The sequence below is a fragment of the Aquarana catesbeiana genome, linkage group LG10 (genome assembly GCF_042186555.1).
Source record: "Aquarana catesbeiana isolate 2022-GZ linkage group LG10, ASM4218655v1, whole genome shotgun sequence".
NCBI classification, from domain to species: Eukaryota; Metazoa; Chordata; class Amphibia; order Anura; family Ranidae; genus Aquarana; species Aquarana catesbeiana.
Genome location: NC_133333.1, coordinates 36,209,380 through 36,281,468, shown reverse-complemented (window position 1 = coordinate 36,281,468; position 72,089 = coordinate 36,209,380). Strand labels below are relative to the sequence as shown.

At 42.5% G+C, this 72,089-nt stretch overlaps 3 protein-coding genes across 3 annotated transcripts; 1 reads left to right on the top strand and 2 right to left on the bottom strand.

Moving 5' to 3' along the window:
• The first annotated feature begins 1,614 nt into the window (after positions 1-1,614).
• Positions 1,615-3,054, top strand: LOC141109836 (paraneoplastic antigen Ma2-like). The gene has a single exon (XM_073601097.1). It carries the CDS (start codon positions 1,615-1,617, stop codon positions 3,052-3,054), a length of 1,440 nt encoding a protein of 479 aa, XP_073457198.1.
• A 9,538-nt stretch (positions 3,055-12,592) lies between these two features.
• On the bottom strand, positions 12,593-23,447 carry LOC141110018 (fish-egg lectin-like). Its single transcript, XM_073601264.1, has 4 exons — positions 23,373-23,447; positions 21,108-21,335; positions 13,365-13,698; positions 12,593-12,982 (listed from the first exon to the last, which is right to left on the bottom strand). The coding sequence occupies exons 1-4, from the start codon at positions 23,425-23,427 to the stop codon at positions 12,835-12,837; spliced, it is 765 nt and encodes a 254-aa protein (XP_073457365.1). The 5' UTR covers positions 23,428-23,447; the 3' UTR covers positions 12,593-12,834.
• A 34,693-nt stretch (positions 23,448-58,140) lies between these two features.
• On the bottom strand, positions 58,141-63,939 carry LOC141110581 (fish-egg lectin-like). The gene is made up of 4 exons (XM_073601994.1): positions 63,868-63,939; positions 61,987-62,214; positions 58,904-59,237; positions 58,141-58,528 (listed from the first exon to the last, which is right to left on the bottom strand). The coding sequence occupies exons 1-4, from the start codon at positions 63,920-63,922 to the stop codon at positions 58,381-58,383; spliced, it is 765 nt and encodes a 254-aa protein (XP_073458095.1). The 5' UTR covers positions 63,923-63,939; the 3' UTR covers positions 58,141-58,380.
• Between the last annotated feature and the right edge of the window lie 8,150 nt (positions 63,940-72,089).

Sequence of the window (72,089 nt, the reverse complement as noted above, 5' to 3'; positions counted from 1 at the left end):
ATGTGATTGTGCTGGTATTAAAAAGATTGATAATCAAGATTGTGTGGATTATTGTTTCAACGCTCCAACACATTTGTTGTGCTCTAATGGGTGTTTTCAGTGACAATGGGGGTTATTTCCTAAGGGAAAATACACTTTGCACTACAAGTGCAGTTTCAACTGCACTTGTAGTGCAAAGTGTCTTTGCCTTTAGTAAATAACACCCAACAGTGCTTTGTAAGTGTAGCGGTCAGGCTATATGTATGACTGTTGTATTATATCTTATCCTCTGGCGCCATCCAGCGGCCAAAGTACAAAAGGACTGCATCTTTAAACTTTCTCTTTGTTATTGTTCATAGTTTGACCTGGAAGTCTTTTGTTGTTTACATCTAACATTAACTTAACCTGCCCACAATGCACAGGGACTCCCACAATCCTCAGGGAACAGAACTGCATTGTGGGAAGCCTATAAAGGGGCTGGGAGCGGCCATCTTAGGTCTCTTGGACACGCATGGCCAGCCTGGAAGGATCTGTGTGAGATTTCCAGCACAGTGCAGCCTACCTCTGCAGAGCAGCGATCCGAGCAGCGGCATTGTGACATCCTACAGAGCTGGATTGACGTCAGGACAGAACTGGGAAGGAGCCAGAGGAGCCTGTCGTAGACAGCTGGGGATTCCGGAGCGTCTTGTGGAGAAGAGCAGAGCATTGCAGCAGTGCCGGAGAAACATCCTGCACATCAGAGCGGAGTCTTCAGACAACACTGTCCTGGTTGGGTGAGAGGACTGAGGCCCACACTTTTCTTGATGCACTTTCATACCTCAGTTTACACAAAACAGAGTCACTGGGACCCATAGTCCCAAAGCAGAACCAAGAGGATTCAATATTAGGCTACTGCATCAAAGTTAGTTATAGTGCTGTTGCACTAGAACTTTGTTCTTATATCTCAGGTTGCTTTGACCAGGAGTTCATTAACCCTTTGGATTACAAAACCTACTTTGTCTTGCTAGCGAAGAAAAGAAGATAAAGAAGGACTGTTCAGTAACATACAAGGTCTTGGGTTATTTCACTATATCAGGGTATGTGATAGTGCAGAAGGGAGCTCCCTAGTGTTTTATTAGCCTCAAACGCACAGTAAATAGGATAGTGCTTAGAGTGGTATACAACCACTTTGACTATTCCTATTCACTTTGTTATACTTTTCACATAGTATTTCAGACATTTACACCTGTGTTATGCCTTTGTAGTGTAAAGTATAGTTGTCTGTCAGACTATGTTGGCCTGACAGTACAACAATTGTAACTTAAACCCCTTTACTACATCTACAGTAAATAAGGTTATTGTTTAAGCATAACTGTGTGAGTGTTATTTCTCTTCATCACCAGCAAGAAGAGGGAAAGACAACTAAAAACAGGTATACTGTATTGTGTATTGTGAAATTACCTTAAAGTTTGTTGTGATCACACCTTATCCTTTATTATGGAACCTGAAGTGTCAGAGGTGAGGGTAGCTCCAGGGGTCTGGGATGGCCATTGGGAAAGTGAACAAATTACCAGCTCCTATGGGGGTAGTGCGCTTTATGGAGGTCCCACCAAGATTTCCAAACTGGAATGCCCAAATAGGCCAGGAGATTGAGCCATGAGCTCAGCTGCAGCTACTCAGTGGAGTCAAGAATTTGGGGGTGTAACTCAGAAGACCACTATACTGAGACTCCCAGGAGACCAATGGTTTGATAGAGAGGTGCGACTACTAATGCAGAAAGCAGTGCCCGGACAAGGTTGCTATTTGCTGGACATAAAACAGAATGTCCAGGAAAACTTTACTTACGCCCTCTTAGAGAGGAAAGAAGCCACCCCTGCAGAGTTCCAGGGAGGGATAGTGAGCCTAGCTGAGGGCCTGGACGGAATGGTAATTCAAATCCAGGAATTAGAAGAACAGCCACCAGCAACACCGCCAGGGAGTCCATTGGCAAGGAGTTCAGAGAGAGACGGCACCAAGTCTGTAAGTCCGGGGCTGGAACAAAACTCAGAGCCCAAGATGCCGCCAGCGTCTTTTTACCTAGACATGAGTCGTCTGGTGGATAGCTCGATACAAAGTCACCAGATGTCCATGAATGAGAAGTACCGGAAGCTACCCATATTCTCTGGGCGAATACCGAGGTCAGAGGGAGAAGAAGATTTTGAGAGTTGGGTGGATCAGGCTACTCAGGCTTTGGAGGATTGGAATGTCCCGGGACATTTAGCAAGAAGGCGGATAAGTGAGAGCTTGTTAAGTCCAGCTGCTGATGTTATTAGGAGCCTCCGAAGAGGGAAGCCAGATTGTGGTGCCAGAGATTACCTTACAGCCCTTCACGCTGTGTATGAGAAGATCGAAAATGTACCTGATCTAATGCATCGGTTTGAGCACACTCACCAGAAAGTGGGAGAGAAGCTGTCCACATACATTGTCTGTATAGATCAGATTCTACATCAGATCATCATGAAGAAGGGTGTTGACCCTAGAGAGGCAGATAAAGTCAGGTTGGACCGGACTTTGAAAGGGGCCAGACCTAACCACCCCATCGCCCTTCGGTTGCTTTTAAAAGGCGCTGATGAGGTTCCTTCCTATCCTGAATTGATGGGGTTAGTAAGAGAAGAAGAAGCGCTCTTGGAAGAAAAGAACAGGGAGACTCGCATGACTAGGGATCCCTTGCAGAAAAGTGGAAGGGTTGCTGTACAGTCAGCATCTGTAGAAGGTATGAAAGATGTGGATGCAGAAGAATGCTGGTGGGAAGAACACTATTCGTCTTTGAAAGAGGAGACCTTGTCTGCACCGACTCGACCAAAATCCACTGAAGAAGAAGAGCTCCCGGCTAAGTCTCTGTTGCAGCAAGCATTGCTCCGTGTAATGGCAGCACAAGCCAAGAGTTCGAGTGAACGAGTGGATAGCCGGCGATGTTACCAGTGTGGAGACTATGGGCATATTCAGGCCCGTTGCCCATGGAAAGAATCAGATGCTGCATTGATGAAGGAGCTGCTTAGGATGTTGAAGATGCTAGTGAAGGAACAGCCGGCGGAAAACTTCAGGGGGTCTCAGTGAAGGAGCCAACTGAGAACCTGGCGAAAGAACAGAGCTCCAAAAGGAAAGAAAGGAGGGAGAGGAAGTTTCGGAGTCTGAAGAAAAAGGACGAATGGACAAGTAACCCGACACCGGGGTCAGGGGACCGGGAGCAGAAAGTCAATGCTTCACCAGTCACCAAAACTCCAGTTAGACCTTGTCATGATACAAGCGGGGGGACTCGCACTGAGAACATAGCTAAAAGTAACTCTAACACTGCGCCTAGGTTTGGCGACCAAAACTTTCAACCTAAAAATAAGAACCTAAAGAAGAAGAACCACCTGGTCCACAAGAGGAGGCAGTCAGAGAGTTTTCCTGAAAGGCTAGTAGGACCATCCCCCATAGTGTCGGTACAGATTGAAGGAGTTAATACGCAGGCTCTATTAGATACAGGAGCACAAGTTACTCTATTGTATCGAGATTTTTATGATAAACACTTAAGTCATATTCCCATCTGGAAGTTGGAGGAGCTTGAGATTTGTGGAATTGGAATCACTCGATGCCCTTATGATTGGTATATTCCTATACAAATATCATTTGAGCCGGCGGCCATAGGAAAAGTGGAAGCCTTTGACACGCTGGTGGTGGTGTGCCCCAGGCCCCCTGGAGCCGGGCGAAATTCCATATTGGTGGGGATGAATACAGATTTAGTGCGAAGACTGCTGTTTGCTGTCCTAGACACTGAAGGGAGTGATGCCCGCAAGATCCATCCACAGCTGCAACAAGCCTATTGCAGAGTGGTAAGGGAGAAGAAAGCCCCGGGAGGAGAAGTGGGGCGGTTGTGGAGCTTTGAGAGTAAAGCCAGGACACTATGGCCGGGAGAGGTCGCTCAAATGAAGGCTACTGTGAAACTAAAGTGGGACCAACTGGGACCCTTTATAGTTCTGGAAACGGATGAGAAAGTCCGAGCAAGAGGTCTAGAGATGGTTCCTGAATTGGTTCCTACTCGGGATCTGTATCGGAGAAGGAAAAGAATGCCCATCCGACTGAAGAATGTGACTGACCAGCCCATCACATTGAGACCTCGGATGTTAGTGGGACAAGTCAGTGTGGCAAATCCTTTGCTCCCTGAAGAGGTGAAGGGCGAGAAACATGGTCAAGGCCTGGAAAAGGAGTTGCAGCACTGTGCAGAGAATTTGCCTTCCCAGTGGCAGGAAAGGGCGAAATCCCAGTTGAAGAGGTGGGAGAAGTTATTCGCTCAAAATGATTTCGATGTGGGATGTGCCAAGGGTGCTAAGCATACGATTCGCCTTCAGGAAGACAAGCCATTCCGAGAAAGGGCTCGGCGAGTACTGCTTAGCGACTTGGAAGACCTACGAGAACAACTTGCTGAATTAAAAAAGTCGGGGGTAATTCAAGAGTCCAGGAGCCCATATGCTTCCCCCATCTGGTGGTGAGAAAGAAGAATGGATCCCTTCGTATGTGTATTGATTACCGCACACTGAATCGGCGTACGATACCCGATCAATATACCACCCCTCGCATTGAAGATGCATTGCAGTGTCTTACAGGGGCCAAGTGGTTCAGTGTGTTGGATCTAAAGAGTGGGTACTACCAAATTCCCATGCATCCGGCGGATCAAGAAAAGACAGCTTTCATATGCCCGCTGGGGTTCTACAAGTTCAGCCGAATGCCTCAGGGCATGTGGGGGGCCCCCGCCACTTTCCAACGTCTTATGGAGAGGACTGTCGGAGACATGAATCTAGTGGAGGTTTTGATGTATCTGGATGACATCATCGTGTTTGGAAAGACCCTTGAAGAACACGAGGCCCGCCTAGAGAAGGTGTTCTCCCCGTTATGTGAGGAAGGGTTGAAGCTGTCGTTAGAAAAATGTCAGTTCTACCGGACCCCAGTTACGTATTTGGGACACGTAGTCTCAGCAGGAGGAGTTGCCACTGATCCGAAAAAGTTGGAAGCTGTTACCAGCTGGCCCCAGCCAAGAACCGTAACGGAGTTGAGATCCTTTTTGGGGTTCTGCTCTTATTACAGAAGGTTTATGGAAAATTTCGCCACTATTGCTTGACCCCTCAATGAGCTGTTGCAAAAGAGGACAGAAGGGGACGATGGGCCAGGGTTAAAAATGAAGAAGAGCGGTGCTAGAAGAAAAGGAGAGTCTGTACAGGATCAGTGGACTCACCCGTGTGAAGAGGCCTTCAAGAGGCTGAAGAAGAACCTGACAGAAGCTCCTGTGCTGGCTTAAGGTGATCCCAGCCTGCCTTATGAGTTGCATTTGGATGCCAGCAGAGATGGACTAGGAGGGGTGTTGTATCAGCATCAGGCTAGGAAGTTGAGGCCTATCGCTTACGTGAGCAGGAGTCTTGCCCCCTCGGAAAAGAATTATCCGGTGCATAAGCTGGATTTTCTGGCCCTCAAGTGGACGGTGGTTGAAAAATTGAAAGACTACCTATATGGGGCAGAGTTCACAGTGAAAACTGATAACAACCCTTTGACCTATGTTTTGACCACTGCCAAGCTGGATGCCACTGGACACAGATGGATAGCAGCGTTGGCTGGATTTCGGTTCAGTTTGAAATACCGACCTGGAGTGGGAAACTCGAGATGCAGACGCACTGTCTAGGAGACCACACAGACAAGAAGAAGACCCAGCAGAATGGGCCTGTGTGAGTGAGGAGGGAGTGCGAGCTCTGTGTCAGGGTTTGGAGAAGGAAGGAAGTGGAAGGGTGGCTGCCGAATACATAGGGGTTCATCCATTAGCGATCCCCAGCCGGTATTGTGGACTGACCCATGTGAGGGGAGAAGGGTTGCCGCAGCTATCAAAAGCGGACTTGAGACGGGATCAAATGGAGGACCCAGTGGGCAGATTAGTGATGCATGCATTGAAGAGTCAGAGTCCTGAATTGTTACAAAAGAATCAAGAGCCTGAGGCGAAGATACTATTTCTCCCAGGGAAACACCGGACTACCGTTCTAGTTTCTTTGCATGATGAGCACGGTCATTTAGGAGCAGATAGAACCCTCCGCCTGGTTAGAGATAGATTCTACTGGCCTAATATGCGAAAGGAGGTGGAAAACTACTGTCATTCTTGTCTTACTTGTATACAGAGAAAGACTTTGCCTCAGAGAGCGGCTGCCATGGGCCATTTACAAAGCCAAGAACCCCTGGAGTTGGTGTGCATTGACTTTCTGTGCTTGGAACCCGATATAGGTGGAAGAGGCAATGTTCTTGTGGTGACAGATCATTTCACTCGATATGCTCAAGCTTATCCCACCAAAGATCAAAAGGCCAGCATGGTAGCCAGGGTCCTTGTGGAGAAGTTTTTCATACATTATGGGCTGCCTGTAAGGATTCACTCGGATCAAGGCAGAGACTTTGAGAGCAAGTTAATACGCCAGATGTGCACTTGTTGGGCATTAAGAAGACTCGCACCACGCCTTATCACCCTCAGGGTGACCCTCAACCGGAGCGGTTCAACAGGACTCTACTGAATATGCTGGGGACTTTACCGTCTGACAAGAAACAGCATTGGGGAAATCACATTGCAGCATTAGTCCACGCATACAACTGCACGGAGAGTGATGTTACTGGGTATTCCCCATATCGTTTAATGTTTGGACGAGAAGTCAGACTTCCTGCTGATTTGATGTTTGGTACTTCCTTGGATGATGTCCCTTTGACCTCACACAGAGGGTACGTAGATCGATTGAGGAAGAATCTACAACAAGCATATGAACAGGCAGTAGAGCATGCTACTGTCCGTGAATCTCGCAACAAATGGAACTTTGATGCCAGAGTGAAAATTCATGACTTGCAACCAGGAGATCGAGTTCTACTGAAGAATCTGGGTATACCAGGAAAGCACAAGCTGGCGGACAGATGGAAGTCTCAGCCCTTCATCGTGTGTAAAAGAGTTCCTGGACTGCCAGTATATCAGATTCGACCCGAAGGAGAGTCGGGGCCAAAGAAGATGTGGCATAGAAACCATTTACTGCCATTGTCGGATGCTGTGCGAATCCCAGAAGCTGTTCAGACATCTCCTGAAAAATTGACACCGGCCAGTACTCGTTCTAAAGGGACTAAGTTGCGATAAACTGATGGGGGTGATGAGACTGGGGACGAGTGTGAGTATTCGGAGAATCTGAGTTCAAGATCTTTATCAGGAAATGGAGACTTAGGACTAGTTGATGATGTGGTGTCTTTATCTGCGGAATTATGGATGGAGGAGGAAGGAGAAGAAGCAAAAGTAAGGCCTGAAACTATTGATGCTACAAAAACAACTGGAGATTTGAAAGATTTCCTTGAGGAAGCATTGTCCTTGTTGGAGAAGCAAGAGTTACAATGGTCTTTGGAGAGTGAAATACAAGGCTCAGTGGTTGATCTCAACCCTCTGATCAGTGAAGAAGACAAAGTGGAAGATTCAAGCAAACAGGAAGAGGATTTGGGGCCGGGCCGGTTAAGGCGGAAGATACACCCGCCACAAAGACTCACTTATGACACGCTGGGGGAGAGTTCCGAAGAGCCAGTCTCTACAGCTCATTGCTCTGCCCCTGAAGCTCTGCCACCCGCTGTTAATTGGGTAGGCAATGGATCTGCTCTGACCTCTGACACTATCGGGTTAGACATGAGAGTTGCCCAGGCCTTGTCAAATTTTGGGATTGAAGTTACACCTAAAGTATTTCAATTAATATGTGAGAGCTAAGGGACTTAGTGAATAGTGCTGGTTATAAGTCAGGATTTGAACATAGTTTGTTTGTGTCAGACATACCCTCATGGTATCTTTGGGGACCAAAGAATTCAAGCAGGGGGAGTATGTAGCGGTCAGGCTATATGTATGACTTAATGTTGTATTATATCTGTTGATCAGGACAGGATGTTGTTTGGTGATGTTCAGCCATTGATTCAAGTCTTTGCGGAACACTTTTCTCCCCCTTCAGTATGGCTCAGGTAGAATCATTGGTTTGGTTATTGGAGGATGAATCGGCTTATTTCTTTGAGCAGTATTCACTAGTCAGTGTGTAAACTGAATTTTCTTCAACCATTACTACAAGCATAGTCAGATATATTGCATTCAGCCTCAGTTAGCTTGCAACAACCCATTCCTGCTGCTAGACACCTGCCTCCCTAAGTATCTCTCTCTCCATCACCCACAGCAACCACAGTTGCAGTCCAATATAGCCTACTACATCCATATGTCAGTACCTTGTTTCCACTTGCTGCACCTACCCTGCCTTTAACCTCTTGAAGATTACCTCTTCTCCGCTGCCTGTGACAATCCCTCAGAAATCCTTCTTAGCAACTGCTCCCTCTTTTCACCATCCCTCAGCTCTTCTCTTCCACCTACTCACAGCCCTGCGTTTATATACAGAACCTCAGTGGCTAAACCCAAAAAGAAACTGAAGTTTTTCCCAACTCGCACAATCCTGTCACTATCCAAGTCTGCCTCCACGCCAACCAATCTGCTCCAGTCTGCCTCCACGCCAGCCAATCTGCTCCAGTCTGCCTCCACGCCAGCCAATCTGCTCCAGTCTGCCTCCATGCCAGCCGATCTGCTCCAGTCTCCCTTTACGCCAGCCAATCTGCTCCAGTCTGCTTTCACGCCAGTTTATCTGCTGCAGTCTGCCTCCTCGCCAGCCGATCTGCTTCTATCTGCCTCCACGTCAGCCGATCTGCTTCAATCTGCCTCCACGTCAGCCGATCTACTCAATCCTGCCTCTATGATTGCCAGTGGGGTTAGGCCGGCTTCCGATGGTCTGATGTGCCTCTGCCCGCTGTCCAGACTGATGTGCCTCTACCTGATGTGCCTCTGCCCGCTGCCCAGCCTGATGTGCCTCTGCCCGCTGCCCAGCCTGATGTGCCTCTGCCCACTGCCCAGCCTGATGTTCCTCTGCCTGCTGCCCAGCCTGATGTGCCTCTGCCCGCTGCCCTGCCTGCTGCCCAGCCTTATGTGCCTCTGCCCACTGCCCAGCCTTATGTGCCTCCGCCCACTGCCCAGCCTGAAGTGCCTCTGCCTGCTGCCCTGCCTGATTTGCCTCTGCCCGCTGCCCATCCTGATGTGCCTTGGCCCGCTGCCCAGCCTGATGTGCATTTACCTGATGTGCCTCTGCCTGCTGTCCAGCCTGATGTGCCTTTGCCTGCTACCCAGCCTGATGTGCCTCTGCCTGCTGCCCAGCCTTTGATGATCTTAATTATCTTCTACCTACCACACAGCCAGGTTCTACTGACTCAAACTCAGGGCAGATTTAGGACCCATTAGCAGGTGGACACTTAGCCTTTGCATAACAATCCAGTTGAGCAGCTGGCATAGGCCAGCTGCTCAGTTGGATTGTCCCCTGGGCCCTGCATGGCCCTAGTCGTGGTAAGCTCCCGGGGAATGGCAGAATACGATCTGTGCCTTGTCATGATTTGGATGCGATTGCCACAGCTCCGGGTGCACTAGGGATCCCGGGTTGGGTAACCAGTGCCTCAGAGAGACCTAGGTGGCTTTTGATGTGTGGATCAAGTCCTGGAAACCAGGCAAGCTACATGGTTATGACGAGACACTTTCGTGTCTGGGTTCCAGTATTGTCACATGACTCCAGGGCTAAGTTTGCAGATAACCTGTGGGACCCCAGCATTGGGATATCTGTTGTTTTGAGGGACTTGGAGGGTTGAATGCTGTGCATCTTAGAGAATCTGGCCAGCAGGACACCCAGCCAGTCCCTTGACCCCAGCAGTGGGTTACCCAGTCAGTCACCTGACTTGGGCGGTGGGAAACTTTGCTTATTGTTGGATCTTGGCAGTAAGGCATCTCGCTTGGAACCTGGCACTTCTTCAGCCTGTGAGGAACTTTTGCTCTGGCGTCCCCTATGATACTAATACAGTGATCAGAAAAAAGATCTGTACACTGTACTAATGACACTGTGACAGGGCAGTGAAAGGGTTAACTGGGGGTGATCAGGGATTAAAACTTTATGAGGGAATATATGGCGGGTAATCTGACCCTACCTGGGACTGCCGCTAACGCTATCTAGCATCACCAGTGACACCAATACAGTGATCAGTAAAATATCTGTACAGTGTACCTAGTGACAATGTGACAGGGAGTGAAAGGCTTAACTGGGGGGATTGATTGGTTCTGAAACTAATCCGACCACCGCAGGGACAGTGGGCGCTTGCATCCCCTACCCGTGGGCGTGAATCACGTATAGGTACGGGATTTTGTGCACAGAGGCCTCCCTGCTGCAGTATATGTACGTGGGGTGGTCCAGAAGAGGTTAAACCCAAGGGACCCTCTTATTTTGGTAATCAGTGGAAAGAATGCTCCTGACATTGGGAAGAATGTACCTTACACTGGTGGCCAGGGAGAAGAATTGCTTAAAAGATTGTTGATGTCAGTGGTTACATATCTGAGAGGCAGAAATTGCTAACTGCCCAAGGAAACACCTAGCAATCTTTGAAGGGACCCCAGGGTGCCACAGAACCCTGGTTATGAAAGGCTGCCTTAGGGACTGCCATGCACATATTACACCAGGTTTAGAAGATCAATGTCCTCCATTAAGACTCTCTTCTTCTGGAATAATTGTAGATAAATCTTAGAATCCATAGCAGATCTTAAGCATAAATAACTCTTGATTAAAATGTTTCTTGAATTCCTAACATTCCTTCAGAGAACAATATACAGTGTTGACTTTGTGCAGTTATGTCTCACTATAGGCCCTAACTGTGTCAATTCAATACTGATGTTGTCTTGGTGGACATGTTTCTGGCACTCTTATGCCCTGTACATACGGTCGGACATTGATCGGACATTCCGACAACAAAATCCATCGTTTTTTTCCAACGGATGTTGTCAAACTTGTCTTGCATACACACGGTCGCACAAAGTTGTCGGAAAATCCGATCATTCTGAACGCGGTGACGTAAAACACCTACATCGGGACTATAAACGTGGCAATAGCCAATAGCTTTCATCTCTTAATTTATTCTGAGCATGCGTGGCACTTTGTCCGTCGGATTTGTCTACACACGATCGGAATTTAAAGGATCGGATTTTGTTATCGGAAAATTTTATAGCATGCTCTCAAACTTTGTGTGTCGGAAATTCCGATGAAAAAAGTCCGATGAAGCCCACACACGGTCGGAATTTCCGACAACAAGCTCAGATCGCACATATTTTGTCACATATTTTGTCGGAAAGTCCGACCGTGTGTACAGGGCATTAGTGCAGTACTTTAGTGCAATACTTATTGCATATCTGTATATATTTTATATATAGGAGAAGGGGGATGTTTAAAAATGATCCAGCCCCTGGGTCAGATAGTCTAGGTATGCCACCGCTGCATATCTCCTAAAAAAAAGGTTGCAAGCAGGCAGGTGAGAATATTTTACTGCAAAAGGCTCTGTAGTAGATATCTTCTGCAATAAAGCACCTAATGTGATTTCTGTTTCCTGTCTCCTTACTCTGCTATTTGCATTTCCCTACTGATAGCCTATGCCAATACCAGCAGGAGATTGACAGCCTCAACTGTGCATATTTCTATGCACTATGTAGAGGGGGGTGTATCCTTTCCCTGCTTAAAGCCGTGTACACACGAGCGGACTTTACGGCAGACTTTGACGGACTTTACGACGGACTTTCTGAATGAACGGACTTGCCTACACACAATCACACCAAAGTCCAACGGATTCGTACGTGATGACGTACGACCGGACTAAAACAAGGAAGTTCATAGCCAGTAGCCAATAGCTGCCCTAGCGTGGCTTTTTGTCCATCGAACTAGCATACAGACGAGCGGACTTTTCAACCGGACTTGAGTCCGTCGGATAGATTTGAAACATGTTTCAAATCTAAGTCCGCCCAACTTTTGAGAAAACAAAGTCCGCTGGAGCCCACACACGATCGAATTGCCCGATGAAATCCCATCCTCTGGGCAAAGTCTGCCGTAAAGTCCGCTCGTGTGTATGCGGCATAAGTCTCAGATTACACCCAACTTTTTCCCCTTTGCTGAGCAGTATGTGACATCAGATCCCGCCCCCTGCCTTCTGGAGCTGAGAAATGCTGTCAAATTCTGTAATGTGAGTGGCTGTGGAGAAGAGAGGGTTTGCAGATAAACAGGTACAAATAATGTATTTTGTATTTGTTTGATCTTTGTGTGTCACCTGAGGCCAGTAACCACACTGGGTATAGGTAAGGGTTTATTACTTTAAGAAATCTGGTTTCCTTTGGCCATTTCTACATTAATTACTTTGCTGTTTACTAATGTGAGCAATTCAAATAACACTGATGCTGATTTCCTAAAGGAGTTGAGAATCTTAAATTATCCAACCATGCAAAAACCTAATTCCTCTTTATTTATTTAATCTGCATATGACTCGATATTCAAAGTAAATAAAGGTAACATTTATTGAGTGAAGACTCTCAACACCTATAGTAAATTAGCCTCATGGTCTGTTGCTGTGTGGAGGACCTGATACACCCTTCTCTGGATTCCTCCCAGACTAGCTAATTCAATATTGTTGACCGAGATAAAACAAGATAAACAATTTTTTAGCAATATTTCTCTGACAATGTCAAAGGACATAATTTTTCGAGAAAAAAAGTTTATTTGCTCTGAAATATTTGTAAAACAAAATACAAATGTGTGATGGACTGGAAGCCCTAGCTAGCATTAAATTATTTTATTGGCAATGCAAAACATTGCAGAAATACAAGAATACCCAAATACCAATTGACAGAGATGAGTAGACGAAGAGAGCAGTCCATGTAATCACCTAGGCTCGGATCACACTATAGAGTACTCTGCTTGGTCTTGTGTTATGGCCAAATCAGGTATTGAGTGAACATCGAACGATGTTATCAGTTGGGGTGATAAGCCACAGATAGCCGCTGTCGTAAGTGACGTGTTTGAAAGTAAAGGAGAGGTCCAGCTGGGTCCAGGATGTTCCAATTGGGTTTCTGGCACTGATTCCATCCCTAAAACAAAAATATTTCTCAGTTATACAACATAAAAAGTAATATTAGAAATAGGAAAATGTTAAGGAATCCTGGCCATCATAGGCATTACTAGGATAAGCTTTCCAGACTGACAAATGAAGGATGTATAAAAAACCATGCTCATTGGTTGTATCATTTAATGCCTATGTTGAGGGTTCAAAAAGCACATTTGACAAGGGAACAAAATATACCAGATTTGCTAACATTATTGGGAGCATACACAGTAGTTGCTCAATTATATGTACTTGTCTAACTGGTCCATCCTCAACATTCACAATTAATACTTCTTTACTAAATTGGCAGTTTTTTTTATCACATTGCCTTAATGCTACTGCATACTGTACATAGTTAAAAAAAATACCTTCTGTACACGTTGCCTGCAGAGTTAACACCGTACACGGAACCATCTGTGCCAACCTCTATCATCTTCAGAGCACCTTCAATAAGCTGCCATTGGGATCCCTGGCAGGCGGTTGGGCTGACACTCTGGCGGAAGTAAATATTGTCGTTGCTGTTGACTCCCCAGCAGCCCAGTGGACCACAGCTGTAATATTTCAGTGACCCCTCCAGCGGTGTCCAGTATACAGCAGATAATCCTGAAACTGTGCAACTCTGTCTCAAGCAGTAAATGTTGTCTTGTGCATTCACTCCACCCAAGAACTTATCACCACCAGCATCTATCTGCTTCAAAAGCCCTGTTGAAAAAAAACACAAAACACAACATTGAGTGTAATGACAGAAAGAACATTAAAACAATAGCATGGTGGCCAAGTGTCCTTCTTTTTGCAGAAAGGGCAACAATTATGCAAAATCTCCTGTGCCATCTCAAGGCCAATGACATGTCCCGTCAGACTGGGGAAACACAAAGTTGCCACAATGGGGCAGTCATTTTTCCTTGTAGCAAGAAGATGTCCATCCAAACTTTACAGGACTGCTTTCATTTTTGTTACACTATCTAATGTATCAAAAAGTAATTTATCAAATATAACGATTTCATATAGGAGGATCTTTGTGATTGATGGTGTCACTGGAGAACCTGATTTCACCAATAGTGGGCTGCAGCCTAATGTAGAACTATGGCCTTTTACAAAATATATGCTTCAAGACTTAAAGCTTAACTCCACTTTTGGAAATCGAGTATTCTGCGCTTAGGATCAATATCAACAAGGAACTGCAGCCCCCCAGGCAAACTGGAAACACCGAAGTGAAATCCACGTACTACAATGTATTCTAATAGGGGAATGGCGCTGTTCACAGACAGTAGAAAAATCAAAAAAACAAAAAAAAAAAAAAAACACCAAAAAAATGTGAATGAAAAAATATTAAAAATATTGGGAGAGAAAACGGACAATAAGTGTGAGGTGTGCACCAAAGTCCACAACAGACTAAGTGAGAGATTCTTGCTAAAATCCTGCAAGTTATTCCATTGCGTGTTTTACATAGGATGTGGGTGTGCAAATCACTACCATTGGTGAAAGAATTGCAAAATCATACAAAACAAAAGATAGATGAAAGTGACATAGAAAATTATATCAACATTTGAAGATCCCACTCGCGTGCCCAGTGACATAAAAAATACATGTAAATAGGCCAAATAATAATAAACATCTGTAATCCCTCTGACATAAACCGTGAAAAAAATGTATATAGGTGCAAACAGAATATGTGTATATATTAGATAGATTAATCAAAAAAATAGTAATGGTGAATATGTGCGATCAAAAAGATATATAAAATAATGTATGTGCTACAATCAAAATCGTCCAATGTAAATTGTCCAATAAATGTGAAGGAGATCCCTCTACACAGATGGTAGGTATATCCAACAGATGTGTAATCCCCAGCGAATTTTCAATAATGATGTGTCCGTGTTTGGCAGGCCCCCACTTGTGCCCTCACTCACCAGAAAGCCCAACCCCTGCAGGGGTGAAGGGCATGAATAGATCCTGTGGCCGGAATCCTGGACGCCCGGAATCCCCCTCTCAGGTTCAGCGAGCTCCTTCCCTCTAAATCCACAGTGTTCTTTCTTTCCTTTTACACTCCGTCACGTCCCACTCTAGGCAAAAATGATGTGTTCTGCTTATGCAGTCTCCTGGAATATCCATCCATATCCATCCATGGAAATTCCAGGAGACTGCATAAGCAGAACACATCGTTTTTGCCTAGCGTGGGACGTGACGGAGTGTAAAAGGAAAGAAAGAACACTGTGGATTTAGAGGGAAGGAGCTCGCTGAACCTGAGAGGGGGATTCCGGGCGTCCAGGATTCCGGCCACAGGATCTATTCATGCCCTTCACCCCTGCAGGGGTTGGGCTTTCTGGTGAGTGAGGGCACAAGTGGGGGCCTGCCAAACACGGACACATCATTATTGAAAATTCGCTGGGGATTACACATCTGTTGGATATACCTACCATCTGTGTAGAGGGATCTCCTTTACATTTATTGGACAATTTACATTGGACGATTTTGATTGTAGCACATACATTATTTTATATATCTTTTTGATCGCACATATTCACCATTACAATTTTTTTGATGAATCTATCTAATATATACACATATTCTGTTTGCACCTATATACATTTTTTTTCACGGTTTATGTCAGAGGGATTACAGATGTTTATTATTATTTGGCCTATTTACATGTATTTTTTATGTCACTGGGCACGCGAGTGGGATCTTCAAATGTTGATATAATTTTCTATGTCACTTTCATCTATCTTTTGTTTTGTATGATTTTGCAATTCTTTCACCAATGGTAGTGATTTGCACACCCACATCCTATGTAAAACACGCAATGGAATAACTTGCAGGATTTTAGCAAGAATCTCTCACTTAGTCTGTTGTGGACTTTGGTGCACACCTCACACTTATTGTCCATTTTCTTTCCCAATATTTTTAATATTTTTTCATTCACATTTTTTAATATTTTTTCATTCACATTTTTTTTGTTTTTTTTTGTTTTTTTGATTTTTCTACTGTCTGTGAACAGCGCCATTCCCCTATTAGAATACATTGTAACTCCACTTTTGTTGAGAAAAAAACATTCCCTTCTGGGTGATCTATGTACATTGCAGGTATATTAAAGTGATTCTAAAGGCAGAACGTTTTTTTTATCTTAATGCATTCTATGCATTAAAATAAAAAAAAGCTTCTGTGTGCAGCCCCCCCCCTAATACTTACCTGAGCCCATCTCTTTCCAGCGATGTGCACGAGTGCCTCGGTCGTCTCTCCCTCCTGATTGGCTGAGACACAGCAGAGGTGCCATTGGCTCCCTCTGCTGTCAATCAAAGTCAGTTAGCCAATCAGGAGAGAGGGGGGAGGCGAACCGCAGCTCCGTGTCTGAATAGACACACAGAGCTGTGGCTCGGCTCAGGTGCTCCCATAGCAAGCTACTTGTTGTGGGGGCACTCGACAGGAGGAAGGGGCCAAGAAAGCCGGAGAGGGACCCAAAAAGAGGAGGATCTGGGGTGCTCTGTGCAAAACCACTGCACAGAGCAGGTACGTATAACATGTTTATTATTTTTAAAGAAAAAAAACGGACTTTACTATCACTTTAACAAACTTTGTTTCAGATTCATTCTTTTGTTATTCTGAAGAAATCCCTGTGTGTTTCTCTGTGCTGAGTGAGTCTAATGGGAGGGGTTTCATAATTATCAACCAGCTGCTGCAGCTGTAGGGCTCTAATGAGGAAAGTGGCAGGGTCTGCTTCAATTTAAATGAGATTTCCTATTGGGAGTATCTCACCAAAAATGACATTTTTGTTGCAGGGGATGCCAAAAATCTGACTTTTATCTTAGTGTAGACTTCTGGGAACATTAGTGAGCCAATTACACAAGCAGGAAATTATGTTTCTGGGGGGCGTTCTGTACACATTCTGTGTACCAAACACTTCCAGGTAGCCATATTGCATTGCATTTTATAGAAAATAACAGCAGCTGCAGATTGAAAAGGAAAGGTAATTTTTATGAACATACAATTACAATATGACTTGTGTCACAATTGTATATGTTATATTATTATTATTATTTTTTGCTAATTATTTTCCCCATGATAGTGGAGTTACCCTTTAATTAGAAGTGTATCAGCATTTACAATTTTTTCTTCTTTGTAAAGTTCCACAAATACCCAATAATCATGGAAATGTTCCTAATGAAACTTGTGTGATGATGCGTGGTAATGATGCTGCACTGCTCCTGGATTTAGAGCAGAGTTGCCACTTACATGTTGGCTGTGCCTGCTTTCTCTACAGTGGGATGAAAAGTGTTTCTAGGTAATTAACTATCATCATTGTCACTGCTGATATACACAAGACTATAGCTTGTCATTCAGGACCTGGCCACACCTAGTCCGGCCCACTGCTTTCTGGAGTGACAGCTCTGCCTCTGCTGCTGAACCCCTCCCACTGTGAGCTGCAGTGTCTGGGAGGGGGAACGTGTGAGACACAAATGAAGAAGGATTTGGTTCAGTCAGGGAAGGTAAAGGACGATTTTTGCTTATCTTATGAGGTTTGTGCATCACATCGTAACTGGCTTTGGTACTTGTATAGACTCTAAGGCCCCTTTCACACGGAGTTCATCTGTTTTGATGGACTCTGCTTGCTCAGCAGGGATCACTCTGTTGATTGCAGGTGAGCAGGCTGAGATGGATGTGTTAGAGTCCCGCTCTTCTCTATGGGGAGATCGGATGAAAACAGGCAGCCTGTCCATTTTTATCCGATCCCATCCAACCCGCTGGACGGATGGCGAACGTATCGCCATACGTCTGTTTTCAGCGGATTTTGTCGGTTCGGTTAACCACTTGCCGACATATACATCGGCAAAATGGCATGGCAGCGCAAATGGGCGTACCTGTATGTCTCTTTGAATTTGCGACCCTGCCGCAAGCTCCATGAGTAGGATCGCGGGTCTTGCGGACTCGATGTCCGCGGGGATACCCGTGATCGTCTCACAGAGCTGAAGAACGGGGAAATGCTGATGTAAACAAGCATCTCCCTGTTCTGCCTAGTGACACTGTCACTGATCATAGCTCCCTGTGATCGGAAGCGGTGATCAGTGACGTGTCACTCGTAGCCACACCCCCTAACAGTTAGAATCACTCCCTAGAACACACTTAACCCCTTCACCGCCCCCTAGTGGTTAACCCCTTCACTGCCAGTGTCATTTACACAGTAATCAATGCATTTTTATAGCACTGATCGCTGTAAAAATGACAATGGTCCCAAAAATGTGTCAAAATTGTCTGATGTGTCTGCCATAATGTTGCAGTGATTATAAAAATCGCAGATCGCCGCCATTACTAGTAAAAAAAAAAAATATTAATAAAAATGCCATAAAACTATCCCCCATTTTGTAGACGCTATAACTTTTGCGCAAACCAATCAATAAACGCTTATTGCGGATTTTTTTTACCAAAAATATGTAGAAGAATACGTATCAGCCTAAACTGAGGGGAAAAAAATGGTTTTTTTATATTTTTTGGGGATATTTATTATAGCAAAAAGTAAAAAATAATGCGTTTTTTTCCAAACTGTCACTCTATTTTTGTTTATAGAGCAAAAAATAAAAACCATAGAGGTGATCAAATACCACCAAAAGAAAGCTCTATTTGTGGGGAAAAAAAGGACATCAATTTTGTTTGGGAACCATGTCGCACGACCGCGCAATTGTCAGTTAAAATGATGCAGTGCCAAATCGCAAAAAGTGCTCTGGTCTTTGGCCAGCTAAATGGTCCGGAGGTTAAGTAGTTAACAGGCGGGTGTCAGTGGACACGTATCCGCTGACATCCGCCTCCCCATAGAGGACAATGGGTGGCCCGATCGGGCCTGCCTGAAAAACGGACAGGCGGACCCGATTGGTCGGATCATGTGAAGGGGGCCTAATTCAGGAACCTTCAGTTGTGCTTTAAATCTACATGCACAATTCCACATTCCAGTCAGACCCAGGAGTGCACAAGAGTGAAAAACAGAAACTAAAATACAATGCATTGTCTTTTTTTAGGAAATAATAGAGACAATTGAGTACTTTCTGTGATACTTTTTTTATTTGTACTAACATACAATTTTTAAGGACAAGCTTTCAGGGTATGTCCCCTTCTTCAAGGTCCTAGCAGTACAGATTCACAAACATTTTAGGGTGGTAAAAAAAAAAAAAAGTTTTTAACATTCTGCTAAAACTTTTGTGAAACAATACTGCTGGGACCTTGAAGAAGGGGACATACCCCAAAAAGCTTGTCCTGAAAAATTGTATGTTAATGCAAATAAAAAAAGTCATGAAATCTGGATTGATCACCCTAGAGCTTATAAATCTCTTAAGGAATTGAATCACAATTCATGATTCTTAACTCAGTGAGTAACACTATTCTTCTAAAATCCTCATCTTTTATTATGTCCAATTACCTTTAATACTGTTTACTACGCATCTTTGCACCTGTTTACAGTTTGTTCTCAATGAGGTAAACATGGGATCTAGCTACTTATCACTAGATATTTGTTGTACTTGTACATCCTTGTCTGGATGACTACTTTATCCAATTTTATCAGTTTTTTTTTTTTTTTTTTGCTGTTATAACTGATTGTCATACAAATATAATGGATGTGTTCTACTATTTTGTTGTTTAAAGTGGTTGTTAACCCACCAATGTATCTTTACATAGTCCTCGTTGTTTTTTAATGTAATGGCCCCCCGTGACTGTGCTTTATAAAAATAATTCTGTATATACCTTGTTTACAGAGCACTGATCTACGTCATTGACCCGCCGCCTCCTCTCTCGGCCTGCAGTGGGTGGGGCCGGGGATTCCCCGCTGACATCAGTCAGGAGGGGAGGAGGAGAGAGGCGGCCCCGCCCGCTGCATCTGTCGGGCCAAGAGAGGAGAAAGAGACGGGTCAATGATCGCAGATCAGCGCTCTGTAAAAAAGGTATATACAGCATTATTTTTTTATAAAGCACAGTCACAGGGGGGCATTACAATAAAAAAACATAAGATTATATAAAAAAGAAACAGTCAGTTGAGCAGCAAGATGGGAAGGGGTGGCGCGGACACGGAGCTGAAAGTCAGAGGGGGGGGGGGGAGGATGGAGGGGAGGACACAGGAGACCCAGAGGAGGGCTGCGGATGACAGAGGCACGTACGATGACAGTGGTGTCAGGGCTCAGCAGCCTTGATATATATCGGGGTCAGCGTAGAGGCGGGAAGGTAGAAACTATCAAATTGGATTTGCCTTTAGTAAATAACCCCCAATGTCCCTCTGTCTCTTTTCCCTCCTCATGTGTCCCTCATTTTGGTCTGACCTATATAATTGTATATAAAATGCACTTTTAATCTTTCAAAAGTGTTTCCCAGTGCTAAACCTTTTATCCAAAATTTTCATTTCATTTCTAAATTGCTGCATTTGTAAATTTTAAAAGCCAGTATAAAGGAATAGTAGTGGTAAAAAAAAGCACTTGTGGGTTTTAAGCAGTGGCTTAACAACCACCTCCCTCCCCGGCAGCACCTCAAACCCCCCAGCCCCCCCCCACCCGCTCACTTTCTTACCCCATCAGGCATGGGCAGTGGGCATCTCCTCCATCTTCTATATTCCTCCATCTTGGCGGCGGCGCGTCCCCTACCCTCGTCCTAGGCATCCAATAGGATTGCCTGTTCTTTTCAGCCAATCTGATGATGGGTCTCACGAGCCACTTCCTGAATGGCTGGGAGGAGGAGCAGTGTTTCAATAGCGAATATTCATTCGATATTGTAACACACCTGGGTGGGCTTGTAGCGCAATGCTTTGCACCCCAAGCTCACCCTATTTTGAAGCCTATTAGAGCCGCAGGTGCTTCAAAAAAACACTCCCTGCGCCATTGGAATCCATGCGTCCAGCGTCCTGAAAGGGGCCGGATGCATGGATAGGGGTGGCGCCCATGTGCCCTTAATGGATGGGCCACCCCTGGTTTTAAGTAATCATTTCTTTCTCCAATTCTCATTTAAGGGGGTGTGGCCAGGGGTGTGTCCTATTCCTACATACTTTTGCTAATAGGTGTCCCTCATTCCCATCTCAAAAATTTGGGAGGTATGGATATGCTCATATCTTGTGTGTATTATATCAAAGATTTTTTTATTCTTACCAGATACAGACATCCATTTATTGTCCTGGATCTTATAGATGTTGTTGGCACTGTTCACACCCCAAATTCCAGCAGGTCCAACAGAAACATGGGTGAGCTTCCCAGGAATGTTCTTCCAGTTATTGTCTACCCATTGGTAAATGTCGTCATTACTGTTCACACCCAACACTTCACCAGCGCCGGCATCAATCTGTCTCAGTTTTCCTGGGATTAGTGTGCACTGAGTATCTGGATTCAAGAAAAATCATATAATACATATACTGTACATGCGTAATAGAATATATATAAATATGTAATATACAGTGCAAACAGGTGTGACAAAAATCTTTTTTTTTCCTTTTTTTTGAATATTTAAAAATATACAGTTTGCAAATGCTTACATTTAACATACTTTGTTTTAATGCCGAGGGCTTTGGCTGGCCATACATGTTAAATTTTCTTGTACAGTTTTCCTTTAGATTTACCTGAAATGATGTAGTACAAGGGTCTGCCTGACAGAATACAACTGAAAGTTGTTTAGTTTTGACCTAATTTTACATGGTTTTTGGTAAATCTAAAGGAAAATTGTTCGAGAGAATTGAACATGTATGGCCAAAAATTGAACATGTATGAACATGTATGGTCATACTATTGTGCATGTTGCAAGCAGAATTATCGGCAGTGCAGCGCTCATCAATACATATTAGCACATTGAGAAGGTGTACCGTGGTGCAGCAGCACAATGCAAAAAAGATTGGCTATTATTTTTTTTTATTACAGTACTTGATATTTATTGAATTTTCAAAAAGAGTACAGATATAAATGCATATCATATATAAAACATAGGGGGTTATTTACTAAAGGCAAATCCACTTTGCACTACAAGTGCACTTGAAAGTACACTAAAAGTACACTTGGAAGTGCAGTCGTTGTAGATCCGAGAGGGACATGCAAGGAAACTAAAAAACAGCATTTTAGCTTGCACATGATTGGATGATAAAATCAGCAGAGCTTCCCCCTCATTTCAGATCTACCTCTCAGGTTTACAGCAACTGCACTTCCAAGTGCACTTGTAGTGCAAAGTGGATTTGCCTTTCGTAAATAACCCCCCTATTGATGCAGAAGGTGAACATTTCGTATCGGTACAGTATACAAAGTTAACATTGAACTACTGTATATGGTAAAGATTTCATTAATTGAGAAGTTGCATCATTAACATGGAAGGACAGAACTGAAGTTAGCTTAAGTGTAAGGTAAGTTAAAACATCATATGGGGGTGTTCAGATTGGGTGTGGAGAAAGCATCTAGGCTAATACACAGGTGCAGGTTAGGTAAGATTGGCTATTATTCTTATCAATACCGAAATTACAGCTAGATCAGCCAACCTACACCCATTTTTTTCTCATTTATGGTGGTCACTGAGGAGTTGAATAAGGCTCCATTCACACACAGGCCAATTTGAATCAGGGGGGGGGGGATCATCGCTATTCTGTCTGCAATTAAAAATCGCGGCAAAAAGTGGGACACATTTGAGATGTTATTACTTCTTAATGGCACCCCAAGTGCGCCGCAATTTTTCTCCTGCTCCTTTTTAAACCACAAGCAGCGCACGTTGCCGCGATTGCAGCGCGATTGCAGAGCGATTGATTGTGTGACAATCGCTGCAAAATTGTGGCACGATTGCGGTGCCATTAAGAAGTAATGGCATCGCAAACCCATTCCCACGTTTTGCCGCCATTTGGAATCGCGGGCAAAATCGCGGCTAAGGTGTGAATGGAGCGTAAGGCTCGGGGCTCGGATACCACTTTAAATCCGTCCACATCTGTGTGTGTCTGTAGTGTAAAGCATGTAGATGCCGGGATAGGCAATAAAATGAATAACCGGCTAAAACTTTGGACGCTGCACAAAGAATAGTGAGACCTGAATACAAGCACAGAAAGGCAGTGTAGATATCTCACATTCTGAACGTGCAAGAGCCAAAAAAAGCCCATGGGGTTACGTATCCAGCATTTGTGAAAAACTGAAACCTCTCTTTTGGAATGACTTTAAGAGAATTGTGAACTAGAATAGCCGCATTCAATTTGCAGGCTTTTGTAATATCAGTGCAAAGAGCAGTTATGTACAGTAACCCAAGGCAACCAATCAGAAATCACTTAAATTAGTTTGCTCATTTCAAGATGCTTAATACTGAATTCTGATTGGGTATAAAAGGATAAATGCAGACACCTTTATAGTGTCTAATCTCCCTATAAGGTGGAAATAGATGGGAAAGGAGAGAAGTCTTACCTTCATAAGCAGAGATTCCAGTACACAGCAGGAGGAGGCTCACAGCAAACAACATCTTGGCAGGTGAGAATGCAGGTGGAGAGCTGGGAGAGTTTGTTCTATATATATAATGCCTGGACTCCACCTATCATGGGAAGCTGGTCTATCACTGGCTGACAGAAGGAATTTAACAAAACAAGTTTTTATGGTGTATGTGTTTTTGTTAAACTAATATATATATATATATATATATATATATATATATATATATATATATATATATATATATTATACAGTATATTTGTAGTATGACCCAATACATATGTATATATTATATACATAGCTATCAATATGACATTACATAAGTACATGAAAGAAACGTGATATATTTGTCATTATATTTATCTTATGTGTTTTTTTTTCAACTCCCTGCTTGAGAAGGCTTACAGTGAGATGAATGGGTAACCATTGTACCACAAAACTGAATCAGTCCTAAAGGAAATCATTAAAACATTTTGTACTTAGAGTGTAGTAATTCCTTCTTCTGGACCCCAATTTCTCTGTCCCTATTTCTTCCACATCCATCCCTCCTTAGGTGTGACATACAGATCTGTATAATAAATCTACTATTACTTTACAGATTGTTAAAACATTTAAATTGGACTGTGTATGGAACTTTTACTTAGTCACTTTTTATTTTTTACATGTGTGGCATTTGGGATATTATCTTGGAATTTTTTTCTTTTTTTTGCATTATTGTATTACTTTGCTGTCTCATATTTACTTTTAGGTTGGTAGTGTGAAGCGCTTCACTTTTATCTGATTAATTATTTTCAATGTGTATAGTGATAGCATGTATAGGTGGTAGCAGCTCTACGTATTTAACTATGATGTGATATTTTATCTGGCTTCTGCGATATTTAATTGGGGGGGGGATTTATTATCATTTGTTTTATGTGACACTATGGGGAAGCAGCAGCTGTAAGAACACAGCCACAGCTCCTAATTTGTAGGTGTGTGGATGCAGGTGTACGGCCCCGACTACAGACAGTGGGCATTTGGGGCCCCTCACCCACACCTGTACACCTGTCAAATTAGGACCTGTGGCTGTGTTCACACAGTCACTGCATTCTCATTCGCAGTCTGCTCCAGCCGCACAAACAAACTGTTCAGTCACACTGTATGGGCCCCTAGTTTTCATTATTTTTTTTACTTCACTTATTTATTATTTTTTACAAAACACTGTTTGGGGCTGGGGGTGGGGGGGCTTTGGGGAAATATTAGGGTTCTAAACAGACCCCTGTTGTCTTACTTGTGAGAAAGGGGCAGCCCTCAGCTGCACTGGACAGTGAATAAGGCTCCTGTTCATTCACAAACTGAAGCATGGTACCTGAAACATTCTCTATCCTGAAGATCCCCCACCCTGTGTGCCCGCAGTAGAAGCCGGCGGGAGAGAAGTGGAAGGAAGCCGGTAGCACTACAGGTGGGGGGGTGGGAAGGCGGGGGCTCGGGCAGCAGGGGGAATAAATCCTGGACAGGGAGGATGATCAGCATGGTGGGGGCAATTATAAGGACCGATCCCATTGTGTCTTTCTCTGCAGTAGCTTAAAGCTGGTGGAGGGGAGAGCAGGAGAAGCCAGAATTCATATATTTAGCAAAGAGACATCTCCATATATTCAGCAAAGAGACGGCCCAATCCAGCAAAGAGACTTCCCAATGCAGCAAAGATACGTCCCAGTTCAGCAAAGAGATGGCCCAGGCCAGCAAAGAGACATCTCAATATATTCAGCAAAGAGACATCCCCATATATTCAGCAAAGAAACAGCCCAATCCAGCAAAGAGACATCCCCACATATTCAGCAAAGAGATGGTTCTAAACAGACCCCTGTTTTACTTTTGAGAAAGGGTCAGCCTTAGCTGCAGTGGACAGTGAATAAGGCTCCTGTTCATTCACAAATTGAAGCATGGTAGTTGAACCATTCTCTATCCTGAAGATCCCCTACCCTGGGTGCCCGCAGTAGAAGCCGGCGGGCGAGAAGTGGAGAGAATCCGGTAGCACTACAGGTGAAGGGTGGGGAGGGGGGGGGCTCGGGCAACAGGGGGATTGAATCCTGGACAGGAAGGATGATGAGCATGATGGGGGTAATTATAAGGACCGATCCCATTGTGTGTCTCTCTCTGCAGTAGCTTAAAGCTAGTGGAGGGGAGAGCAGGAAAAGCCGGAATTCAAATATTTAGCAAAGAGACATCTCTGTATATTCAGCAAAGAGACGGCCCAATCCAGCAAAGAGACTTCCCAATGCAGCAAAGAGACAGCCCAGTCCAGTAAAGAGATGGCCCAGGCCAACAAAGAGACATCCCCATATATTCAGCAAGGAGACATCCCATATATTCAGCAAAGAGACATCCCCATATATTCAGCAAAGAGACAGCCCAATCCAGCAAAGAGACATCCCTACATATTCAGCAAAGAGACATCCCCATATATTCAGCAAAGAGACAGCCCAATCCAGCAAAGAGACACCCCTACATATTCAGCAAAGCGATGGCTCAATCCAGCAGAGACATCCCTATATAGCAATTATTAAAAGATGGCGCATTCAACACACACAGCCAAGTCCTGCTAGTGGGCACCTCCACTCCTTTCAGATGGAAGACCCCCTCCCTGCACACACAGCCATCCCAGTTAGAGGAATCCCCTAGAAGGAAGAGGAGTGGGCGAAGACAGAAGGGGACTTTGGGTGCCACGATCTGCAGGCTGTAACAATTAAAAAACTTTCCCCAGTCAAGTGGACTATTCCTTCACTTTCAGTTGCTGGTGTAGTAACCTCCTGTGCCAGACAAGTACATTATAGTCCCGAGCTGCCCGACAGATTAATATAGATGAGGCCGGGACTCTAATGTACTTGTCTGCACAGGTGATTACTACACCGGCACCCAAAAGTGAGTAAATAGTCCGCTTGGCTGGGGAAAGTTTTTTTTTTTTTTAAATTGCTACAGCCTGCAGATCGTGGTGCTCAGAGTCTCCTTTCTGCCTCACCCACCCTATTCCTTTCCTTCTGAATTGTCCAGGCCGAACCTGAAAAGTAGCTCCGCACAACAGCTGCCTGGGGGGCAACAGCCATGGCTATTTAACACATTATGGTAGTATTTTATTTTTAACTAGAATAAGCAGTAAAATTTGTTTTGGTAGAAGAAGGCATCATAGTTTGGTGCCAGAGGGTGGCAAAAGTACTTTCCCAGTAGGAGAGATTGCCATTATATCATTTCCTGACAACAGGGTCTGGTTTATATTTATTGTACAGATGACAGTAGGTGGTGTCCCCTTTTTTCTGAAACAAATTGGGGATCTGTTTCTGGTGCAGTACTATCAGTGTTATATTTTTTTTTAAATAATACATTTCTCGATCAAAAATTTGCAGCTGAGTAAATTTCCATCATTTATATGTATTTTAAAAATACATACCTCCACAGGTGATTACTACACTGGCACCCAAAAGTGAGTAAATAGTCCGCTTGGCTGGGGAAAGTTTTTTTTTTTTAATTGCTACAGCCTGCAGATGGTGGTGCTCAAAGTCTCCTTTCTGCCTCCACCCACCCCATTCCTTTCCTTCTGAATTGTCCAGGCCGAACCTGAAAAGTAGCTTTGCACAACAGCTGCCTGGGGGGCAACAGCCATGGCTATTCAACACATTATGGTAGTATTTTATTTTTAACTAGAATAACCAGTAAAATTTGTTTTGGTAGAAGAAGGCATCATAGTTTGGTGCCAGAGGGTGGCATAATGACTTTCCCAGTAGGAGAGATTGGCATTATATAATTTCCTGATGACAGGGTCTGGTTTATTTATTGTACAGATGACAGTAGGTGGTGTCCCCTTTTTTTTTAAACAAATTGGGGAGCTGTTTCTGGTGCAGGACTATCAGCGTTATTTTTTTTTTTAAATAATAATTTTCTCGATCAAAAATTTGCAGCTGAGTAAATTTCCATTATTTTATATGTATTTAAAAATATATATATATTGTGCAGCACTAATTAAAGAAAAGTGACATTATATAAGAAATTAGATTAGAAAATGCAGAAATTAATAAAATAAACAAATGAAACAAAGATAAATATAATGACAATGATTCCAATAAATAATCAAATAAGTGTCCAATAAATAAAGTGCAACTCTTCTTCATAAGTACTCCAAAGTGCTCCAGAAACACATCGTGCTCCCCACACCGCTGTGATCAAGCTGCTTTCCAAATATGTATGACCAAAGATTATAATGGTCACACAAGCATGGCCTCCGCCCACTAACTTCTCCAAACTTCTAGAACCAGGGGAAGGCACCAGCGACCTGCCTCTGTAAGTCATCCAGCCTGACATGCAGTAAACCCTGACCCAGATTCAGACTCACTTTACCATGAGTCAATAAATTTGTCTGCACTAATCTAGTAGCACACTAGAGGGTGCTACATTTGATTAGCACAGCCCAATATATATATTTTTGCTATTCATTTGTTATCACAAATGTGTGCCAGGTGCTTATGACTTTTGACCCTGAACGCAGTAGTAGATTTCTTTTATATGTATTTGGGCATGTAATATTTTCACATTACAGGTTATACCTCTGAAAATCTTAACGCAACCTTTCATTTTGTGCGCCAATTTCAGCCTAACCCTAAACCCAACTCTTAAATGTAACTTTACCCCTGTACTAAAGCTCATACCACAACAAGGCCCTTCGACTTAATCCTTACACCTCATGCCTAATTTTGACATATCTAATCCTAATCTCAGTCTAACTTTAACATATTACCTAATTCTCACCTGAAACTAAACCAAACTTCCCACACCTAAAATTTAATAACAATGAAGCTACTAAATTAACATCTATTTTTATCTTAACCCCTATACCAAACCCCAAACCACAACAGAACCCCTAAACATCAACCTAACCTCTACACCTCAAAATAACCTAAGGATAAACCCTAACCCTACTCCTTTAACCAACATCATACCCCCTGTACACTCATACTACTTAACAATGTCTACACCTCAGACTAACTTTGCTTTGTTAACCTTTAACCTATACAAAACCTCTTACACTAAGCCTTAACCACTAAACATAACCTTTATCCCAAACCCTCAACCTAATATCCCTAATCCTAACTCTTATGCCCTGTACACACGGTCGGATTTTCCAACGGAAAATGTGTGATAGGACCTTGTTGTCGGAAATTCCGACCGTGTGTGGGCTCCATCACACATTTTCCATCAGAATTTCTGACACACAAAGTTTGAGAGCTTGCTATAAAATTTTCCAACAACAAAATCCGTTGTCGGGAAAATCCGATCGTGTGTACAGAAATCCGATGCACAAAGTGCCACGCATGTTTAGAATAAATTAAGAGACAAAAGCTATAGGCTACTGCCCCGTTTATAGTCCCGACGTACGTGTTTTACGTCACCGCGTTCAGAACGATCGGATTTTCCGACAACTTTGTGTGACCGGGTGTGTGCAAGACAAGTTTGAGCCAACATCTGTCGGAAAAAATCCATGGATTTTGTTGTCGGAATGTCCGATCAATGTCCGACCGTGTGTACAGGGCATTAGCCTACACAAACTCCAAACAACTAAGCTTTACCCTAACTTCTGAACTGAATTCCCAAACCACAAACATAACCCCTATGCCTCAATCTAACCTTAACGTAATCCCTATTCCTTTCTCTTCACCAAAACCAAACCTCTGCGTTTAACCCTTAACCATAACAAATCCACCAACCCTTAGACCCCTTTCACACTGGGGCGGTTTGCAGGCGGTATTGCGCTAAAAATACCGCCTGCAAACCGCCCCTAAACAGCCTCCGCTGTTTGTTCAGTGTGAAAGCCCGAGGGCTTTCACACTGAAGCGGTGCGCAGGCAGGGCGGTGAAAAAAGTCCTGCAAACCGCTGTTTTGGAGCGGTGAAGGAGCGGTGTATTCACCGCTCCTTCACCGCTCCTGCCCATTGAAATCAATGGGACAGCGCGGCTATACCGCGGCAATACCACGGCTATAGCCGCGCTGTACGAGGGATTTTAACCCTTTTTCGGCCGCCAGCGGTCGTTAAAACCGCACCGCTAGCGGCCGAATACCACTGCAAGAACGACGGTACAGCAGCGCTAAAAATAGCGCTGTTGTACCGCCGACGCCCCCACCGCCCCAGTGTGAAAGGGGCCTTACACTCAACTTCCGCCTACCCTTACACCTAACTTTGAACCTCAACCTAACACCTCATTTAAATTCTTAAAATTAAAATCACAGAAATGAATATGAAGCCAAATAGACTAATAATCTTAATTTTCATAATTTTACTCCCACCTTCCTGATACAACAGTTGTGCCAGGAGTCTAAATACGACTATGCAGTTCAATAGGGACCAGACTAAGACCCACTGCACTTAGTATAAATAGTCTTCCTTTAAACTCATAGCATACCTGCTTACTTGAATATTATATGTACTGTTGATATCTCAATGATTGAAACTTTTGTGTTCTTGTGTTTAAATAAAAATCTGTTATTTAATCTCCAAGTCTTAGTCCTTCTCATGGAAGGAATTTAATTATTCAAACATTCATTTTTCTTGTCTGTATTGTGTTTTTACAATATTACAGCTTATTATCACCCCATACTCATAGAAATGAACTACAATATTTCATAACCTGTTCATCCACTTAAGTTTATTATGGTCACTTGTTTAACTTGGACATTTACAAATAACTCCAGTTTAGGACAGGGTAGGCCTGCTCAACCTGCTTCTCATAACTCCTGTTCTGTAAGATCAACAGAAGAAGGATGGGTATGAAGAATGCAGGGTGTAAAGGTGGTTAGGGGGGTTGTTTGATGTTTCTATTCCAGAAGAGACAGATGCACAGAATATTGCTTTATGATCATACTGTTACTAGTCACACATCTCTTTTGCATCTGTGAATAGATTTATGGCCTCAATAGCTTTTGGTCATTCTGGTCAGAATTTTAATAGTAACCTTTGTGCCTATTCTTCCAGAAGCTGAAAAATCACAGCATATCTTCTCGGCATCTTCATGTATCGGCTGCCTTTACGTAACCTAGCTTCCCCTTTTCCCCTGTCTGGAGAAGCCTCATTGATATTGGATCATTAGTATTGTGCTCGATTAGCTGTGTTCCTTACTTCAATTTCCACGAGGCAGCCTTCTGTTTATGACTTTGTACTGACTGGAATCCCCTATGTCTATTTCTAAGGCACTTTGTCAGGCTAAATTTATAATGCCTCTTGAATTAATGTCCACATGTTTACCTTGTTCATTTACTATGCCCTCCATTGGCTACTCTGATCTGTATAATGTGCGTGTTGTTAAAAGACATTTTTGAACAAGAAAAACACACATACAAATACAAAACCTCCATATGATACACAATTCTATACCCACTGTTGATCCAGAGGAAGGCACTTTGCTCCAGTTGGGTAAAAAATTCCCCAGGAAGCAATTGGTTATTCCCTGGATCAACTTGTCAAACACTTCTGAAAATCAATCCACCAAGGATCGCTTTATAGAGGGTCTGCAGCACATCTAAATGTAGACTAACTGTTAACAGTCTTATTTATTTACAAAGTGATTTTGAATGTATGATAACCTGTGTGATACCATTGGTCAGGTGACTTTTACATTGATTGTATCATAAAATTAGTTAAAATAACACTGACTTTGTATTTATAGCAAACTCAATTTAGCGTGTTATGAACCTTGAGATCTAAGAGATTTAATGTAGAACTATAGGCAACATTTTTTTTTAAATTTTGGATATAGTAAGGGAGGGTTATAAGCCCTGTCCATTTATTTTTTTACCATCCGTGTCCCATTGGGATTTCCCTTCACTTCCTGTCCCATAACCAAATTAAGGGAATCCCTTGGCTACCCTTCGATCTCCAGAAGTAGTGTCCCCATTGAAAGATTTCTCCTCTATTACTTTTCTGAGGACAGCCCAAAATATGGGATTTTCTTTTACTTTCGGTGATAATGGTAAACAAGACAAATAGAGAGGCTGAATCTCTCTAATGGGGGCACAGGCAGCAAAGGAAACCTGACAGCTTTTCTTATCCATTTCTCCTCTATCCAAAACTTAAAAGAAAACATTTTGCCTTTAGATGTACTTTAAGATACATAAGGTGTGCTATTAAGGAGAAAAACAGCTTTGTGAATTGAGACCTCTGTGGAAAAAAGGGGCTTTTAATAGGTAATTGCTAGAAAAAATAAGGACGACAAACGCCATAGATTTTGTTTGAGAATTATAGTTGTCATGATATAAAATTAGGATTAATAAAGATAAAGTCTATTTTACTGAACTGAGCCCAGTGTCTTATAAAATTATTTAGCCTATGTGGTTGATTTTCGAAATGCAATTAGGCTGTGCACTTTTGCTGCAATATACACCTTTAATTGAGAGAGTTCCCCTGCAGCACTTTTTTTTTCTGCCACTAGATATCCCCAGTCTGATGGCCAGGATCATTCAACCCACTTCTTCTGAGCCCACCCGCCTCTGTGGTTTTTATTTTTTGGGCTATAAACAAAAAAGACCAACTATTTTGAAAAAAAAACTATATTTTTTACTTTTTGCTACAAAGCATATCCCAAAAAAAATTAAAAAATCTAATTTCTTCATCAATTTTTATTTTTATTTTTTTACTAGTAATGGTGGCGATCAGCGACTTATAGCAGGACTGCTATATTTCGGCAGACAAATCGGACACTGACTGATACTTTTGAAACTTTTTGGGGACCAGTGACACTAACTAGCTGGTGTTTTACTACTGTGGGGGAGGTGCTTGTACTGGGGGAAGACATGGATCGATGCCCCTGCTTTGCAGAGACACAGGATTCATGATTTCTGAACTGACAGAACAGCGATCTGCCTTGTTTACATAGGCAGATCGCCGTTCTCCCTCTGTAACGAAGCATTGGCGGGTGCCGGCGGAAATCGATTGCTCTGTACCTGCTGATCAGCTCCCGCTGTGTAGAATCAGGGTCACCAGATGACCTTATCGGGCGACTCCACACTTTAGTTGTTTAAGAAATGTCAGACAGCGGAGCATGCAGTTGACGGGAGCCTTTGACGGGACCAGAGGCTTTATTTTGCTTTTTTTGGGTCAGTCGGTGCAGCAGGGGTCGTGATTTACACTGGGGGGCATTGTTTTTTTGTTGTTTATTTTTTAATAAAGGACTTATCAAAAACTCATGTAGTGCCTTTATTCACTTTTTACACTTTTTTGGTGAATGGGTAGGGGTAGTATGTACCCCATACTCATTCAGATAAGGGGAACCTGGGATCTGGGAGCCCCTTTTTTAAAAGGGGGCTTCCAGATTCCGATAAGCCCCCCGCCCGCAAACCCCCACAATCAACACCCAGGGTTGTGAGGAAGAGGCCCTTATCCCCATCAACATGGGAACAAGGTGCTTTGGGGTGGGTGGGCCTCAAAGCACCTCCCCTTGTTGAGGGCATGTGGCCTGGTATGGTTCACGAGGGGGTAGGTGCTCACTCATCACCTCCCTTTGCTGACCTGCTGGGCTGTATGCTCAGATAAGGGTCTGGCATGGATTTTTTGGGGGGGGGCCACTTCGTTTTTTCTTTTAATTCCAATTTTTCATTTTTTACATTTGGCGTGGCGTTCTCCTTAAAATCCATGCCCGAAAGGCCTGGTATGGATTTTTGGGGACCTAGCGCTGTTTTTTTCTGAATTTTCTGTTGCCAGCATTCTTTTGTTTACATTTCAGCTCTCAGTGGGGAAGCCCTCTGATAGCTGGTGAGTCATCGGTTGTTAAGGACTTGGCGGCCAGCTTCCTGGCCTGCTCCTTATCAACCAGCTATTCTTCACACAGAATTCCAATTGGTCGATCATTTTTAGACTGATCCAAATTACAATCGTTCCAAAAATTTGGAGTTCTTTAGAAAATGAATATATGAAACAAAATTGAATGAATTTCATGCGGTGATCTTGCTCATCCAATCTGGAAAAAATATTACCAACAAGTGTATTGACTGTATCTTCTGAATTCATGGCTTTCGCCTACTGTCAGAAACCATGAAATCAGACTGAGACAGAAGTACAGTTAAATCACACTTGTTTAATAATAAAAGTAAATAGAACAAACATAGTCAAAACATAGAGTTAAAAACCAGAGTTCAGGGACCAGAACGTATAGTCAGACAAGCCAAACGTCAGGGAGCCGGAGATGAGCGTAGTAAAACAGCAAGCAGGATCTGGAGCCAGAAGGGAAGTCAGCCAAGTAAGTCTTTTAACAGGAATGAAGGAGCGTGTCTCTCTGATGTTGACTAAGGCAAAGGCAGGGATCCTCTGGGCTGGACGGCTTAAGTAGGCAGGACTGATGAGCAGGATATCATCAACAGCTGAGTAACTGTGGAGAGATAGGAGCTGGCAATTAGCCGACAGCTGAGCAGCCAGCTCAGAGAAGGAAGGGCTGAACCCAGCCCTGACATGTCATTACTCCAGTCAATTTCTGAGTAGTTAAAATGCCCCATTATTATCACTGTCCCAGCCCTTACAGCCCTTTCTATCTGTGCAAGGAGCTGAGTTTCCACCTCCTCATTAACACTTGGTCCTCTTTCACACTCCGTTTAAGATCACTTCTCACTTTTTACCCTGTCTCTCTGAAAGAGAACATAGCAAGGGAAATTATTAGCCCAGTCCTGTGAAGAACAAAGCCAATATTCAGCAATACCAATTAAATCATAGTTCTCTTTGTGCACCAAAGTTTCCAACCCTCTTATTTTGCTTGGCTTCTGGCATTGGAGAACAAACACTTTAATTCACTGTCACATTTTGCACACGTATTTTGCATATTTTTTTGTTTTGTAACATGGGAACCTTCTTATCACCTGTCATAGCTTGACCTGTCTGTACCATTATAATTGAATTCCCCCTCCCCCTCAATCCCAGCTTAAATACTCTTCCAGCCTTCCCATAAACCTCTCCCCCAGCACAGCAGACCCCCTTCCACGTAGGTGCAAACCATCTTTAGTTGTACCCTAATGAAAAGTCAGCCCAGTGCTCTGGAAGCCCAAATCCTTCCTACATACACCAGGTCTTTAGCCATTTATTCCGCTCTCTAATCTCCCCATCTTTCCTGTGTTGCGCATGGCACAGGCAATATTTTAGAGAATATCTCCAAAATAGTGCCTGGTGGCAATACAGCCAACATGCCTGCCTGGTGGCAAGTGCAATAATGAGCCTTATGCTGCATCTTGTTATACTATGTTTGTACCTTTAAACTTTTCAATAAAAATACTTGAAAAAAAAAAAAATCTGTGCTTTCATCTCTAAGTCTTAAGTCCTCCTCATGGAAGGAATTTGTTTATTCAAACATTCATTTTTCATGTCTGTATTGTGTTAGTACAGTAATAAGGCCTCTCCTCCTATTACCACAGAATTGATCAACAATGTTCATTTTTCATGTCTGTAGGCTTTGTGTCTCACGTATACACACGTTTCCCATGGCAAAAAAAACTTTCACTGACAGTTTTACTCTCAACTCTTTTTACAATTATTCCACGACATATGTTGTGTACTGCCTATCATGTCCATGTGGTATGCTCTATGTTGGCAGAACCATTGGGGCCTTGCGAACTAGGTTTGGTGAACATCGACAATCTGTCTAGGAAGGCAGTCCACAATATAGTGTCTCACACCACTTTGCTACCCACCATCATAAAGCCCTTACTGATCTTTAGGTATGGATCATCAAATGTATACCAGAAAAATATACACCAGCTGAGAGGTTCCAACGCCTGTGTAAACAGGAAACCTTCTTGATCTACAGTGGGGACGGAAAGTATTCAGACCCCCTTAAATTTTTCACTCTTTGTTATATTGCAGCCATTTGCTAAAATCATTTAAGTTCATTTTTTTCCTTTTTAATGTACACACAGCACCCCATATTGATAGAAAAACACAGAATTGTTGACATTTTTGCAGATTTATTAAAAAAGAAACACTGAAATATCACATGGTCCTTAGTATTCAGACCTTTTGCTGTGACACTCATTTATTTAACTCAGGTGCTGTCCATTTCTTCTGATCATCCTTGAGATGGTTCTACACCTTCATTTGAGTCCAGCTGTGTTTGATTATACTGATTGGACTTGCTTAGGAAAGCTACCCACCTGTCTATATAAGACCTTACAGCTCACAGTGCATGTCAGAGCAAATGAGAATCATGAGGTCAAATGAACTGCCTGAAGAGCTCAGAGACAGAATTGTGGCAAGGCACAGATCTGGCCAAGGTTACAAAAAAAATTTCTGCTGAACTTAAGGTTCCTAAGAGCACAGTGGCCTCCATAACCCTTAAATGGAAGACGTTTGGGATGACCAGTACCCTTCCTAGAGCTGGCCGTCCAACCAAACTGAGCTATCGGGGGAGAAGAGCCTTGGTGAGAGAGGTAAAGAAGAACCCAAAGATCACTGTGGCTGAGCTCCAGAGATGCAGTTGGGAGATGGGAGAAAGTTGTAGAAAGTCAACCATCACTGCAGCCCTCCACCACTCGGGGCTTTATGGCAGAGTGGCCAGACGGCAGCCTCTCCTCAGTGCAAGACACATGAAAGCTCGCATGGAGTTTGCTAAAAAACACCTGAAGGACTCCAAGATGGTGAGAAATAAGATTCTTTGGTCTGATGAGACCAAGATAGAACTTAATGGCCTTAATTCTAAGCGGTATATGTGGAGAAAACCAGGCACTGCTCATCACCTGTCCAATACAGTCCCAACAGTGAAGCATGGTGGTGGCAGCATCATGCTGTGGGGGTGTTTTTAGCTGCAGGAAAAGGACGACTGGTTGCAATCGAGGGAAAGATGAATGCGTCCAAGTACAGGAATATCCTGGAGGAAAACCTTCTCCAGAGTGCTCAGGACCTCAGACTGGGCCGAAGGTTTACTTTCCAACAAGACAATGACCCTAAGCACACAGCTAAAATAACAAAGGAGTGGCTTCACAACAACTCTGTGACTGTTCTTGAATGGCCCAGCCAGAGCCCTAACTTAAATCCAATTGAGCATCTCTGGAGAGAACTAAAAATGGCTGTCCACCAACGTTTACCATCCAACCTGACAGAACTGGAGAGGATCTGCAAGGAGGAATGGCAGAGGATCCCCAAATCCCGGTGTGAAAAACTTGTTGCATCTTTCCCAAAAAGACTCATGGTTGTATTAGATCAAAATGCTTCTACTAAATACTGAGCAAAGGGTTTGAATACTTAGGACCATGTGATATTTCAGTTTTTCTTTTTTAATAATCTGCAAAAATGGCTGCAATATAACAAAGAGTGAAAAATTTAAGGGGGTCTGAATACTTTCCGTCCCCACTGTATACCCTCAATACCCTGATGCCTCATGGCCTCAACGAGGAAATTGAGGTAAATACAGTTATTTAATTATTGTGTCTATTATATATACAGCTACAGTAACACAATACATTCAATATGTTTTTTGCATTATTTTCAGGTTCTGGGGTCCTCCACCCTCCTTCCCCTTTTTTCCCCTCTCTTTTCTCTTTTCCCCCTTTTCCTTTCCGGTCCGGGCGAGTCTATATAAGATTGACGGCTCCATTAACAAACTAGATCAGATGAAAAAGCGGAAGCTTTGAAACGCGTCATCTGACACGCTCCAACGTCACTTCCGGTTCCGGACCTTTTCGATTGTGTTCCACGCAGGTGCGCACGCTGACGCTGCCTAGCAGGAACCAGGCCGGTTCTTTCCATCTCCCTGCTGACACACTGCTGCAGCCCACTGGGACACCTTCCTGGATTAAGCTCCGGACGCCACAGTGACCATGAACATCCTATAGGTATATATGCTTGTTTCTCACAAATGTCATGTATGTGAGTAGCCATTTGGCTGTGAATTTAATAAATTTAGTTTTCATACATACTGCACCTAGTCTGGCGCACCTTGTTTCTTCTTATCATGTTTTTCAGAGACTGCTTCACTCTCAAGGGAGCTGCCACTAGTGCTGTTTTTAATTCATGGACTCTTTTTAAACCGGGACTCTGCTTGTATATATTTTTTATATTGATGTATTTTTATATTGATGGATTCTTTTTAACCCTTTACAATACTTTACCTACAAATCTTGCTCTATACCCATAGCATTGATATTACGTGAGTGTGCTGTTTACAGTATGCTTCTTTCTCACTAATGTTGTGCATGCTCCAATCCTTGCGCCATTTTCTCTCTTACATTTCTATTGTACTAATGAGACTGGCAGGGAAGGGGTTAACATCAGGAGCGATCAAGGGGTTAAATGTGTTCCCTGCAGGTGTGTTCTAGCTGTATGAGGGATGGGCTGATTGGGGAAACATACAGATCTGTCTTCCTGCATAGCAGAAAGACAGGATCTGTGTGATCTCCCCTGTCAGAACGGAGATTTGCCTTGTTTACACAGGCAGATCCCAGTTCTGTCACTGCGGGGAACGATTGGGGGGTGGCCGGCGGACATCGAGTCTGCCCCACCTGCTGATTGGCTCCCCCGCTGGTTAGTGGGTGTGCGCACATGTACCCACAAACTAGAGTTCCCAAGCCGGCTGACGACGGCTGGTCGGCAAGTAGTTAATAGATTAATATTCCTCTGTACCAGCTCTATTGCCCTGTACACACGGTCAGACATTGATCGGACATTCCGACAACAAAATCCTAGGATTTTTTCCGACGGATGTTGGCTCAAACTTGTCTTGCATACACACGGTCACACAAAGTTGTCGGAAAATCCGATCATTCTGAACGCGGTGACGTAAAACACGTACATTGGGACTATAAACGGGGCAGTAGCCAAAAGCTTTCATCTCTTTATTTATTCTGAGCATGCGTGGCACTTTGTGCGTCGGATTTGTGTACACACGATCAGAAATTCCGACAACGGATTTTGTTGTTGGAAAATTTTATAGCAAGCTCTCAAACTTTGTGTGTCGGAAAATCCGATGGAAAATATGTGATGTAGCCTACACACGGTCGGAATTTCCGACAACAAGGTCCTATCACACATTTTCCATCGGAAAATCCGACCGTGTGTACGGGGCATTAGTGTTCTATAAAAGAGCATTGAGGCCAGGGACAAAACATGGAATAATGCTGGTCATACACCAGTAGACTTTCGTGAAAAAGTATATAGGGAATTTCAAAAAAATTTTTTATCCGAACATTCTTTCATGCCATCATTGAGTCAACCAACTTTGTTTGAAAGCCCTTAAATTGTGTCCAGACCTGCTATTTGAACCCCAGATGTATTAATTAGGTTTCTTTACAATATTTTTGATTTTTCCAGAATGAAAACCACATTCTCAGTTAGAGTTTTGTTTTTCAAGAAAATCTTTCGATCCTGCTCTTTCAAATTTACTTATTACAATGGTCAAAATGACGATCTATTTGTTTGAGCCAACAAGTTTGAGCCAACATCCGTCGGAAATAAATCCAGGATTTTGTTGTCGGAATGTCCGATCGTGTGTACGCGGCATAACTCAACCTACACAAACTCCATTATCCTAAGCTTTAACCACAACATAAATACTTGATCTAATCCCTAAACCAATGCCCCAAACCGCAACCTAACCTTAAAGTGTTTGTTACCCCAGCATTTCATGCTATATTTTTTATATAATTAGATAATCAAAGTAAATTTTCACACACATTATTGTGTGGACATTGTCTCTATTAGTAGATCAGCCTCATTATATCTGAGTTCTGAGATAATTAAGATGATATAAAGAAGATGAGAATCTTCACTGAACATCAGGCTGATATACTAAAGGAGTTGAGAATGTTCACACAAAACTGCACTTTGGATTTTGCCAGTTTGGTCTCCCTATTTGGCTCTCATGATGTTCTGATAACTTCCTGGCTGAGGTGGGGCTGCATTGGTCTGGGCTGTTGTTCAGGGTTGAGAGAAAAGCCCATGGTGAATGTGCCCCTGAGGTGGCAGTTCTGGGGTGCCATAATCTCACAAATGTTAAGGGGGCACTTTGAGTGTTGGCACCAAGGTCACTTCACCATACACACTTTTTTCACACCTGCCTCTAGGGCCAAGCCTTTTGGCTAGGACCAGGGGAAATTTTTGTTCCTGGCCGGAGGGTCAGCCATTGTATTAGACAATGGTCACTTTTCACTCTCCCACCTTTCTTCTCCCCACTTTATTTTTATTTATCCCCGTGTTTGTCACTTTTTTGTATTTTTTTGTTTGATGTGTATACACGTTTGTCACTGTGTGATGAGTAGGGTGTGGGTCCTCGGGCCTACTCTGAAAGTCTTGGGAGGGGGTAGATAATAGGCCTTTTGGCTTGGTTCATCCTCTCTCATGGGGTCTCCCTTTGGGGGAGCCCCACCTAGTACTTGGGTGGGTCTGTTTCGGCAGACCTTCCAGAGAACGGGGGTTCTTCTGGTTTCGGCTAGAAGGACCCAAGTGAAGTACCTCAGTCCCTGTCTGGAGCCTAACGCCCCGGGGGATCAGGGTAAAGTCCTTCCCTAGTGGAGGATCAGTGTAAACACCCGTTGCACATTTTTGTGTTTCACTCTCTATGTGTGTGCACTTTTTTTTTGGCACCGGGTGGAAGTTTTTGGGTGTGTTTTGCACGCCACTGGCTTTTCAAAAAAAAATTGAGCCTTATGCTGCATCTTGTTATACTATGTTTGTACCTTTTCAATAAAAATATTTGAAAAAAAAACAAAAATCTGTGATTTCATCTCTAAGTCTTAAGTCCTCCTCATGGAAGGAATTTGTTTAGTCAAACATTCATTTTTCATGTCTGTATTGTGTTAGTACAGTATTAAAGCCTCTCCTCCTATTACCACAGAATTGATTAACAATGTTCATTTTTCATGTCTGTAGGCTTTGTGTCTCACTTGTACACACGTTTCCCATGGCAAAAAAACTTTCATTGACAGTGGTAGAACTTTTACTCTCAACTCTTTTTACAATTGTTCCACAACATATGTTGTGTACTGCCTATCATGTCCATGTGGTATGCTCTATGTTGGCAGAACCATTAGGACCTTGTGAACTAGGTTCGGTGAACATCGACGATCTGTCTAGGAAGGCAGTCCACAATACAGTGTCTCACGCCACTTTGCTGCCCACCATCATAAAGCCATTACTGATCTTCAGGTATGGATCATCGAATGTATACCAGACAAATATACATGAGCTGAGAGGTTCCAACGCCTGTGTAAACAGGAAACCTTCTTGATCTACAGTGGGGATGGAAAGTATTCAGACCCCTTACATTTTTCACTCTTTGTTATATTGCAGCCATTTGCTAAAATCATTTAAGTTCATTTTTTTCCCTCATTAATGTACACACAGCACCCCATTTTGACAGAAAAACACAGAATTCTTGACATTTTTGCAGATTTATTAAAAAAAAAAAAAAAAAAAAAAAAAACTGATATATCACATGGTCCTAAGTATTCAGACCTTTTGTAGTGACACTCATATATTTAACTCAAGTGCTGTCCATTTCTTATGATCATCCTTGAGATGGTTCTACACCTTCATTTGAGTCCAGCTGTGTTTGATTATACTGATTGGACTTGATTAGGAAAGCCACATACCTGTCTATATAAGACCTTACAGCTCACAGTGCATGTCAGAGCAAATGGGAATCATGAGGTCAAAGGAACTGCCTGAAGAGCTCAGAGACAGAATTGTGGCAAGGCACAGATCTGGCCAAAGTTACAAAAAAAGTCTGCTGCACTTAAGGTTCCTAAGAGCACAGTGGCCTCCATAATCCTTAAATGGAAGACGTTTGGGACGACCAGAACCCTTCCTAGAGCTGGCCGTCCAACCAAACTGAGCTTTTGGGGGAGAAGAGCCTTGGTGAGAGAGGTAAAGAAGAACCCAAAGATTACTGTAGCTGAGCTCCAGAGATAGTCGGGAGATGGGAGAAAATTGTAGAAAGTCAACCATAACTGCAGCCCTCCACCAGTTGGGGCTTTATGGCAGAGTGGCCCGACGGAAGCCTTTCTTCGGTGCAAGACACATGAAAGCCCGCATGGAGTTTGCTAAAAAACACCTGAAGGACTCCAAGATGGTGAGAAATAAGAATCCTTGGTCTGATGAGCTTTTTGGCCTTAATTCTAAGCGGTATGTGTGAAGAAAACCAGGCACTGCTCATCACCTGTCCAATACAGTCCCAACAGTGAAGCATGGTGGTGGCAGCATCATGCTGTGGGGGTGTTTTTCAGCTGCACGGACAGGACGACTGGTTGCAATCGAGGGAAAGATTAATGCAGCCAAGTACAGGGATATCCTGGACGAAAACCTTCTCCAAAGTGCTCAGGACCTCAGACTGGGCCAAAGGTTTACCTTCCAACAAGACAATGACCCTAAGCACACAGCTAAAATAACGAAGGAGTGGCTTCACAACAACTCCGTGACTGTTCTTGAATGGCCCAGCCAGAGCCCTGACTTAAACCCAATTGAGCATCTCTGGAGAGACCTAAAAATGGCCGTCCACCAACATTTACCATCCAACCTGACAGAACTGGAGAGGATCTGCAAGGAGGAATGGCAGAGGATCCCCAAATCCAGGTGTGAAAAACTTGTTGCATCTTTCCCAAAAAGACTCATGGCTGTATTAGATCAAAAGGAGCTTCTACTAAATACTGAGCAAAGGGTCTGAATACTTAGGACCATGTGATATTTCAGTTTTTCTTTTTTAATAAATCTTCAAAAATGTCAACAATTCTGTGTTTTTCTGTCAATATGGGGTGCTGTGTGTACATTAATGAGGAAAAAAATGAACTTAAATGATTTTAGCAAATGGCTGCAATATAACAAAGAGTGAAAAATTTAAGGGGGTCTGAATACTTTCCGTCCACACTGTATACCCTCAATACCCTGATGCCTCATGGCCTCAACAAGGAAATTGAGGTAAATACAGTTATTTAATTATTGTGTCTATTATATATACAGCTACAGTAACACAATGCATTCAATATGTTTTTTGCATTATTTTCATGTTCTGGGGTCCTCCACCCTCCTTCCCCTTTTTTCCCCTCTCTTTTCTCTTTTTCCCCTTTTCCTTTCCGGTCCGGGCGAGTCTATATAAGATTGAGGGCTCCATTAACAAACTAGATCAGATGAAAAAGCGGAAGCTTTGAAACGCGTCATCTGACACTCTCCGACGTCATTTCCGGTTCCAGACCCTTCCGATTGCGTTCCACGCTGGTGCGCACGCTGCACGCTGCCTAGCAGGAACCAGGCCGGTTCTTTCCATCTCCCTGCTGACACACTGCTGCAGCCCACTGGGACACCTTCCTGGATTAAGCTCCGCACTCCACAGTGACCATGGACATCCTATAGGTATATATGCTTGTTTCTCACAGCTGTCATGTATGTGAGTAGCCATTTGGCTGTGAATTTAATAAATTTAGTTTTCATACATACTGCACCTAGTCTGGCGCACCTTGTTTCTTCTTATCTTGTTTTTCAGAGACTGCTTCACTCTCAAGGGAGCTGCCACTAGTGCTGTTTTTTAATTCATGGACTCTTTTTAAACCGGGACTCTGCTTATATATATTTTTTTATATTGATGTATTTTTATATTGATGGATTCTTTTTAACCCTTTACAATACTTTACCTACAAATCTTGCTCTATACCCATAGCATTGATATTACGTGAGTGTGCTGTTTACAGTATGCTTCTTTCTCACTAATGTTGTGCATGCTCCAATCCTTGCGCCATTTTCTCTCTTACATTTCTATTGTACTAATGAGACTGGCAGGGAAAGGGTTAACATCAGGAGCGATCAAGGGGTTAAATGTGTTCCCTGCAGGTGTGTTCTAGCTGTATGGGGGATGGGCTAATTGGGGAAACATGATCTGTCTTCCTGCATAGCAGAAAGACAGGATCTTTGTGATCTCCCCTGTCAGAACGGAGATTTGCCTTGTTTACACAGGCAGATCCCGGTTCTGTCACTGCGGGGAACGATTGGGGGGTGGCCGGCGGACATTGAGTCTGCCCCACCTGCTGATTGGCTCCTCCGTTGGTTAGTGGGTGTGCGCACATGTAACCACAAACTAGAAAAATGGTGAATGGTAATGGTGTTCGCGCTGTGAGGGGGAGGGGAGGAAGAGTAGATCAAAAAATATATACATTGGTGAACTGAAAACACATACACAGTGGTATTAAATGATACATATGATGAAAAAATGAAACAGTGATGAGTGCAGTACAATTAAATAAACCCAGTCACAGTGAATAAAATAGTGGCAGTCCAAATGCTAGTGAATGGGTGTATCATGTATCCATCAACATGAGCTAGAAGTCCCCCCAAAAAAAACAAAAAATTATATATAGAAAAAGAAAGAACACTTCCACCACCAGAGGAACATGTATAAAATGCAATCTTCAGTGTTATCACCTCTGTGTCTGCAAGCAGCTCACCTCACAGCTGTAAGGTGTACAGCATAAACGCAGACCACAGGTGAAGATGATGGTATGGTGGAATCGATTAAATGGTGTCTTGTATGTTGTTTGAAGACTCACATAGATGGATATGAAGGGCCATGCGAGAGAAAACACAAGGATATATATAGCGTGATACCGCACAAGCTATCTTGGGACAGGAACGGAACGAGCAATGCACACTCACATAGGTGGAAAAGAGCGTAGGCATCAATCCAACGAACGCTGAGTTCGTATGTCCCCAGTGTGGCAACCTCACTTGGCTCCTGTTCCCAGCGCTTGTCAGATGGGCTCAGTAAAAGTTGGTATGGCGTATGAAAGAATATGCATATAGCGTAATCCAGTACAATGATAGACCAATTTATTAAAAAAATCAAAGAATAAACTCACATAAAAATGCTGTAACAGATTAAAACATCCACGAGCGGCGAGCTTGTCTCCTACTGTCAGTCTGTGTGCGTACCCAGTGCTCCAATCCCGACGCGTATTGTCACGTCACGTGACTTCATCAGGGGATAACACAAGGTAAAGGGTACATTAACTTAAATAGTCTGTAGATAATGGATGTCTGGCGGCCATTTTCCCGAAGCCGGCCATAGAAATGAATGGCGTCGGTGTTGCAATATATTATATTATATCCGCCATTTTGCCTGGGTCTGTGTTTATATGGTGTGCAGGGAATAGACATCTGGCAGCCATTAACCTTAAGAGTAGTAGCTGTGAGGTGAGCTGCTTGCAGACACAGAGGTGATATCACTGAAGATTGCATTTTATACATGTTCCTCTGGTGGTGGAAGTGTTCTTTCTTTTTCTATATATAATTTTTTGGGTTTTTTTGGGGACTTCTAGCTCATGTTGATGGATACATGATACACTAGCATTTGGACTGCCACTATTTTATTCACTGTGACTGGGTTTATTTAATTGTACTGCACTCATCACTGTTTCATTTTTTTTCATCATATGTATCATTTAATACCACTGTGTATGTGTTTTCAGTTCACCAATATATATATTTTTTGATCTACTCTTCCTCCTCTCCCCCTCACAGCGTGAACACCATTACCATTCACCATTTTTCTTGTTTCTGTTAGGATCAGAGTCACAGGTGTTTGCTGCAGTGTCTCCTTAGTTTTAATTTTGTGTTAGACAGCGCGGGAGTTTCTCTCTTTACACACCACAAACTAGAGTTCCCAAGCCGTCTGAGGACGGCTGGTCGGCAAGTAGTTAATAGATTAATATTCCTCTGTTCCAGCTCTATGTGTTCTATAAAAGAGCACTGAGGCCAGGGGAAAAACATGGAATAATGCTGGTCATACACCAGTAGACTTTTGTGAAAAAGTATATAGGGAATTTCAAAAAAATTGTTTATCTGAACATTCTTTTATGCCATCATTGAGACAACCAACTTTGTTTGAAAGCCCTTAAATTGTGTCCAGACCTGCTATTTGAACCCCAGATGTATTAACCACTTGCCGACCGCCTCACGCATATATACGTGAACAGAGCGGCACGGGCAGGCAAAATCACGTACCTGGTACGTGATTGCCTTCCCGCGGGCGGGGGGTCCAAACTGACCCCCCCCCGGTGCCAGCGGCGGTCGGCTTTTGTCTGGGAGCGTTCCGTGATGAGGGGGAGGCCATCCGATCGTGGCCCCCCCTTGCGATCGCTCCCAGCCAATGAGAAACATGTGATGTCATCTCTCCTCGGCTTGGCAGTTTCCGTTCCAGCGCCGAGGAGAGAAGACATGTGAGTGCACAAAACATACACACACACACACACACACAGTAGAACATGCCAGGCATACTTTACACCCCCGATCTCTCCCCGATCCCCCCCAAGCACCCCTCCCCCCTCCGTCAAACTGACACCAAGCAGTGTTTTTTTTTTTTCTGATTACTGCATGGTGTCAGTTTGTGACAGTTACAGTGTTAGGTCAGTGAGTGTTAGCCCCCTGTAGGTCTAGGATACCCCCCTAACCCCCCCTAATAAAGTTTTAACCCCTTGATCACCCCCCGTCACCAGTGTCACTAAGCGATCATTTTTCTGATCGCTGTATTAGTGTCGCTGGTGACGCTAGTTAGGGACGTAAATATTTAGGTTCGCCGTCAGCATTTTATAGCGACAGGGACCCCCATATACTATCTAATAAAGCTTTTAACCCCTTGATTGCCCCCTAGTTAACCCTTTCCCCACTGATCACCGTATAACCGTTACGGTTGACGCTGGTTAGTTCGTTTATTTTTTATAGTGTCAGGGCACCCGCCGTTTATTACCGAATAAAGGTTTAGCCCCCTGATCGCCCGGCGGTGATATACGTCGCCCCAGGCAGCGTCAGATTAGCGCCAGTAATGCTAACACCCACGCACGCAGCATACACCTCCCTTAGTGGTATAGTATCTGTACGGATCAATATCTGATCCGATCAGATCTATACTAGCGTCCCCAGCAGTTTAGGGTTCCCAAAAACGCAGTGTTAGCGGGATCAGCCCAGATACCTGCTAGCACCTGCGTTTTGCCCCTCCGCCCGGCCCAGCCCACCCAAGTGCAGTATCGATCGATCACTGTCACTTACAAAACACTAAACGCATAACTGCAGCGTTCGCAGAGTCAGGCCTGATCCCTGCGATCGCTAACAGATTTTTTGGTAGCGTTTTGGTGAACTGGCAAGCTGGTGAGGTGGCAAGCACAAGTAGTGTCCTGCTGCCACCAAGAAGAAGACAAACACAGGCCCGTCGTGCCCATAATGCCCTTCCTGCTGCATTCGCCAATCCTAATTGGGAACCCACCACTTCTGCAGCGCCCGTACTTCCCCCATTCACATCCCCAACTAAATGCAGTCAGCTGCATGAGAGGCATGTCCTCCCGAGTACCCCTACCCAATGAACCCCCCCAAAAAAGATGTTGTGTCTGCAGCAAGTGCGGATATAGGTGTGACGCCCGCTATTATTGTCGCTCCTGTCCTGACAATCCTGGTCTTTGCATTGGTGAATGTTTTGAATGCTACCATACACTAGTTGAGTATTAGCGTAGGGTACAGCACTGCACAGACTAGGCACACTTTCACAGGGTCTCCCAAGATGCCATCGCATTTTGAGAGACCCGAACCTGGAACCGGTTACAGTTATAAAAGTTAGTTACAAAAAAAAGTGTAAAAAAAAAAAAAAAAACCACAAACAAAAATATAAAATAAAAAAAAATAGTTGTCGTTTTATTGTTCTCTCTCTCTCTATTCTCTCTATTGTTCTGCTCTTTTTTACTGTATTCTATTCTGCAATGTTTTATTGTTATTATGTTTTATCATGTTTGCTTTTCAGGTATGCAATTTTTTATACTTTACCGTTTACTGTGCTTTATTGTTAACCATTTTTTGGTCTTCAGGTACACCATTCACGACTTTGAGTGGTTATACCAGAATGATGCCTGCAGGTTTAGGTATCATCTTGGTATCATTCTTTTGAGCCAGCGGTCGGCTTTCATGTAAAAGCAATCCTAGCGGCTAATTAGCCTCTAGACTGCTTTTACAAGCAGTGGGAGGGAATGACCCCCCCCACCATCTTCCGTGTTTTTCTCTGACTCTCCTGTCTCAACAGGGAACCTGAGAATGCAGCCGGTGATTCGGCCAGCTGACCATAGAGCTGATCAGAGACCAGAGTGGCTCCAAACATCTCTATGACCTAAGAAACCGGAAGCTACGAGCATTTTATGACTTAGATTTCGCTGGATGTAAACAGTGCCATTGGGAAATTGGGAAAGCATTTTATCAGACCGATATTGGTGTGGTCAGATGCTTTGAGGGCAGAGGAGAAATCTAGGGTCTAATAGACCCCAATTTTTTCAAAAAAGAGTATCTGTCACTACCTATTGCTATCATAGGGGATATTTACATTCCCTGAGATAACAATAAAAATAATTTAAAAAAAAATATATGAAAGGAACAGTTTAAAAATAAGATAAAAAAGCAAAAAAATAATAAATAAAAAAAAAAAAAAAAAAAAAAAAAAAAAAAAAAAAAAAGCACCCCTGTCCCCCCTGCTCTCGCGCTAAGGCGAACGCAAGCGTCGGTCTGGCGTCAAATGTAAACAGCAATTGCACCATGCATGTGAGGTATCACCGCGAAGGTCAGATCGAGGGCAGTAATGTTAGCAGTAGACCTCCTCTGTAAATCTAAAGTGGTAACCTGTAAAGGCTTTTAAAGGCTTTTAAACATGTATTTAGTTTGTCGCTACTGCACGTTTGTGCGCAATTTTAAAGCATGTCATGTTTGGTATCCATGTACTCGGCCTAAGATCATCTTTTTTATTTCATCAAACATTTGGGCAATATAGTGTGTTTTAGTGCATTAAAATTTTAAAAAGTGTGTTTTTTCCCCAAAAAATGCGTTTGAAAAATCGCTGCGCAAATACTGTTTGAAAAAAAAAAAAATGAAACACCCACCATTTAAATCTGTAGGGCATTTGCTTTAAAAAAATATATAATGTTTGGGGGTTCAAAGTAATTTTCTTGCAAAAAAAAATAACTTTTTCATGTAAACAATGAGTGTCAGAAAGGGCTTTGTCTTCAAGTGGTTAGAAGAGTGGGTGATGTGTGACATAAGCTTCAAATGTTGTGCATAAAATGCCAGGATAGTTCAAACCCCCCCCAAATGACCCCATTTTGGAAAGTAGACACCCCAAGCTATTTGCTGAGAGGCATGTCGAGTCCATGGAATATTTTATATTGTGACACAAGTTGCGGGAAAGAGACAATTTCTTTTTTTTTTTCTGCACAAAGTTGTCACTAAATGATATATTGCTCAAACATGCCATGGGAATATGTGAAATTACAACCCAAAATACATTCTGTTGCTTCTCCTGAGTACGGGGATACCACATGTGTGAGACATTTTGGGAGCCTAGCCGCGTACGGGACCCCGAAAACCAAGCACCGCCTTCAGGCTTTCTAAGGGGGTAAATTTTTTATTTCACTCTTCACTGCCTATCACAGTTTCAGAGGTCATGGAATGCCCAGGTGGCAAAAAAAAAACCCAAATGACCCCATTTTGGAAAGTAGACACCCCAAGCTATTTGCTGAGAGGTATAGTGAGTATTTTGCAGACCTCACTTTTTGTCACAAAGTTTTGAAAATTGAAAAAAGAAAAAAAAAATTGTTTTTCTTGTCTTTCTTCATTTTCAAAAACAAATGAGAGCTGCAAAATACTCACCATGCCTCTCAGCAAATAGCTTGGGGTGTCTACTTTCCAAAATGGGGTCATTTGGGGGGGGGGTTTGTGCCACCTGGGCATTCCATGGCCTCCGAAACTGTGATAGGCAGTGAAGAGTGAAATCAAAAATTTACACCCTTAGAAATCCTGAAGGCGGTGATTGGTTTTCGGGGCCCCGTACGCGGCTAGGCTCCTAAAAAGTCCCACACATGTGGTATCCCCGTACTCAGGAGAAGCAGCTAAATGTATTTTGGGGTGCAATTCCACATATGCCCATGGCCTGTGTGAGCAATATATCATTTAGTGACAACTTTGTGCAAAAAAAAAAAAAAAAAATTGTCACTTTCCCGCAACTTGTGTCAAAATATAAAATATTCCATGGACTCAACATGCCTCAAAGCAAATAGCTTGGGGTGTCTACTTTCCAAAATGGGGTCATTTGGGGGGGTTTTATGCCATCTGGGCATTTTATGGCCTTCAAAACTGTGATAGGTAGTGAGGAGTGAAATCAAAAATTTACGCCCTTAGAAATCCTGAAGGCAGTGATTGGTTTTCGGGGCCCCGTATGCGGCTAGGCTCCCAAAAAGTCCCACACATGTGGTATTCCCATACTCAGGAGAAGCAGCTAAATGTATTTTGGGGTGCAATTCCACATAGGCCCATGGCCTGTGTGAGCAATATATCATTTAGTGACAACTTTTTGTAATTTTTTTTTTTTTTTTTGTCATTATTCAATCACTTGGGACAAAAAAAAATGAATATTCAATGGGCTCAACATGCCTCTCAGCAATTTCCTTGGGGTGTCTACTTTCCAAAATGGGGTCATTTGTGGGGGTTTTGTACTGCCCTGCCATTTTAGCACCTCAAGAAACGACATAGGCAGTCATAAATTAAAGGCTGTGTAAATTCCAGAAAATGTACCCTAGTTTGTAGGCGCTATAACTTTTGCGCAAACCAAAAAATATACACTTATTGACATTTTTTTTACCAAAGACATGTGGCCGAATACATTTTGGCCTAAATGTATGACTAAAATTGAGTTTATTGGATTTTTTTTAGAACAAAAAGTAGAAAATATCATTTTTTTTCAAAATTTTCGGTCTTTTTCCGTGTATAGCGCAAAAAATAAAACCGGCAGAGGTGATCAAATACCATCAAAAGAAAGCTCTATTTGTGGGAAGAAAAGGACGCAAATTTCATTTGGGTACTGCATTGCATGGCCACGCAATTAGCAGTTAAAGCGACGCAGTGCCAAATTGTAAAAAGTGCTCTGGTCAGGAAGGGGGTAAATCCTTCCGGGGCTGAAGTGGTTAATTAGGTTTCTTTACAATATTTTTGATTTTTCCAGAATATAAACTACATTCTCAGTTAGAGTTTTGTTTTTCAAGAAAATCTTTTCATCCTGCTCTTTCAAATTTACTTATTACAATGGTAAAAATTATGATCTTTTTGGTCCCATTAGAAAATCGAATGAACAATTGGCTAATTAGGCCAATGATTTCACAAGCTTCCTTGCTTCTTTGTGTACATCAGTTGCAGAGTGGGGAATACCCCCATCCTCATTTGGTCGGAACTGACAGTTGATTTTCGTATTTGGTCAAACATGGTTTCAGATCTAACCTGGAGGTGAACCCAGGCTCATCCCTAAGGCTTATCCATTCAAATTTTTATTGTTGCAAAAGCAGATCAGTGTGAGAGTGGTGAAAGAAGAGCACATCTCTGCTCTTTGCATTTGGCACTCTACTTCAACAGGGGCCATTGAGGTGACCACCCACCTAGCACAGGAAGAGCTGGATATTTTGGCACTTCTTCACTTTGCAGTCAGTATTTTCGGCTCCAGACTGACTAGGCCCCTGATAACCAACCTGTAGCCCAAGGGTAGCCAGAAATTGGAGCAATGAATTGTAGGAATGCAATGGCAGTGATCTCTAGCAGTGTCATGTAATATATCTTCAGTTTCTAACACCCTCCTGCAGCATATTTCCAGCCTTCAATTACACCTGTAGCATATCACTAGTTTCTACCATCTCCAGCAGTGTATTGAGCAGTTACTCACAATCTTCTGAAATACTGAATATTATGTGTGGCCCCAAGTTTAAGCCTTCCATTACTACATAGTAAATTGACCACCACTGGGGTAAGCCTACTCAATCAGCTGAAATTATGTCAAAGAGATCTTATTTTTGGAGTAGAAGACATGTAAGATTCCAGGAGCTGACTCACAACAGGTGCCATCATGTTCCTCCTATAAATAAAATATCATCTTTGGTTGGGATGATCCTTGTGGTAAATGTGTGGTGGATCCTCTGATTTAGGTTGGTTGACTACAGGATCTGGTTTATAAATATTGTACAGCTGGCAGTAGCTGGTGTCCCCTTTTTACTGGCACAGGCCAGCCACACAGGTTATAATAATGACCTGGGCTTACAAGTCATGTCTGTCATAGCCATCTCTGATGCTTCTGAATGCTCCTAAAATTTGGAAGGACTGTTTCTGGTACAGGACAATCAGTGTTTCTAAAATATTAATTTCCTCAATCAAAAAAATTGCAGCTGAGTGAACTTATATCTTCCATACATAGTTGGCTGTGTGATTCTCAGTTTAAAAAAAAATAAAAATAAATTATTTCTATTTTTATTTTTCTAAAAAATTCTTCTGTTATTGCATCAATACGACATATGGACTATTTTTGCACATAGCATATATTGTCTTAATTTTTTAATTGACATATGAGAGTATCACCTTAGATACGTATGTAAAGGGCACCAGTCACTTTATGTTTACATATGTGTTTAAACACATGCACTGTGGTTTACATATTCATGGTATTATCTTTTGTATTTTGATCATATGAGCCACATTGAGGTCATATATAGGAGCATATCAAATTGTTGCACCAGGACACAGGTCATTTGCATATTTGGTTCACACTTTATATATTTTTGCCTTTGTTTACACCTGAGATATATTTTATTTGTTATCTCATTTGGGATTTCTTGCAAGCTTTATAGGGGTATATGACACTACACCCCAGAACAACACCACTTCTACCCTCCCTCCTTCACATACTCTCACACTCAGCTCATTGCTCCTAAAATCTTAACTCAACCCCTCATCTTGACCAGCAATTTTAACATAATGCTGAACCAAATTCTTAACTTTAACTTGACCTCTATACCAAAGCTCAGTGTAACAACCAAATTACCATCAAACTTTACTTTAACCCTTATGCCAAACAACAAACCACAACAGAACCTCTAAGCCTCAACCTAAGCATTGCACCCCAAACTAACCTCAGGATAAATCCTAATCTTTCCCTTTAACCTAACCATACTCCCTACACCTAAACTGTAACTAAAATGTAAAGCTATGTACACACGATAGGATTTTCCGACAACAAAACCGTGGATTTTTTTTTCAAAGGATGTTGGCTCAAACTTGCCTTGCATACACACGGTCACACAAATGTTGTTGGAAATTCCGAACGTCAAGAACGCGGTGACGTACAACACGTACGGCGAGCCAAGAAAAATGAAGTTCAATAGCCAGTGTGGCTCTTCTGCTTGATTCCAAACATACGTGGACTTTTGTGAGTCGGAATTGTGTACACACGCTCCGAATTTCCGACAACAAATCTTGTTGTCGGAAAATTTGAGAACATGCTCTCAAACATTTGTTGGCGGAAATGCCGGCAACAAATGTTCTATGGAGCATACACACGGTTGGACTTTCCGTCAACAAGCTCACATCCAACATTTGTTTCGGAAAATCCTATCGTGTGTACTACCCATTACAACTAAAATTAGCCTCTAACTGCAACCTAACCCAAATACCGAATCCCAAACTACTTAATAATTCCTATACCCCAAACTACCTTTAACATAATGTTAACTTTTCACCTTAACCAACCCCCCTACACTAAGCTTTAACTACAATAAAGCCACTAAACCTAACCCTTATTTTAAGCACTAAACCACAACATAGCCCCTAAACCTCAACCAACTCTTACCTAATCAACCAATCCTCAACCTAATCTTAAAATAATCCTTAATGCCGCGTACACAAGACCGGACTTTACGATGGACTTTACGATGGACTTTCCGAATAAACGGACTTGCCTACACACGATCAACCAAAGTACGACGGATTCGTACGTGATGATGTACGACCGGACTAAAACAAAGAAGTTCATAGCCAGTAGCCAATAGCTGCCCTAGCGTCGTTTTTTGTCCGTCGGACTAGCATACAGACGAGCGGACTTTTCGACCGGACTCGAGTCCGTCGGAAAGATTTGAAACATGTTTCATTTCTAGGTCCGTCTAACTTTTGGGGAAAAAAAGTCCGCTGGAGCCCACACACGATCGAATTGTCCGCCGGACCAAGTATGCCGCAAAGTCCGGTCTTGTGTACGCGGCATAATCCTAATGCCGAGTACACACGGTCGGAATTTCCGACAACAAATGTTCGATGTGAGCTTGTTGTCGGAAATTCCGAACGGTGTGTAGGCTCCATCGGACATTTGTTGTCGGAAAAAAAATTTCCGACAACAAAATTTTGAGGGCTGTTTCTCAAATTTTCCGACAACAAAATCCGTTGTCGGAAATTCCGATTCCAACGCACAAAATTCCACGCATGCTCGGAATCAAGCAGAAGAGCCGCACTGGCTATTGAACTTCATTTTTTTGGCTTGTCGTACGTGTTGTACGTCAAAACATTCTTAACGTTCGGAATTTCCAACATTTGTGCGACCATGTGTATGCAAGACAAGTTTGAGCCAACATCCGTCTGAAATAAATCCAGGATCGTTTGTACGCGGCATAACTCAACCTACACAAACTCCATCATCCTAAGCTTTAACCACAACATAAATACTTGATCTAATCCCTAAACCAATGCCCCAAACCGCAACCTAACCTTAAAGTGTTTGTTACCCCAGCATTTCATGCTATATTTTTTATATAATTAGATAATCAAAGTGAATTTTAACACACATTATTGTGTGGACATTGTCTCTATTAGTAGATCAGCCTCATTATATCAGAGTTCTGAGATAATTAGGATGATATAAATAAGATGAGAATCTTCACTGAACATGAGGCTGATATACTAAAGGAGTTGAAAATGTTCACACAAAACTGCACTTCAGTTATCCAATTCTGTAAAAAGTAAAGTCCCTTCTATGTATTTGTTCTGCACATAATTGGATAATTAAAGCGAATTTGCACATCAAAAAATTAGGTTAAATATTATTTTCAATTATCCAAAATTCTGTGAAAAACATCTGCACATGATTGGGTATTCAAAGTAATCTGAACAAGTTTTCACATGATTGGATTAATAAAGTGAATATGTTTTCAGCGAAGATTTAGCAGTCTGAACAAATCCAGTTCCCAGTGAGTGTTTATTGAATGACCTAAGGGACAAAATACTAACCTTACTTGGAATGCTAAATTATGGGGAATAAGTTATGAATTGACATTTCCACCTAAATTCAGGAATTGTTTTTTGTTTTTCTCTTTTTTTATTTTTTTTTTTTATGAATAGAGAACTGGATTATATTATGGTCTTTTTATAACTGCCTATTATTCCATGTTTTATAGAACATCTTTTTTTGTTCATTACATTTTAATTGGTTGGAAGTGGGTTTGGATAGAACAATTAGGAACAATGGTACATTTAGTATAAAAGTTAACAAGTTACAGATGAACTTGAAGAAACACAATGCAAACAAATGTCCAAGGATAACAACTGGGCTAAATTTGTACCTTCTGTCTGAATATTGTTAAAATGAATAGGGATTAATTGTTATTTTTATCTGTGTTTTACGTATATATGCAAGTTTGGGGTCGTGTGACGCTGTACCCAAATAGAATTTATGTCTCTTTTTTCCCACAAACAGAGCTTTCTTTTGGTGGTATTTGATCACCTCTTTGCAAGGGCCCCACTCACATATACTGCGGCAGGCTGCTCTGTGCCAGATCATGTACCTAGTATGTGATCTGACACTTCCGGGTCTGGGGCGTGCGTGAGGTGACCCGCTCAAATTGTGATTGGACACAGCGCGAGCCAATTAGTAGGTCTAGCGGACACGATGTCCGCCGGGACCCCCCTCCGATCGTTCAGGAGACAGGCAAAGTGGCGGTCTGCCTATGTAAACAAGGCAGACCTCCGTTCTGTGAGAGGGGAATGTACTGATCCTGTGTTTCTGCTAAGCAGAAACATTGATCTTTACCTCCCCCCAGTCAAAGCTAGTTATTAAGCACTCCCAGGTAACACATTTAACCCTTTGATCGCCCCTGATGTTAACCCCTTCCCTGCCTTCCTGTACAGTGACAATGTATTTTTTTTAGCACTGATCACTGTATTAGTGTCAAAAGTATCAGTTAGGTGTCCCATTTGTCCACCGCAATATCGCAGTCCTGCTATAAGTTGCTGATCGCCGCCATTACTAGTAAAAAAATAAAAATAAAAAATAAATCCCATAGTTTGGAGACGCTGTAACTTTTGCGCAAACCAATCAATATACGCTTATTAGAATTTTTTTACCAAAAATATGTAGCAGATATATATTGGCCTAAATTGGATATGTTTTATAGCAGAATACAAAATATTGTTTTGTTTTTTTTTCAAAACGGTTGGACTTTTTTTGTTTATAGTGCAAAAAACAAAAACCACAGAGGTGATCAAATACCACCAAAAGAAAGCTCTATTTGTGGGAAAAAGAGACATAAATTCTATTCGGGTACAGCATCGCACAACTGCGAACTTGTCAAAGTAGCACAGTGCCGAATCGCAAAAAATGGCCTGGACATGAAGGGGTGTAAACCTTCCGGAGCTGAAGTGGTTAATGTAAATACATATGAAAATATATATTTGTTTAAAAACCTTGTTTCTACATGTACTTTGAAATACTGGAAGAATGCATAGACCTGACAGGCAGCCCACTGGCCACCTGAAGTACACAAGACTGACTAATGCGCTTTCCCCTTAAAAAAAAGGCCCCGGTGAAGGGAATGTTTTATGATCCCTGAATCACTTTGGCTTTTTTCTTTTTTTCTTTTTATGCTGAATTCAAAATAAAATGAGCCTACTTTTAATGTTTGTCTCTGGCACTCCTCATCTTCATCATATACAGTGCATGTGGCCAACTTATTTAATTAATTTCAACCAGACTTTGGAAGTTCTAATACACTTTTGAAGGCAAACATTACTCTAATCCAGCGGCATTACACTGATTTATTGGTTGTTCAAAGTTTTATTGCTGCCTGGTCTTCATAAGAAAATGTAACACCCTGATCACAATGGTCATCAGGATTAGTGGAGATGATGAATCATCTCAGTGGAGACACTGACAGCAAGAACAAGCTGTCTTAGGTGTCACCACTTTTTAATCCTATCCAAATCATATTAAAAAACAAAGTTTGGCCTAAAGCAAACATTGCATGAAAATGTAAGGCCTGCATATTTTGAAACCCCCACCCCTATATAAAAACGCATAAAAAAAACTAAAAGTAAACCCTATTAGGAGAAAAAAGTACTCACTTAGGAACCTAGCTCTTCTTTAATGTGATTAAGGGTGAGCTTTAGTTTGGTCTTAACTTGTGCTCAGACTGAACCAGGAAAGAAGCTGTCATTCCTACACACTGCCACTCAATCAACTTTGACCAGGGCATTCCCCGTCCTTCAGCTGTACCTAAACAAAAAAAGGAAGGAATGCTCATGACATCGTTGACCTAAGAATCAATGAGGTCATGAGCACCCTTGCCTCTATGTGTATGCGTAGCTCTGTGGCGGGGAATACTCTGGCCACAGTTGAGTGGGTGGCTTTTGACGGGAGTGACAGATTTTTTCTGGGTTCAGTCCAAACCCAAGTTCAGACTAAACCCAAGCTAATCCTTACCAGTGATGTTACTGTGCCTCATCACTGCCTGGGGGAAAGCAAGCTGCTTGAAATCCCACAATTATGTGCTACTGCACTGTGCTGGAACTATTTTTAGGAAATTTGGTACCCAGCTTCGAGAAAGTTGGTAGTGAGGTGCCGTGATGTTTTGATGTTCTCTTCTATTCTATTCTTTTCTTTATGTGGGTTAAATCTTATAAAGGTGAAATATAGGGGATGCTGAACTCTGAAGGTGCCAGTATGTTAGGCTGTCATGTTGGTCCAATGTCTATACTTTCTTAGTCACTGACTTCATTCTAGCATCATTTGCTAGATGCTTGTTCAGGGTCAATAACAGAGTATGACAATGCCACAGACAGTTGGACATCTAGTATTTTCAGAAGGAGCTCAGAAGGCTGTACTTTTTTCAGTACAGGTTTCCTTTACCAAAACTATGTAAGGCATGAGATATCAATACACCATGGAAAGCATCATCAACACAGTCTCTCTAGATAGATAAGTTAAATAAATGTTTATTCTAGAATGAGGAAAGTATATATAATACTCAACCACCAGACTGTTTATTTAAGTTTTATTTTTCAGGGCAGGTCATGCAAACCCAAAATAACATGAATTAGTAGTTTTTCACATGTCAAAAGGAAGAACCATGAAACATATCAAATGACCCCCTTACATTGGTGGTCAGTGGGAAAAATGCTCCTTAGGCTCGGTTCATATGGATATGGCTGTAAAGAAGTGAGGGTTGCAGATAAACAGGTACAAATAATGTATTTTGAATTTTTGTTTCATTTCTGTGTATGACTTGAGGCCAGTAACTTCACTGGGTATATGTAAGGGTTTAAAACCAATTTAAGAAATCTGGCCATATCTACATTACTTACTCTGCTGTGAGCATTTCAAACAACACTGATGTCGATTTCCTAAAGGAGTTGAGAATCTTCAATTATCCAACCATGTAAAAAGCAAATTCCTCTTTATTGTATTTATACATACATGACTGGATATTCAAAGTAAATAAAGGTAAAAGTTATTGAGTGAAGATTCTCAACACCTATAGTAAATTAGCCTCATGGTCTGCGTCTGTGTGGAGGACCTGATACATAATTCTTTTGATCCCTTTCAGACTAGCTAATTCGATATCATTGACTGAGATAAAACAAGATAAATGATTTTTTTTAGCAACATTTCTCTGACAATCACAAAGGACACAGTTTTAGAGAAAAAAGTTTATTTGCTCAGAAATATTTATGAAACAAGATACAAATGTGTGATGGACTGGAAGCCCTAGCTAGCATCAGATTATTTTATTGGCAATGCAAAACATTGCAGAAATACAAGAATACCCAAATACCAATTGACAGAGATGAGTAGACGAAGAGAGCAGTCCATGTAATCACCTCGGCTCAGATAACACTATAGAGTACTCTGCTTGGTCTTGTGTTATGGCCAAATCAGGCTTTGACTGAACATTGCATGATGTCATCAGTTGGGGTGATAAGCCACAGATAGCCGTTGTCATAAGTGACGTGTTTGAATGTGGCGCAGAAGTCCAACTGGGTCCAGGATGTTCCAGTTGGGGTCTTGGCACTGATTCCATCCCTAAAACAAAAAATTCTCAGTTATACAACATAAAAAGTGATATTAAAAATAGCGCTTCCTCTAAGGAAATTTTGAAGGATACCTGGCTATCATTGGCATTACTGGGATAAGCTTTCCAGACTGACAAATGAAGGATATTTACAAATTTTGGTCACTGGATGTATCATTAATGCCTATGCTGAGGGTTCAGAAAGCACCATCTCAGTTGAAAAGGGAGCAAAAAGTTGCTAACATAATTGTACAGTTGCTGAATTATATATATTTGTCTAACTGGCTCATCCTCAACATTCACAATTAATAGTTCATTACCAAATTGCCAGTTTTTTTATTTACATTGCCTTAATGCTACTGCATGCATAGTTAAACAAAAAATACCTTCTGTACACATCGCCTGCTGAGTTGACACCGTACACGGAACCATCTGTGCCAACCTCTATCATCTTCAGAGCACCTTCAATCTGCTGCCATTTGGTTCCCTGACAGGCTGTTGGGCTGACATTGTAGCGGAAGTAAATATTGTCGGCGCTGTTGACTCCCCAGCAGCCCAGTGGCCCACAGCTGTAATATTTCAGTGCCCCGTCCAGTGAGGTCCAGGATACAGTAGGAGATCTGGAAAGTGTGTCACTCTGTCCCAAGCAGTAAATGTTGTCCTGTGCATTCACTCCACCCAAGAACTTATTACCACCAGCATCTACCTGCTTCAAAAGTCCTGTTTAAAAAACACAACATACAATATTGACCCATTAAATTAAGTGTAATACCAGAGAGGAGATTAAAGCAATAGTTAAATGGGATTGGAACACTCCTATGTAGTAACATAGATCTCATTATTAATTAGAGTATGGTGGCCAAGTGTCCTTCTTTTTACAGAACAGGCAACAACTATACAAAATGTCCTGTGCCACCTCAAGGCCAATGACATGTCCCACCAGCCTGGGGAACACAAAGTTGCCACAGCAGGGTAGTCATTTTTCCTTGTAGTAGGAAAATGTCCATCCAAACTTTCCAGGACTAAAAATGTAAGTGTGTGCTTCATGTGCTGCTATCTAAGACCTCCGTTCACACATATGATTAAGAAAAAAAACAAAAACATAAGCACCAATAACACTAAGCAAAAAAACAAAAAACCTTATAAGGTAAAGCTATCAATGTGCACTCACACACTATAGACCAGCCTTTTTCACCCAGGGTGCCCAAGCAAAATGCCTAAAAGATGCCCAAAATTTGTATACAAGCCAGCGTGTGGATCAAGCCTGCCTTTTAGTTACACAAAGCTATTTAATTGTGCACTATTACGACCTTTTAGCCGCCGGCATCCTAACAAACAATGACATCATCAGTTGATAAGGAGAATGTCGGTTGTCCTCACAGCATCCTTGTGTGATTCTCTCCTGCCCCTCTCCTTCACCGCTGGGGTCACATTAGCTGATTGATAGAAAAAAACCGAGGAAGAAGAGAAACATTGGCATACTAGTCAGAACCAGTGTGCAAAAGTGTATTTGATTTGGAAGAATACAACACCTCTAACGTTGGGTGTCCTACATGTGTGGATGTTGATGCGTTATGTAAAGCTATTAGAATAGCATTGTACATTTTAGAATAGGGTGCCTCGATACTCTAGAGTGTCAGTTTGTAAATGAGGTGGTAAAGTGGTAAATATAAATGTCTTTTACCATACACAGTGAAATAACCAGTGATAAATTATACATGAAAATACCAAAAAATTTAAAAAAACAAACAATCAAAAAGACAAAAAACTAAATACAAAGTCCATGATTTCTGACACTCATTTCCCAGGAGCCAATGGGAGATGACGAGCTACAGCGGAAATGGAGGATTAATCATACAAAGAAGGTATTGACAAAAAAAATAGCTGTCACAAACTGATCATAAACACGGGGGGGGGGGGGGGGTGTAGTTAAAAATATGCCTTGAACTCCGCTTTAAACACATGATTATAAGTCATAAATCATTTTAAAGCTTTGGGACCCTTAACTTTTATTTTTAAATGGACTTTAGTTTTAATTTTAGTTTTTTGTCTTTTTGAATTTTTGATTGTTTGATTTTTGTATTTTTTGGTATTGTGATGTATATTTTATCACTGTTTATTTCACTGTGTATGGTGAGAAACATTTATATTTACCAGTTTATAATACTACTAGGGTTGCACTTGCAAATGTGAGTATACTGGCAGGTATATCTATGTGGATGTTTTATTGGTTAGGAGTTCACTGAACTGGACAGCGCACCACATTTTGGTAGAGGATCTAGTGTATCAAGAACTGATTTCTGAAATATAACAGTTATATAGGAGGATCATTGTAATTGATGGTGTCACCTGATCTCACCAATAGTGGGCTGTAGCCTAAAGTAGAACTATGGCCTTTTGCAAAATATGCGCTGCAGCACTTAATTATAAGTGTATCCGCATTTACTGTTTTCTTTTAGCCCCCTTGCAAAGTCCCAGAAATACCCTGGCAGTGACGTCTTCCTAATGAAACTTACTGTGATGATGCTTGGTAATGATGCTGCACTGCTCCTGAATTTAGAGCAGAGTTGCCACTTACTCTACAGAAGGGATGAAAAATGTTTCTGGGTGTTTGGCTATCATCATTGTCACTGTTGATATACACTAGCCTATAGCTTGTCAATCAGATCCTGGCCACACCTAGTCCCGCCCACTGCTTTATGGAGTGACAGCTCTGCCTCTGCTGCTGAACTCCTCCCACTGTGAGCTGCAGTGTCTGGGAGGGGGGAGTGTGTGAGGCACAAATGAAGAAGGATTTGGTTCAGTCAGGGAAGATAAAGGAAGTTTTTTGCTCATTTTATGAGGTTTGTGCATCACATCGTAACTGACTTTTATAGACTCTAATACAGGGGCCTTTAGTTGTAATTTAAAGTGTTTGTAAAGATTATGTATTGAGGTGAAAAACTTTGTGTGCTGCATCTGCTCCCCAGACCCCCCTTTTTTCTTACCTGAGCACGATCCGATCCAGCGATGTGCACTAGCACAGCGGCTCCAGCCGCTGTCACTCTCCTCATTGGACAGATTGTTAGCAGCAGGAGCCATTGGCTCCCGCTGCTGTCAATCAAAAGCTGTGACACGGGAGCAGGGGGCAGGACAGGTCCCGCAGTCTGTGTCAATGGACGCAGCAGCGGGACTCGGGAGCGAGCTCACATGGGTGCTCCCATGGAAAGCGTCTTTCTGTGGGGACCTCCCGATGAAGAGGACAGACCTGGAGCTCAGAAGCAGGTAAGTATAGGTATGTTTGTTATTTTTCTTTTAATCGAACGTTTATAACCAGTTTAAATCTACATGCACAACTCCACATTCCATCCACACTCTATGTACTTTCTAAAATAAAGCAGAATATCTCAATATTGTGTGGATGATATAAATATGTATTATATATGTTCATATTTGGTGTGTAATATATCAAAGAGTATTTTATTTTTACCTGATACAGACACCCAGTCATTGTCCTGGATCTTATAGATGTTGTTGGCTCTGTTCACACCCCAAACTCCAGCAGGTCCAACAGAAACATGGATGAGCTTCCCAGGAACGAGATTCCAGTTATTGTCTACCCATTGGTAAATGTCATCATTACTATTCACACCCAACACTCCACCAGCGCCGGCATCAATCTGTCTCAGTTTTCCTGGGATTGATTTGCGCTCAAAATCTGAATTCAAGAAAAATCATATAAGGCCTATGATGTACATGCATAATAGAATATTTATAAATATATATATATATATATATATATATATATATATATATATATACACAGTACAAAAATGTTTGCAAAGAAAGAAAAACTTTTTTTTTTTCAATATTTAAAAATATACAATTTTCAAATGCTTACATTTACCATCATTTGTTTTATGCCAAGGACTTAGTCATACTATTGTGCATGTTCCATTGAGCATTATCAGCAGTGTAGCGCTCATCAACGCACGTTAGCACATTGAGAAGATGTACCATGGTGTTATGCACTGTACACATGATCGGACATTCCGACAACAAAATTCATGTTTTTTTTCCATCGGATGTTGGCTCAAACTTGTCTTGCATACACACGGTCACACAATGTTGTCGGAAAATCCGATCGTTCTGAACGCGGTGACGTAAAACACGTACGTCGGACTATAAACGGGGCAGTAGCCAATAGCTTTTGTCTCTTAATTCATTCTGAGCATGCGTGGCACTTTGTGCGTTCCATTTGTGAACACACGATCGGAATTTATCGGAATTCGGAAAAATTTTAGAGCAAGCTCTCAAACTTTGTGTGTCGGAAAATGTGTGATGGAGCCTACACACGGTTGGAATGTCCGACAACAAGGTCCTATCACACATTTTCCATCGGAAAATCCGACCGTGTGTACAGGGCATTACAGCGCAATGGAAAAAGAAAATAGCTATTTATATTATCAATAAATTACAGCTAGATCAGCCAACCAACACCAATTTTTTCTCATTTGTGGTGGTCACTGAGGAGTTAAATAAGGCTCCATTCACATCTAGGCGATTCAAATTGCGGGGGGGGGGGTGGAATCGCCGCGATCCTGTCCGCAAATTGCAGCAAATCATGGGACGCCTATTACTTCTTAATGGCACCCCAGTTGTGCAGTCAATATGCTCCTGCTCCTTTTTGAACAACAAGTGGCACATGTTGCAATTTGTCGCGATTGTAGCGCGATTTATTGCGCGTCAATCGCGGCACAATTGGGGTGCCATCAAGAAGTAATGGCATTGCAAGCGTGTCCCACATTTTAACACAGTTTGGAATCGCAGGTAAGGTGTGAATGGAGCGTAAAGCTCGGGGCTCGGATACCACTTAAAATCTGTCCACATCTGTGTGTGTCTGTAGTGTAAAGCATGTAGATGTCGGGATGGGTAATAAAATGAATAACTGGCTAAAACTTTGGACGCTGCACAAAGAATAGTGAGACCTGAATACAAGCACAGCGACTTTATGAAAGGCAGTGTAGATATCTCACATTCTGAACGTGCAAGAGCCAAAAATGCCCATGGAGTTATTAAGTATCCAGCATTTGTGAAAAACTGAAACCTCTCTTTTGGAATGACTTGCCCTTTAAGAGAATCGTGAACTAGAATAGACGCATTCGATTTGCAGGCTTATGTAATATCAGTGCAAAGTGCCATGATGTACAGTAACCCAAGGCAACCAATCAGAAATCACTTAAATTAGTTTTCCCATTCCAAAAAGCTTAATACCAGATTCTGATTGGGTATAAAAGGATAAATGCAGACAACTTTATAGTGTTTAATCTCCCTATAAGGTGGAAATAGATGGTAAGGAGAGAAGTCTTACCTGCAGAAGCAGAGATTCCAGTACACAGCAGGAGGAGGCTCACAGCAAACAACATCTTGGCAGGTGAGAATGCAGGTGGAGAGCTGGGAGAGTTTGTTCTATATATATAATGCCTGGACTCCACCTATCATGGGAAGCTGGTCTACCATTGGCTGACTGAATGAATTTATTAAAACTAACATACAGTGAGTGTTTTTTATGGTGTAAATGTTTTTTTTTAAACTAATTGTATACCTGTGTATATATATATGTATATATATATATATATATATATATATATATATATATATATATGTATATATATATATATATATATATATGTATATATATATATATATATATATATATATATATATACTGTATATACACAGTGTGCTTCAAAAAGAATGACCCGATTTATATTTAACCACCTCAATACTGGGCACTTTCACCACCTTCCTGCCCAGGGCATTTGTTAGCTTTCAGAGCTGACGCACTTTAAATGACAATTGCGCGGTCATACAACACTGTACCCAAATACATTTTTTTATCTTTTTCTTCACACAAATAGAGCTTTCTTTTGGTTGGATTTATTCACTGCTGGGATTTTTATTTTTTCAAAAAATAAAAAAAAAAGACCGAAAATATTGAAAAAAAAAATAAAAGTTGTTCTTATTTCCTGTCAGTAAATTTTGTAGGTAATTAATTTTTCTTCTTCATTGATGTGTGCTGATGAGGCTGCACTGATAGGCACTGATAAGCTGCACTGATGGGGTGGCACTTATGGGCTCTGATGAGGCGGCACTTATGGGCACTGATGAGGAGGCACTAATATGCCGCACTGATAGGTGGCACTGATATGCAGCACTGGTGAGCACTGAAACGTGGCACTGGTGGGCACTGATAGGCGGCAGTGGTGGGCACTGATGGGAAGCACTGGTGTGCATTGATAGGCGGCATGGATAGGCAACACTGATGGGCGGCACTGATGAGCACCACCGATGGGAGGCACTGATGGGAATTGATGGGCAGCACTGATGAGCAGGCACTGATGGACACTGATGGGCATTGATGAGCAACACTGATAAGCAGGCACTGGTGGACACTGATGAGAGGCACTGACTGGCATCACTTATAGGCACTGATTGGTGGCACTGGTGGGCACTGCTGGGGCTTTTCTGTAATCAGGGCACTGATGATCATTAAAGTAGATATTTGCTAGCACACCATGGATCGACACAAAGTAGTGTCCAAACAGATTTATTTATTGCATGATCACAACACAAGGAGAGTGCAACATTTCGGAGTCACGCAGGACCCCTTCGTCAGGTACCCAAACTTTGAGAGCTTATCCAGGAACGTGTGCGATGGGAATATGCAGTATCACATGGTTAAAGAGCCGCAGTCATGGCTCATTACAGAGAACGGGCTCACGCTGTGTCCTAACAACACGGCGCAGCCACGATCGCCGCGCTACATGCCCCTGTGGGCGCGTGATAGCGGCTGATCTGGGGCGCCGTCATATGATGTCCTCCCAGAACGAGAGCCGCCCCGCCCCTCCGTCATTTGGCGGCGGGCGGGTGGCAAGCGGTTAATAATGAAGATGTGTTACAATTACATAACAAATTACAAACTATTACGTGTGTCCCCAAGTTTCCCCATATGCGAACATTGTGACGCAAAACTTTACTGCTTGGAGGAAACGTTGCTTTATCACTAAAAATCAATCGCGGTAAGAATCTATCGTCCTCCATGTCGTCTAAGGGCCGATTCGCAGTATAGAAACGCAGTCCAGATGTGTTCTGTATTTGTTTCTGCATGCATGCTTTTGACATGTTTTTAATGCTTTTCCGGTGCATTTTTTATGCTTCCAGTTGCATTTTAGCCCTCTTTTTTTCTTCACCTTAAATAGGGACATGTGCCTTCTGGTGCGTTTTTGGTGCATTTTACCATGTTCCAATACAGTGCAGAAAAAATGCAGCATGTTCTACTTTTTTTTTTAAGGAACTGGAACACTGGTGTGAACAATGCCGTTGGAAACCATATAACCTACTATCCATGCGTTTCTGATGCAGGAAAAAAAAACGCACTGGACTGCATGTGATGTGAACCGGCCCTAAGAGCATATGACAGAAATTGAAATGTTTTTACTGTCACTTACACGAAGAGCTTGCTTGCACCAGTTGCAATTGCATGGCCTCAGAAGCAAACATCCTCATAACAAAGCCAAACAGTCATATGAGGGATTGCAAGTTCTCAGCTAGCATGACAAGCGGACTTGTGCGGGCTTTGCTGAAAAGCCCCTTGAATTGGAGAACACAAAACGCCTCTTGTTGCATAGACGCCATCTTGTTAATGACTGAGGTTAGCGTCTATTTGGGCGCTATTAGTGGTATCTAGCAGCCGTCATTTGAAATTCTACACCCCTCACATTTCTGTAAATATTTTATTCTATCTTTTCATGTGACAACACTGAAGAAATGACACTTTGCTACAATGTAAAGTAGTGAGTGTACAGCTTGTATATAAGTGTAAATTTGCTGTCCCCTCAAAATAACTCAACACACAGCCATTAATGTCTAAACCGCTGGCAACAAAAGTGAGTACACCCCTAAGTGAAAATATCCAAATTGGACCCAATTAGCCATTTTCTCTCCCCGGTGTCATGTGACTCGTTAGTGTTACAAGGTCTCAGGTGTGAATGGGGAGCAGGTGTGTTAAATTTGGTGTTATCGCTCTCACTCTCTCATACTGGTCACTGGATGTTCAACATGGCACCTCATGGCAAAGAACTCTCTGAGGATCTAAAAAAAAGAATTGTTGCGCTACATAAAGATGGCCTAGGCTATAAGAAGATTGCCAAGACCCTGAAACTGAGCTGCAGCATAGTGGCCAAGACCATACAGCGGTTTAACAGGACAGGTTCCACTCAGAACAGGCCTCGCCATGGTCGACCAAAGAAGTTGAGTGCACGTGCTCAGCGTCATATCCAGAGGTTGTCTTTAGGAAATAGACGTATGAGTGCTGCCAGCATTGCTCCAGAGGTTGAAGGGGTGGGGGGTCAGCCTGTCAGTGCTCAGACCATACGCTGCACACTGCATCAAATTGGTCTGCATGGCTGTCGTCCCAGAAGGAAGCCTCTTCTAAAATAATGCACAAGAAAGCCCGCAAACAATTTGCTGAAGACAAGTAGACTAAGGACATGGATTATTGGAACCATGTCCTGTGGTCTGATGAGACCAAGATAAACTTATTTGGTTCAGATGGTGTCAAGCGTGTGTGGCGGCAACCAGGTAAGGAGTACAAAAACAAGTGTGTCTTCCCTACAGTCAAGCATGGTGGTGGGAGTGTCATGGTCTGGGGCTGCATGAGTGCTGCTGGAACTGGGGAGCTACAGTTCATTGAGGGAACCATGAATGCCAACATGTACTGTGACAAACTGAAGCGGAGCATGATCCCCTCCCTTCGGAGACTGGGCCGCAGGGCAGTATTCAAACATGATAACGACCCCAAACACACCTCCAAGAAGACCACTGCCTTGCTAAAGAAGCTGAGGGTAAAGGTGATGGATTGGCCAAGCATGTCTCCAGACCTAAACCCTATTGAGCATCTGTGGGACATCCTCAAACGGAAGGTGGAGGAGCGCAAGGTCTCTAACATCTACCAGCTCTGTGATGTCGTCATGGAGGAGTGGAAGAGGACTCCAGTGGCAACTTGTGAAGCTCTGGTGAACTCCATGCCCAAGAAGGTTAAGGCAGTGCTGGAAAATAATGGTGGCCACACAAAATATTGACACTTTGGACCCAATTTGGACATTTTCACTTAGGGGTGTACTCACTTTTGTTGCCAGTGGTTTAGACATTAATGGCTGTGTGTTGAGATATTTTGAGGGGACAGCAAATTTACACTGTTATACAAGCTGTACACTCACTACTTTACATTGTAACAAAGTGTCATTACTTCAGTGTTGTCACATGAAAAGATATAATAAAATATTTACAAAAATCTAAGGGGTGTACTCACTTTTGTGAGATACTGTATATATTGTGTAAATACACTCACTGACCACTTTATTAGGTACACCTGTTCAATTGCTTGGTAACACAAATTGCTAATCAGCCAATCACATGGCAGCAACTCAATGCATTTAGGCATCTAGATGTGGCGAAGACGACTTGCTGAATTTCAAATTGAGCATCAGAATGGGGAAGAAAGGGGATTTTTAGTGACTTTGAACGTGGCATGGTTGTTGGTGCCAGATGTGCTGGTCTGAGTATTTCAAAAACTGCTGATCTAGTGGGATTTTCAGGCACAACCATCTCTCGAGTTTACAGAGAATGGTCTGAAAAAGAGAAAATATCCAGTGAGCGGCAGTTGCGTGGAGGAAAATGCCTTGTTGATGTCAGAGGTCAGAGGAGAATGGACAGGTGGTTTGAGATGATAGAAAGGCAACAGTAACTCAAATAACCACTCGTTACAACCAAGGTATGCATAATACCATCTCTGAATGCATAACACATCGAACCTTGAAGCAAATGGGCTACAGCAGCAGAGGACCACACCAGGTGCCACTCCTGTCAGCTAAGAACAGGAAACTGAGGCTAGAATTCGCACAGGCTCACCATAATTGGACAATAGAAGATTGGAAAAACGTTGCCTGGTCTGATGAGTCTCGATTTCAGTTACAGCATTCAAATGGTGGGGTCAAAATTTGGTGTAAACAACATGAAAGCATGGATCCATCCTGCCTTGTACCAACGGTTCAGGCTGGTGGTGGTGTAATGGCGTGGGGGGGATATTTTCTTGGCATACTTTGGGCTCCTTAGTACCAATTGAGCATTGTTTAAACACCACGGCCTACCTGAGTATTGTTGCTGACCATGTCCATCCCTTTATGACTACATTGTACCTATCTTCTGATGGCTGCTTCCATCAGGATAATGCACCATGTCACAAAGATCAAATCATCTCACCACTGGACAATGAGGTCATTGTACTCCAATGGCCTCCACACTCACCAGATCTCAATCCAGTAGAGCACTTTTGGGATGTGGTGGAATGGGAGATTCGCTTCATGGATGTGCAGCCAACAAATCTGCAGCAACTGTGTGATGCTATCATGTCACTATGGACCAAAATCTCTGCGGAATGTTTCCAACACCTTGTTAAATCTATGCCAGGAAGAAAGGCAGTTCTAAAGACAAAAGGGGGTCCAACCTGGTACTAGCAAGGTGTACCTAATAAAGTAGTCGGTGAATATATATATATATAGATGCATTATATAGTATGATTAAATATTACATAGCTATCAATATGACATTGTTGTTGCCCGCCGTCCGTCATATGACGGCCAGGCGGGGCGGCTTTTGTTCTGGGCGGCGTCATATGACATCCGTCCATTTAAACAAGGCATGCGCCTGATCGTGTGTGCGCAGCCCTGTATCCTTGGTGGCGGCGTGTCACGAAGACACCACTCACCACCAACGGGGATAAACAGTCATTGGGCATGGCTGTTTACCACGTGATCAGCCGTGATGAAGTCACAGCCGATCACAGATGGTACCTCCCCACTTTGCACGGTGCATGCGTGCGATCGCGAGTTCGCTGCGCGTGCACGTCTGTGGAGGCGTGTTCCCAGGAACACTGCTCGTCACCAACCCTGGTAAACAGCCATTGAGCGGCGGCTGTTTACCACATGATCACTACATGTAAACATAGAGTGGTAACGAGATGTTACCGGGTTCTCACCGATCGTGTGTGAGAAGGAGATTGCAGTAACATCTCGTTACCGCTTACAGTGTACACCAACACACACTGATTTCCCCCCCCGATAAAGAGGACCTGTCACCACCCATCAAAGTACCTGTCACTGTTCATCTGAGTAGCTATCACACACAGTCCATCTGAATACCTGTCACAGTTCATCCGAGTACCTGTCACAGTCCATCTGAGTACCCAAGTACCTATCACAGTCCATCTGAGCACCCGAGTACCTGTCACAGTTTATCTGAGTACCCGAGTACCTGTCATAGTTCATCTGAGTACCCGAGTACCTATCACAGTCCATCTGAGCACCCGAGTACCTGTCACAGTTCATCTGAGTACCCGAGTACCTGTCACAGTTCATCTGAGTACCAGAGTACCTGTCACAGTCCATCTGAGTACCTGAGTACCTGTCACAGTCCATCTGAGTTACTGTCACTGCCCTTCAGAGTACCCGAGTACCTGTCACCAGCCCATCAGGGTCCCCGAGTACCTATCTGTAGCCCATCAGAGTACCTGAGTACCTGTCACCAGGCCATCAGAGTACCTGAGTACCTGTCACCAGGCTATCAGAGTACCCGAGTACCTGTCACTGCCCTTCAGAGTACCCGAGTACCTGTCACCAGCCCATCAGGGTCCCCGAGTACCTATCTGTAGCCCATCAGAGTACCCGAGTACCTGTCACCAGCCCATCAGAGTACCCGAATACCTGTCTGCAGCTCATCAAGTTACCCGAGTACCTATCTGCAGCCCATCAGAGTACCCGAGTACCTATCTGCAGCCCATGTCTCATAGAATATACGTTGGGGTAATTCCACTGGGCTGGTGCTCAAGGACTTTCAAAAGTATGATAGGTAAGAATGAAATGAGATGTGTAATTTATGCTCCTAGAATGCCTGAAGGTACTACTTTAATGTTGAGCCTCTGTATGTGGCCAGGCTGTGTAAAAGTCTCACACATGTGGTATTGCCATACTCTGGAGGAGTAGCAGAATGTATTTTGGGGTGTAATGTTTGCTATGTACATGCTATGTGTTAGAAATATCTTATAAATTGACAACTTTGTGTAAAAAAAATGTTTTTTCATTTTCTTTCCACATTTTCCAAATACTTCTGGAAAAAAATGAACCGTTCAAAAGACTCATTATGCCTCATAGATTATACATTGGGGTGTTTGCTTTCCAAAATGGAGTCATTTTGTGGGCAATTCCATTGTCCTGGTGCTCCAGGGCCTTCAAAATTGTAATAGGTTATTGAGAAATGAGATGTGTCATTTATGCTTGTAGAATGCCTGAAGGCGCTAATTCAATGTTGGGTCTTTGTATGTCACCAGGCTGTGTAAAAGTCTCACACATGTGGTATTGCCATACTCGGGAAGAGTAGTAGAATGTATTATGGGGTGTAATTTGTGGTATGCATATGCTGTGTGTGAGAAATAACCTGATAATATGACGATTTTGTAAAAAAAATAAATCTTCATTTTGCAAAGAATTGTGGGAAAAAATTGCAACTTAAAAAAACTCACCATGCTACTTACTTAATACCTTGGAATGTCTACTTTCTAAAAAGGGGTCATTTAGGGGGTATTTGTACTTTCCTGACTTGTTAGCTCTGGTTCACACAGGGGCGACTTGTCAGGCGACTTAGCCGCCTGACAAGTCGCATCCCGTTCTGTACTATGGAACCGTTCTAATAGGAGCAACGCAAGTCGCTTCGACTTAGAAAAAGGTTCCTGTAGGGGCGACTTCAGGGAACTTGCATTGACTTCTATACAGAAGTCATTTTGCAAGTCGCCGCTGAAGTCGTGTGCAGGTCGCCTCACAGAGTCGGCCTGCAAGTCATGTTGTCCCTGTGTGAACCGGCTCTTAGTGTCTCAAGAAATGAGATACACCTGATGTACTAAAGGCCTGATCAGATGTGATCAATTTTCAGTGATTGGCACCAGAGTTTGTAGACTCTATAACTTTCACAAAGACCAAATAATATACACTTATTTGGGTTATTTTTACCAAAGCTATGTAGCAGTATAAATTTTGGCCAAAATTTATGAAGAAAAATGACTAATTTGCAAAATTTTATGACAGAAACCAAGAAAAAGGCGTTTTATTTCACAAAATTTAGGGTCTTTTTTATTTATAGTTATTATTATTTAAAATAAAAAACCCACTAGTGATTAAATACCACCACTCTATTTGTGTGAAAAAAAGGACGAAAATTTCATATGGGTACAATGTTGCATGACTGAGTAATTGTCATTTAAAGTGTGAGAGCGCTGAAAGCTGAAAATTGGTCTGGGCAGGAAGGGGGTGTAAGTGCCCAGTATTGAGGTGGTTAAATATAACATTACACAAGTACAAATTTACACATTGGGAACAAAACCTGATATATTGTCAGTATATTTGTGTTATGTATTTGTGCCAACTTCATGCTTGACAAGGCTAAGACTTCATTCACACTTGCTTGACTACAAAGTCATACAAT

What these genes read in the sequence shown, in the direction of transcription:
- LOC141109836 (XM_073601097.1), top strand. Translation starts at nt 1,615, where the DNA reads ATGAGCTCAGCTGCAGCTACTCAGTGGAGTCAAGAATTTGGGGGTGTA.
- LOC141110018 (XM_073601264.1), bottom strand. Translation starts at nt 23,427, where the DNA reads ATGTTGTTTGCTGTGAGCCTCCTCCTGCTGTGTACTGGAATCTCTGCT. An exon ending in TAAATGGATGTCTGTATCTG is followed by an intron (nt 13,699 to 21,107) that starts GTAAGAATAAAA and finishes TTTTTTCAACAG; the next exon opens with GGCTTTTGAAGCAGATAGAT. An exon ending in GCAGGCAACGTGTACAGAAG is followed by an intron (nt 12,983 to 13,364) that starts GTATTTTTTTTA and finishes TTTTTGTTTTAG; the next exon opens with GGATGGAATCAGTGCCAGAA.
- LOC141110581 (XM_073601994.1), bottom strand. Translation starts at nt 63,922, where the DNA reads ATGTTGTTTGCTGTGAGCCTCCTCCTGCTGTGTACTGGAATCTCTGCT. An exon ending in TGACTGGGTGTCTGTATCAG is followed by an intron (nt 59,238 to 61,986) that starts GTAAAAATAAAA and finishes TTTTTTAAACAG; the next exon opens with GACTTTTGAAGCAGGTAGAT. An exon ending in GCAGGCGATGTGTACAGAAG is followed by an intron (nt 58,529 to 58,903) that starts GTATTTTTTGTT and finishes TTTTTGTTTTAG; the next exon opens with GGATGGAATCAGTGCCAAGA.